The 69,859-nt window shown below is 37.9% G+C and overlaps 1 protein-coding gene across 3 annotated transcripts; it reads right to left on the bottom strand.

The window, feature by feature from the left end:
* Positions 1 to 9,575: 9,575 nt before the first annotated feature.
* Positions 9,576 to 46,593, bottom strand: ITGB6 (integrin subunit beta 6). Of its 3 annotated transcripts, XM_026078008.1 has the most exons (15): positions 46,533 to 46,593; positions 45,726 to 45,805; positions 41,087 to 41,291; positions 39,904 to 40,150; positions 38,849 to 39,014; positions 38,074 to 38,235; positions 37,296 to 37,391; positions 30,705 to 30,794; positions 24,813 to 24,947; positions 24,178 to 24,595; positions 23,027 to 23,249; positions 20,291 to 20,388; positions 15,202 to 15,321; positions 11,672 to 11,838; positions 9,576 to 9,705 (listed from the first exon to the last, which is right to left on the bottom strand). In XM_026078008.1, exons 1-15 carry the CDS (start codon positions 46,591 to 46,593, stop codon positions 9,604 to 9,606), a joined length of 2,370 nt encoding a protein of 789 aa, XP_025933793.1. In that variant the 3' UTR covers positions 9,576 to 9,603. The 3 variants fall into 3 exon arrangements, with proteins under 3 accessions (XP_025933793.1, XP_025933797.1, XP_025933794.1); XM_026078012.1 differs by lacking the exons at positions 20,291 to 20,388; positions 23,027 to 23,249; XM_026078009.1 differs by lacking the exons at positions 41,087 to 41,291; positions 45,726 to 45,805.
* Positions 46,594 to 69,859: the final 23,266 nt, after the last annotated feature.

Genomic DNA, 69,859 nt, shown 5'->3' with positions numbered 1-69,859 from the left:
GCAGCGGCCGCTTGGGTCACCGGCCGAGGGGGGCGGTGGGTTCGAGTGGCCAAAAAGCTGCATAGCCCTCATTCTTAATGTGGAAACACACTGTTAAACCCAGTAAACCGACTTACTCGCACTTGAAAAAGAGCCAGAAAATTGCAAAAAAGGCGCTGGAGGTTGTTGATAGCACAGTCCCCGTTTTCTAGTTTTTGCCCCTGTCACTGGCATCGCCATTTATACATCCGCACACCCCATCCAGGGGCTTGGTTTTTAGCTAGGTCAGCGGCTCAACTCAGATCGTTTTAAGTTTTGGCATGGGGAAGAATAATTCCCTCCTCCCGTTTTGTATAGTCTAAGTGGAATGGTCTCAGTAGCTGCTGCCCCACTTGGGCTGAGTTTCTCTTGGTCTTACACAAGTTATGAATAGCACAGGGAAAGTCAGAAGCAGAACCTCTGGGTTAAAGGTAGGGCAATTTTACTGAAATCAGCAGTCTGGTTCATTTTTAATCTGCATAGGCATATTGGCACATTGTTCTTTGTGCATAGCAGACAAATATATAAATTTATAAATTTAATTTTTTTTATATATGCTATATAAGTACATATATAAATGTATAAAATAAATATACAGTGTTGAAGCAAACCAAAATGTAGTCTGTATTTCCATTAACTTCTGTTCCACCTTATCCACTTCTATCATGATACAACGATGGAAACAGAAACTGCTGGGTTTGGGGAAGCTTCGGATCAGTAGTTTGGTAGGAGAAGGAATTGGGAACTGAGAAGTGAGGGAAGCCGAACACTTAGAAATGAGCAGATAAACTGGAGGTTGTTCTCCCGGCGTGACAGATGATAACAATGTCTGGCACAGAAGAACAAACAAGCAGAAAACAGTGCTGAACAAGCTATTCTAAAAGTGGCCTGACTTTAAAAGACAGAATGGTTGCCACTGTCAAGGAACTGTAATATATTTTTCTTGGAAGCTGCAAATTTCCAAAAGAGTCAGATGTTTAGAGACAGGCTTCTTAATGAGCCATTTTTGAAGATCTGGCCATTCCTGAGCTGCCTTAATCCCTTCAGGAGTGTTTGGCCACAGTTCTGAGTACGGAGCTCTGGAGAAGAGCGCTCTCGCTCCAGAACCTGCTTCTGGGCTGAACGGGGAGGGGAGATCACGCTGCGTCCGCGGTTACTACATTTAAAAACAGAGGTGCCCCAGTGAGCAAAAACAAGGCTGCTCTGGGCATTGGGGAAAAACACCACCACAGGATGATTTTTCTGCTCATTTCTGTAAGACCAAAATACATACATTCTGATCTTTGATTACTAATAACAAACATGTCAAAAATATTTTTGCAAATATTTTACTAAACACAAATTACCAACTTATTAATTCTGAGTAGTTTTACTTCCTGCTTGCTTTTTTCCTTAGCTATTCAGATTTTCCTCTCTGACTAAACAGCTCTTTAGTGTCTTGGATCTATTCTACTCTAACTAAACTGGCAAATCCCTTCTAGTGCAGCTGCAGTTACACTGGTCTGGGTATTTATAGCTAAGCTATACCAATTTAATTATCAGAATAAAACATCTTTGCTGGTATAGTGGCTTGTAAAACCAGCCTGGTTGGCAGCATTTTCTGAAGTAGACTTGATGACATTGTTTATATTATCTTGCAAACTAAATTTTGTAACTTTTCAATCTTTTTAATTTTTGTATTTTATTTTTCTTTTCTAAGCTTTACCTGTCTGTCTTCCTTTAAGGCATTTTCTGTAGAGGCCTGTCTCCTTTATTTCCTTTTCTGTCTGAAGTCACTTTTTCTAATCATTCTTCCCTTCATTTCTCAGCTGATCTCTGTTTTCTGTCTTTTAACAAATAGCTGCCCCATATGTATATGCACTTGTCTCAGCTTATTTACCTTCACTAATCCTGTATTTAATGTTCTACCTTCTACCTGTATTCTTCTACCTTCTACCCGTATTTAGTAGTTTACCTACCTCCTTCTATCTCTGTTTAGACCTTAAGTCAGACATCTGTACTGGGCCTACACAGATACTAACTTAATGCTCACTATGGCCCCATCTACAAATACAAGCCCTCATCAAATTCACACTAGTTGCATTTGCTCTCAAACCCATTGCTTTCCCAAGACACAAGCACACAGAGCCAGTATGCTGCGTGTGCAGCATCTTCCCATGCAATAATCTCTGTCCCTATGCTCAAGCCCCAAGGAGAGGTCTCTCATGTCTTTCCTCCCAGCCAACATGGGAATAACAAAACAGAAAATAGCCAGGAAGCAAAAACAGTACCAACATTGCTTACATCAGCTGTGCCCAGCGAACAATAATTCAAATTTTTTTCAGGCAGAGCCATTTTCCTAAGTCCTGCTTTGCTCTGAAAATCACAGTTCCCAGGTAGTTTTAAGGGAAAAAATCAAATATTGCAATACTTACAATAAAACAAAATGTCTAATGTGGACTTTCCTCTTGCCCTTTCCTGTTAGCTTCTCAAGGCCTCTCCTTACTTCTTCTTTCCCCTTGTGAGATCCTTGGCACAACCATACCTGGTATGTCATTCACCCTTCCAAGTAATACAATCATTTTTTTGCCATTCTTGTCCTTTTCTCACTTTGCACACTTACCCAATGTGCTCCCCAGGAAAAAACTATTAATATTAGCATGTAGATTCATTTATTAAACAGACACTGTAATCAATAGCAAAAATTACACATACTATGCTCAACAGTCTACAGATGCTATATTTTTTAAATAATCTGATAAAACCATCATCTAACTGCCTGGCAGATAGTACTGCATACAAAATTTGCCCTCCTTATATGCATTTTTCCCATATTCAAGGCTTTAGCAAATCCTCACTTCATTGTCTAATACATACACAGTAAAAACAGGTATTTAGCATAGCTTTACCTACAGCTCAAACGAAGCACACGTACGTTTATAAATTACATCTACTACAGTTCCAAAGGCATCTCAGCAGCAGGGCCAGAAGGACAGTGAGTAAAATGAGGGATGTAAAGAGTTTTTTGCAGCATCCCAAACATGCTGTCAGCATCTCTGCAAGGAAAGCTGAGGCAGCACAGAAGTTGCTGTGGCTCTCTCTTACCCTTTGGACATACTCTTTTGCGTTCCTTGAGAGAAGGAAAGCTACCCTGTTGGGAAGGCAGCGTTCTTTGATTTTCATCTGGTCACCTTACTGAACTCCTGAGAAGAGCCATGTTAGTCAGGGCTTTGACGGGAATGGTAGAACAAAACTCAATCACACTGGCACCATAAAAAGGGAAATTGTATGCAAAGAGCAAATATTCAGCAGAACTCTATTTTTGTCTGCAGTCTTCATGCAACTGTTAACTTCTTCTGCTTACAGCTGACCAAAGTCTGAATTTATTGTCCTTGATGGCCTATACCTAGACACGTTTTGCAGAAATATTTTTCTAGCACAGATTTACAGAACTCAGAGCCATAATGTACAGCTGATGCACCGATTAAAGCATTTCAAGAACTCTGTCATGTAACTGACCTCAGCATTTAACTTAAATCTTCAAATCTGGCAAAGAAGCTAATCTGATGCTTAAATTTTGACAATTTATGTGCTTAAAATGACTTTAAGCCTTTGCATATGCCCCCTGAAATCTATAAGATGACTGACATACTTCAGCACTTTGCTCATCTGGGGTCAGAATGCTTAAAATGCACATGGTTTCCATTAAGGTATGTACAGGGAGACTCACATTGTTAGTACTATTATAGTGAAATCAATGTTAGAATAAGACAGAATTTTTGCAAAGGTTTGCTACAGAAGAATAGCTAATGTGCTCCCAAGAAAAACTATTAATATTAGAATGTAGATTCATGTACTGAACAGACTTACAAGACACTGTAATCAATGCCAAAAATTACCCATACTATGATCAACATTCTACAGATGCTCTGTTTTTTAAAAAATCTGATCAAATCATCATCTAACTGCCTGGCAGGTATTTTAGAAAAAAAATATAAATCCCATAAAGCTTTCATCACTTTTGTTTTGGGGTTTAAACATACCCGTGAGACCAATATTTTTCTCTGTGTTTCTTAATCATATGCAAACAGCTTCACAAGCAGAACCATTTGGGATTTGCTTGGCCAAGTGTGGGAAATGGACCAATTATTCACAGTAACTGTATTCAGTGACAAGCATCTCATTTTGATAAAGCGCTACTGATTAACCTCTGTATTTGCCAGACTTAGAAAGCATAAGAACTGGAATCTAGAACCTGTAATCTACGGGAGGGAGATGTTGAGCTGGTTTCTTGCAGCTGCTGCCCCTGATGGTGTGAAGCAGTAGCTGTAAGCACTCAGGGATGAACAGGAGAGGTACAGACCACTGTAGCTGTAAAAATTCAAATTCTGTTGTTTGACCATGGTTCATTTGCTTGTTGCCTTGTGCATTGGCTCATGACACATTACCATGGAGGACTTTCCCTGCAGACCCTGAAGGGGAGTGAGGGGGATTAGACATTTTTGTAATGATTCATTGATTTTAAGGATTTTTAGAGCACTTAATCTGAACTATACTTTTCTTGGTTTGATATCTTTTTAGGCTTAATTTCTCTAACACCTTTAAGGTTATTGGAGTTATTTGGTTTTGTTTTTCTTCTGTCTGTCATTTTTCAAATCTACCGTAATCTAAAATAGAAGCAACTGAAGGTTTGTTACTTGGTAATTATACTATAACTATAGGTCTGATTTTTAAGTCAGTTGAGAGTTTTAGAGGAAGCAGGTTTTAACCACTCATCTAAGAAGATCAACAGGAGAGACAATTTGTCTTTGAACTAGTTATTAACTTTGAAGCCAGAAGTTTGTGGTGCGTGCTTTTCCAAACACAGGTAACATCCAACTGCTGAACACCAAATAAAAATTTCCTGTTTCTTCATACATTAAGACCTTGGTTTTATTTACCCTCCTACCTCATCCAAATTTGGAGAGTAATGAAAAAAACTACTGTTGAGAAAACTTACCCTGTGGAAAAATGGCATTTGAAAAATATATTGTGCTTTCAGAACCTTGTCTATTTGAATACAGAAATTTCTTGAAACAGTTTTAAGTTATCCCATTTAATTTAAAATAAATGTAAGCTGTAGTATAAATAACACGAGGAAGGGAGAGATTGCAATGAAAAACAATTTTTGGTTCTCTCTGCTCTTCGTATTTTGATTGGTAGAAAAGCAAGAACTTAGCAGCTTCAAGGGACCTTCTGACCTAACAAGGTCTTGAGAAGGAAAAGCCTTTTCATTTAACTATACTCGGTCTCATTGTTGTGCTTTCATTGATATCTCTCAGCATGAACTGATATGTACTTCACTGAAGACACAGAAAAAAAGTTTCTAGGCATGAATCATTCATAGAAACCAACAAAAATGAATATGTATAGACTTCATGTAGAATACGTTCTAAATTACACATCATAGGTATACAAATCATACAATCATATCCATTTCAGTATTCACAATCCGCTGTGAAATGCAAGAGGACGTGCCCTTATCATGTGCCTGGAGAATACAATAGACTTTAAATATAGTTCTATCAAAGATGTAGAGGATGCTAATTTCCTGCTCCGAGGAGCAAAGACAACAAAACACATGAATTTTCATTACAGGAGGAGAAGGAGTATTAACTTTCAGATTAAACGGAAAATAGGCACTTTGCCATGTAGTTCCAAAAAGGTAATGCTGTTACTACACTTCCAAAATTAATGAATCTTTAGCTTTAAGCAAGTTATGCACTTCAGGGATCACTATACAAAAAGAATGCCTTGAATAGTCAATCATATTTCCAGAAATGAGTTGCTTGCAAGATTAACTCATTAACTCATTTCCTTAAAAAGTAAAACAAAAGAACATCCAGACATGCTAAACCTCATATACTGTGTTAAAAAAATAAGTAAAATAAGCTCTAGGGTATGCCAAAGCATGAGAAATTTGCTAAGAATAATCAAGTCATGTGAAATAGTGATAAGGTCACACGGTGAAACGGAAAATGAAGAAAAAGCAATGAAAGTATATTTCAACAAAAAAAAATCACTCAATTTTACAATCTTTATTCAAGGTTAAATAATCCCCCTTTCACAACAACAAGTTAAGGGGATTTACCTGCCTCTTGCAAATGGACTAAGATAAAACTGTCTCTCTGATTTTTTCCTTTAGGTTATGTGCAATCAGTTTTGTGGAGCAATAACTCCTTTATGCCCACTGGAAAACAAGCAAGGATTACTGTATTATGATAGACAGCACATGGAGAGTATTGCACTTGACATCTGAGTCCTGTGTCCCAGACTCATTACCCACTCTCTGAATTACAAAACAAAGATGAATGCAAGCTGGACATAAGAATACAGGATAACATGCAGCTTTTAAAAATCAAATGAAAAATTATCCATTTAACATACATTACTGAAATTACCATTTTGCAAGGTGTAAAAGATACACAGATACAATAAAATTGCTGATGATTATTCTTTTATTTAGTTTAACTCTTCAGTGAATAGAAGTATTTCTATTAAAAATGTTTTGGCCTTTCTCAAGGTCCAGCCTCAGGTCAAAACAATACTCATGAAAAGAGCAGAAAGACTTTTCCATCCCACTCACCACACACAAACCCACTCATAATTTGGTGGGGAAAAAAGGAAAGAAGAAAAGAATTTTGATACAAATGCTACAAGTTAAAAATAATACAATTAACAAAGATGATGAACACCACTCTTGTTTCTAGGGCAAATGCCAAGACCTTGAAAGTTCTTTAAATCTAGGATTTTAGTCAAAATGTAATATCTAAATTAATGCTGTTAAAAGAATGGCTCATATGAATGAAACTAGTTATTGGATCTCCCTCAATGATAGAGGCCTTTCTCACCAAGCCCTTCTGTTTTCTCTCTTCTGATGAATTATTTGAGTGATTTTCATTCTGACAATTTTGAAGATGCACAGGAAAGTTATAGCACAATCAGAGCAGGGAAATTGCAAAACATACTGCCTGACTTCTGTACATCATTAATGATTTGCAGGAAGATTGCTAGGAGGATTAATTGGACTGTGAATATTATCTCCATACCCTTTTGGATCTTTGCTGATGAACAGAAGATACAAATGATGGGAACAGTTTGAGCAGTTTTGTGAAATGAAATCTCCTGTAGGAACAGGGAATGTAGATCACCAATAGTTTTATGTGAAATGTGAACACAACTTCAGTAAAAACCTTGGAATACTGAAAAGTAATTTAGTATTGAAACGGTTGACCTACAGAAGAAGGGGTCTCAACCCCATTATTGAGCTGCAGAATCAGCCATCTCAGAAACAGAACTTAAGAGGTATTTAATAAAAAATATAGATGTTTATTACTCCAGAAGTAATAATTTTTTTTCATAAAAAGATTGTCATTTGATGACTTTTACTTGGAAAAAAAAAAGTAACAGCTATTTTCCATAGGCTAAATCCAAATTCCCCTAGTCTTTTAAGCAATCCTGACCCAAGTGGAGTCTGAGACAAAACTCCCACTGACTCCAGGGGGCCAGCTTTACATCCAGTGAGATTATTCATGTGCTAGGGAAAACGGATTGGGTACCATATATAACTTGCACTGACATCTGTGGGAGTCTAGTGGCTGGAAGGACTGCAGATTCAAGCCTTTGTCTGTGCATAGCTTTCATTACGAGATATGCAAGAGTACTGAAGAGTACAGACATGAACCTGTAATTAGCCTGTTCCAGTTTAATGATAGCCATCGTTTCCTTCACACCACAATCATTTTGTATTTCATACGTGATTACAGCATCACCTTCTTTCCAAAGGCATCTGATACTGTTTATTTCTCTTTGCACAGAAATAGATAATGTAGGTTCTAATCCACTAATAGACAGTATTAACCAGTTTGTTTAAACAAAACAATCTTTGTAAACCAAAACTAATAGTTTCACTGAAACTAGATCCTCATCTGTAGCCATTGACTCCAATAGGCTTTGAATCAGGCCCTAAAACAGGCATCTAAAATACCAGTCTCACATCCAATAACTGCAAAGGATATAGAGACTGAACTGAAGTTGCACAGACTTTGTAAATATTTATTGAAAAATGGATAATATCAAGTTTTTTAGATCAACTACATGCTTTACCTTAGGGATTGTACATAATTGGTTAGTCTGTGATATGTGTCAATGTACCTTGGTTTTCTAATCCTTCTCTTTCATGTACATTCATATGTACATTTTGACCATCTATTCCAGAATATTAAAAAATACAGAGGAAAAATGATATTAAGAAGTAAACTACATTATTGTTAGCTTAAAATAGTCCAATACTGTCATTTTTATGCCATCATGTTAGCTGATTTGGGGAGAGATTTTTTTTTTTTCCTAGTGATGTGTATGATAACAGCATTACAATTTATGACAAGTCATTAATAACTGTAGTTAAAACTGAGATTTAAAAATCCTCATTAGTGTCACGGAAATGAATATCAAATGAAATTCATAGTTCTACTTGCTGCCTAGTTTGAAAAACCTGCCAAAAAGAGCTGAATATATTATTTCTCACCCGAATAAATGGTTTGGTTGCTGGGCATTGAAAAAAACCTCATAATTTAGGATATATCAACAAAAGACTACTGTCTTTGTGTGTGATACTAAGTCTTTGTTTGTGTGTGAAATTTTCCTGCACATAAAGGGTTCGTGCAGCAGCCCACGAGAGGTTTATTTTGAGTGCCTAAATAGGATGGAAATGGTGAAAAGACTTTTTCTTTTGCTAATCCTCTGGTTTAAAGTTTCTCATCTGGGTTCTCTAATTTACAAATATTTCGTTCTGGGTCCTCTCTACCAGAATTCAAAGGAAAGAAAACAAAAAGCAGTCTATACCTGGAATGGAAAACAACTATGCAAGCCAATAAGGCTTTGATTTAGCTTTCCTTGAGATAACTTCAGGGAGTGGATTCTTAAAGAACATCAGACAGGAAGAGATTCAAGGACATGGAAGGAGGGAAACAAGACAAGAGAGAAGAATTAGGAAGGAAGTATTTCTAGATACCTTAGATACATACAAGACAGGCCATAACACTAATCGTTTCTGATGAAAAGTTACTCAGTCCCACAGCTGATATGAAGAACCTCTAACCTCAGTAGTTTAAGCAGCATTCATGAAAAATTTCTCCTTTTTAAATTTAAACCAGCCCACCAAATAAACTGGTAGAAATACATACCTAAACACAAATATATAGCATTGCATGGATGAACAAGGTAATATAAAACTCATTGTACATACTTAAGTTCACAAAAATAGGCTTACTTATGATAATTTTTAATCCTCATTATTAATGAGCAAATTAAAATTATTGGTGATGCCATCTTTCTAAGATTAGTTCTGGGGGGGCTTTAGTATTAAAGTTGTTTTTTGAATATTCCTATTAATTTTTAGTACTAATATCTATAGTTTCCCCAACACAAGATATATTTGCTCTAACAGAATTATTATACCACTGCAGCATACAAACAAATACCACAAAATCAGCTGAGAAGAAATAAAAGCAAAATAGTGTTTTTAAGTTTCCTGCCAGTGAAACTAAGTTTGTAGCGTTGGACGTGCTAATAGAAATCTGCAGTCATGGCCACTTTTTGCTTTTCTTGGTTCTTGTAAGTTACATTTTTAAAAGTGGTTGTTGAGCCTTTGTACAGTGGATTTGTTCCCTAAAAACAAACAAACAGAAGAAATGCAAGTCACTGCATGTCATCTTGCCATTCCTTCAGCTGCAGGCGTATGGAGCTGCAAAGCACTGACATTAATGCACCTCTTCAGCGATGCAATAACGTTGGTTCCCGGTGCCAACAGTTCCTGACCCACCTTATCGTGCAAGTCACACAAGGACTAACAAGTACCCTTCTGCTTCCTAACGGGCATCCTGAGAAAGATGGTTTGGGCTGTGCTTTGCGGGAACTTTGTGAGAAGCCGGGTGAGGCCAGAGGCGTGCCTGGCCTGGTGACTTGTCTCCAGCAGCAGGCAACAGCGCAGGGCAAACGTGTCACAGGTCTGCCCAGAGCATTCTCCAGTCTCCGGCAGTTTGTGGTTCACAGACTGCCTAGATCAGAGATGATGCCTTTCTTTTGCGGATTTGTCTGAACGCGTTTTGAACCCATGCACTCTTTTAGCATCTACAATAAGCTTTGGAAAGGGACTGTACACTTTAACCAAGTGTTGTGTAAAAGCGTCTTTTGGCTTGTTTGGAGCCTGCTATCTCATAGTTCTTGTCTGCCTTGAAAAGGCAGTGAACAAATGTCCTGTATTCTATTTCCCCACGCCAATCAATTTTATAGACCAATATCCCCCCCCCCCCTTCAGTTACTTCTTTTCCACAGTGAGCACTTCTGGTCTATTCTTTGTGCAGAAGTAATTCCAAACCTCTGATCACTTCAGAATGGACTTCAGTAATTTATATTCCAAGCCATCAAAAATCAGACCAGGCTACACGAGGTAGCACAATTCAGTCTCAAACCAGAAACATGCTTATTTTCACATCTGCCTTCCAGATTAAAGTAATGCCCATAATCAAACAATACTGTATCAAAGATGTATTCCAGCATATGTCTGATATGATTTATGTATCAAATGTCATGGTTGCACAATTCTAAAAATGAAAATATTTTCTCAGCTGTGAAGTGTAAGTTGTCACGGTTCTCTTACTTGAGCCACATAGACTACCATGAATTGGGGGGAGGGTTAAGTCCCACCTCAGCTTTTAATGCTGGCCTCTCATTCCCTTTGCATCATTTCCTTTTGGAACAGAAGAAAAAATTAAAATATTTCTATCTAGTATATCCTTATTTTCCCTTTTACCGTATATAGCTCTCCCAAAGGATTAGGAAAACATTCTGAAGTGACCTTGCCTGTAAATAACCAATTTTTCCTGTCTCAAAAACTGAAAGGCAAGCAGTATCTGCTCTTGCAGAAATGTTGCAATCGTGAGGTTCTGGACAAGAATGTAGCTGAGTAAACTGCAACATATCACATATCCTCCCAACACTCATCAGAATGCTAACTTAACATTCATTTTTTTCAAAGAGCCTCAGAAGCTTAAAAACTATTGCAGAAGAATAAAAAAAGCCACGGGCAGAAGGGAAAGAGGAAAAGAGGAAAAAGGAGCATATGGTATAAGCTTGCATTAGACACGTGCAAGCTATAGATAGAAGCTAAGCCCTAGATTTCTCTGTCCTTTTACCTACATTTTGGACAGCTTACATTGCTCTTATATAAAAGTGGGCTCTCAGCATACCAGAGGCAACTGATAATCTCTCCTTCCTAGAAGAGCCTCTGTTTGGGGGAGGAGGGGAATACCTCTGATAACTCTAGAGACAGTGGCCAACTTTGGTAGAATTAATCAGAGGCCAGGTACTGATTAAAAAAAGACTAAAATAAAGCAATAAAAGACTGTTATCTACAGCATTGTACATGTGGAAGAAATTAAACCAGGATATGGAACTCCAGCTATTTTTCAGTTATCTCTAAAAACTCATTATTTTAATTTATAGAATACTAAATGCAGTGAAAATCTACCAGTAAAATCTGACATTTTAAAAGAACAAAACAAAGATACAAATAGAATTTTTCAGATTCAGCCAAATTAAAGATAGGCTTATAAAGTTAATGCATGTAACATACCGTTTGCCATTTGGCTTTTGATCTTTCTGCTTCGAACTTGGCCACCTCTTTTCGGTCCTGTACTGACACTAGTAACTTCCATATACAAAGTAAAACGATGCCAATCAGAAGGATAGCAAGGGCGACACCCACCATTATCATTGGGATATTTGGAAGTTGTGGGCAATCTGTGGAAACAGAAACAATTATGATTGTGGGTATTCCATCAGTAAGTTGTAGCTAATTAAAAAACAGCCAAGATGCCTACTGTGGTTCTCATTTGCTGGGAGCTGTACAGGCATTTTCCTGCAAGTCCATATTATCTTTCTCCTGCTAATTTGTTAATGGGTTTGTGAAACTGGCTGAGAAATACTGCATTTAAAAGTTAGAAATTTAATTAAATAACATCTTCCATTGTGCTTTTACAATGTTGATTAGCAGCTGCCTGATACAGAGCCACGTTCTGAGAAGAAAAGTTAGAAAATTATTTTCAGATTTGTGTCATAATTCTAAGAAATAGGGTTGGGTTGACAAGATCATGAATTTTATAATGTTACCACTGAAGTTTTACTTCTTCAATTTATTGATATTCAGTGTGTCGCAAAGGAAAAGATCCTAGGTAGATCTGTATCAGAGTAAAGGCACTGATGACATTTAGAAAAAGGGGGAAACTACATTTCATTCATGAAAACAATGAGAAAAAAGTTTCATTGGATTTGTTGAAAACATTGGACCTGAACTCCATCAAAATCAGTTGACTCTTGAAACAGTTAAACAGGAAACTCTTGGACTACCAAATTCTGGAGCATGTGGTTCAATTGCATTTGAAATGCTTCATTAAGTGAAGGACTGTAGAAATTAAATTTCAGAGAAATAATGGGGAAGAAAGATGTCTTCCTGAAATTCTTCTAGAATGAAAGGTTTAATTTTTCAGTTTGAAAGACTTCTGCATTTCAAGTTTTGCAATGTATTTTATTATACAATATTTGAAACAGTCAAAAATAAAACTGTAAGTTTTGCTTAGTCAAAACACAAAAAAACCTGATTCACTTAAAATAACATGGATGGAAGGACTGACATCCGCTTCAGTGATGCAGAGGTAAGCTCTAGGAATAACACTGCAACGGATCTCCTTTCTTTTGTATAGGTTTGGAAATATTCCTATGAAAATATGAGCACAATCCTGGCAGAAATGAACGCTCAGATCCGATTGCTGAACATATGTCACTAGGCTCAGCTGAAGGGGTGATGTACTGCTGCTCTTAATGACTGAATTGAGTGAGTTATGTTAGAGAACAGGCCAGTGGAAGTATTATAAAGAAAATGCTGTTTTAAACAAAGAGCACAACTTTCAAACAAAGGCACCTAAGCAGGACTTCCAGATAACACAGCTGACAAGAGGTAAAGACAGAATTTAACTAAGTGCAAGGGAGTGCCATTGCACAGACATGTGGCCACGGGTTTATCACGTATCAGGAAAATGCACTGCACCAGGCAGTGCTAATGAAGGTCTACTGTAACTGCTGCTCAGTCTGGCACCTGGATGCATAAATTTCCCTCTATGAATTTACATGCAGATTACAAATGTCCAGATGGGACATCAGTTGCAATTTTGGTCAGACACATTGCAACCAGAGACACGAATTCTAGATTTTGCATTTTAAATGTGTTTCATTTTCTTTTCCACAGGTAAGTTACAAATGTGCTAGAGCTGCAATATATTTCTTAACGGCTGCTCTAATTTTTGTTATCCTTTTTTCTCCTGTAATTACTAGCAATCCAAGGCTGACGATGGGATTTAAAAGTACAAATTAAATTACTAAAAAATCGGTGTTATTCCAGAATATAATTTCTTTCCCAAGGATTCAGCATAAAAGTAATCATGTAAAGACCAGAAAGCTCATGTTTTTCAGCAAATCTCAGTTAAGGGATTACTGTAATATTAAGAGGTGTTGCTCATGAAAGTCAGTTTTACAAACTTTTCTGCTGAACCATGGTTTAAGGACACTGAAAATTCATTCCAGTTTCATTTGGCTTACAGGGATTATATTTTGCATTACTTTTTTGGTTGGTGGCATCTATTTAACTAATTTGGAGAGGTCTGGTTGAACAGTGAGTTAATGCTCTGGCTGTTGGTGCCATCTTGACTTCAGTTTCATCAGTGGAACCAACCTGTAGAGCATTTCTGGTGGTCTCGTCCTAGTTCACGCTCGCGTGCATCACAACAGCCACAGCACACTTCCTCCCCTGCTCAAGGCCCAGGAGCAGAGTAACACATGGCAATGAGGCTGGGTTGGTAGAATTGTGGGAGGGCTGCTACAGAAGGTTTAACACACTGTACCTCCCTTAAGATATCTCTTTTACTTCTTGTTTTCAGATCTTCCTAAAATATGTAGTATATATTTGATAAAGAGAACATCCTTCAACACTTTACTCTTCTTAAATTCTGGAGTCTTAGGGGTGCAGTTTAAAAAGGAATGTATTTCTTTAGTACTACCCTTCGTTACAAAAATCTTTGCTACAAACGTAACCTATATACAACCAGACTACTATTCTTATAAAAGAAGCTGCTGTTTCTTGCAATGAAATTGCTTTGACTCTCAATATGTACACTAGAAAAATGCTACACAAGGGTTAACAAAATAAATGGGAGAATATCTTCAAATCTTGTGCCTGACACTTATACCAACAAAATAAAGTTACAAATCTGCATGGTTTTCCCTAAAATGTAATTAACATTTAGCCCTGAGGCACTGGGTGTGTCCAAAAAAAATGCATTTTATTGCCTAGAAACTGAACTGTTTGGCAGCTGAAAAGTGGTGTCTGTGTTCTCTCCTGTCCCACATGATTAGGATCTTAAATGAAAAATCATCATCAAGATAACAGTAAATAAAGAAATAATATTAAATGAAAGGACATAGGACAATAAAAAGGTCTCTTAGATATCTAGGCTAGTGATGTGAAACTCATTCAAAACTTAACAGTACTACAACATTAAATATAATTATAAAGATATTTTAGCATTCTGTAGCATATTCATTTCATTAGGTATATCCAGCAAGATAGTATTTTGGACATTTGTCAGTCTGGGAAACACATGATATTTCCAAGTTGAATACAGTTTTCGCATACAATATGAAGGACGTTCAGTATGATCATCTTAGCACTGTGCAGGGCTTTAGAAAAATTAACTGACTTGCAGCCCCTTGAGTGGCAAGGGGTTTATAGATAGAAAACTCAAACAGAGACAAAGTAGTTTGTCTAAGGCCACAGACAGAGCCAGAGCTGAGATCAGAGCACAGCRGTGCCTGATTAATCCATTGGATCATTCTGCCCATCTTTCATGAAAGGCCAGGTATTTATTTGATTGCAGCATTAAATAAATACTTTAGGAGGTGCTCTTTTGGCTGGGCAGAGAAGCACTACAAACACAAGGAGGTGCAGTGCTGTTTAAAACAGCTCAGCTTGCTAGTGCTGCTGGAACTGACAGTCTGCCCCATCTGTATTTTTAAATCAGGCTCCTTATAGAAAAAGTAATATTCACTGCTTACCTTTCTGTTTTATGCTATGAATGATTGTCCTTCCCTGTTCATCCATAGCCAGTAGAAATGTGGTAATACATTCATTTTCACCCTGCAAAGAGCAGGGAATGGATTTATCCTCTGAGTAATCTACAAGGGGGGAAAAAAGTCATCCAGCAGATCAAGTGAAATTTAACATGTAACAACAAGAGAGATTAATGGCATAATGTCTGTCACAGCCTTGTCCGTATACAGTAAAGAGTGAAAGACAAAAGCAGAAATAACCTCAGAATTTCTACTAAATTTAACAGCTTTTCTTCTGCTCTAAGTTTCTTTGTTTTGCTTTCTTTCAGATTTTTCACTTATATTTCAGAAGAACTGATATAGGTGTTGTCAATCTGCACTGACCATCAAATGCACCTTATTAATCTGGTATAGTGTGAATTTCAATGAATTGGAAGTTCTTCCAAGACACTGAACCACCAGCTGTCTAGGAAATGTAATAGTCTCCAATTATAGGACAAAGTAAACAGTATGTTCTCTTTGGTTTAGAGCTACTCCTAGCATGTCTAGATTGTGTTTCAAAAGTAGATATACACATATCAGACAGAAATTGATAGTGTTAAAGGGCTGCCATTTATTTCTTCCACAATAGTTCTCTCAAAGATTAGTGTGTCAGGTATTGTCACAATAGTAAATATAAATTAATAACAGAAAACTGCAATTCTGGGATCTTTGTAATGTGATTCAATGGAAAGCAGATAAAAAGTAATCTGAGATGACAGTCTGTCCAGTTCTACTTGTCCCCCCATTTAATGTAGATCTGCAGGAAAATTTAATCCATTTTTTTTCAGATGATTCCTAACTGGGAAACCTTTTCTACTGGGAAAAGTTCATTCAAAAGGCAAGAGGGGAAAAGGGTGAACCTAGCGGTGACAGACAATGAAAACCAAACAAGATGATCAAAATTTGAGACTACAAGTCCTATGCCAGAAATGCCACAATTCTGAGCCTAGCCATTATATCATATTTTTACAGAGCAAAAATATCCTGCTTCGTAACTGCGGGCATAAATACCTCTGTGGCTTAATGCTTGTTATGTTTCCATATAAACCATGATTTAAAGAGCACTGGTAAGCTAGCTATGCTTTTCAATACACTTTTCAAAAAGCTTCCTGGGTTTTTGTAATTTGTAGTGGTAAGAAAAAACAGTAAGTTTCTGAAACATTTCTTTAACGACAATTGACTGTCATTTCAACTCTGCTCATCTTTTCTTCTCTAGTCAAAACACTTATTGAAACTGCATAAGCAACTGTGCTAAAAATCTTAAGTTCTCAAACTTTAATATCAAGAAGACAAATGAAACACAGAGTAGGAATCCGACCTGAATAATAGGATTTTAAAGAAAGCTATTGTTCATGAAGAATTATGTGGTCACTTTGCTTTTTTTACATATTGCATACTGTCATAAGGTTTGGTCTTCCCAAATAGCAAACACTGGTAAACTGTACAGAGAGTATGAAAATATAAGTAGTTGAATACCCCACTGTCATTTTGTCTGCTTTTTATAAACCGAGGATCACATCTGGTTTGATTTTAACAGAAACATCCTCTTGATTTGTGATAGTCTTACATTTAACCTGTTGTCTGTCCTTGATGCTATAGAGTGATATGTTATCTATCAAGATAATGCGCAGAGGAGACTTGCTGATTTAACAAGACTTGTTGTTGTTGGAAGGACTGAAAACTCCAGACTGAGTGTACTGAATTGGTGACACTCATTGGCAGTTCACAATTCCAATAATATTATCACAAATTTTGCAATATTTGGTGTTTCCCAACTCTTTTAAGCAAGAAGATCCAAAGAATTTCAGCTTAAGAAAAAAAGAAAAAAGTAGTTTCTAGCCCTCCAGAATGCAGGGCAAAACTTGCAAGCATGTTCCAAGTATCGTAAAACCCCAGAAAGTAGAAAATGCAAATATATTAGTTAAAAATAAAATTTTTAATTTAGTCATAATTTGAGACCAAGGGGTGCAGAAATTTGATTTTGTGCAAGGCCTTAGAAATGAAGGCAGTGATGCCAGTTCAACTTATTCAGAACTCAACTTACACTTAGCATTTTTATTTTTCAGATGTTGCTTTTAGGGTGAGGGTTCACTAAGAGATGGTATTGCTTAGGCTATTTTATTTAATTCATATGCACAAAACCTCATCTCTGTAGCTACACCTGTGTAATTTACACCTGTGTAATTTTCTGTGTTCTTTAATGAAACATCATAATTTTCCCACTCCTGATAACAGCCTAATTCCATTAATTTCAATGGAAGTTGAAATCAGTGGAGTCACACTGGAATAAAAATTGGGTGACAGTAGCAAGCTGGAGCCTGAAAATGCAAAAGACTAAACTGTGTCGTAACAGACACTTAGATAAAGGATGCAACAAAAATGTTCACTGTGAACATAAATGTCATTATGAACTTTCTTGTTTGTCTTTTGCTCAGCAAAAGGCTTTCGGGGAACAATTTCACCTCACTTTGAGAGAGAACAACAGAGCGCTGAGTTAGAGGCTTCTTTAGGCTCTGTCACCCACTTTCCTGTTGGATGGGGAATTTGCGTGGGGTTATTATAGCAGAGTCACAGGGGAGAGAAGCAAATGGAGGGGTAGGAAATGCTCAGGTTCTCCAAAGAAAGTGTAGCTGTGCCTGTTGGGTTTGTAAGGTTTGGTGTCCTGTGACTGGGGTCACGACAGGATCCAGGGTTTTAGGTATTATGGTTCCTCCTGGATAGCAACTAGAGCAGCAAAGATTCGCCTTAGACACATCTGGCAAAGAGGTGGTTAGCCCCTCTTTAGAATAAAAATTCAAATATTCAGAATAGGTGGAAATAAAGTAAATATTCAAAAGAGCTATTTGCCGTTGAGATAATCCATAGCTCAGTAAATTTGAAAACATCAGCACCTCGCGAGCTGCTGTGTCATCACACGCCCTGCTTGATCTCCAGGCGGAGAGCGCTGGTGCAGGCTTCCTGCCCTGCGGTCGCGCGACTGACCCTGCTGCGGGTAAGCGGGAAGAGAAACCATGGCCCCTGCAGAACTGAAACTGAGTAGGCAAAAGCGCTGTCAGGCGTATAAAATGGGCATTCCAAAGAAACAGAAAAATGTAAAGTGTACATTTTTTTAAACTGCTCCCCAGTTTCAGTCATTATGTTGTAATGAGGTATGCAAAAGAAAGTAAATCGATATTTAAAGCACTAATATTTTACTTAATTATACAACCTAGAGATATTTCAATTTTCAAAAAGTCTTGAAATGTTAAAGAAACTGAAATATAAAACAGAAAGAAGCATTGTGATACTATATGAAGTCACACTAAAAATCCATCTTAAATACTATGCGATGGTCTACCCATACTACTTTTGAAATCTTTGGGTGACAAAGTTTTGATTTCAGGATTTAGGTTTTTATTTTCAGTACTTTTTTCCTCAGGACTCCTTAATGAGGCTATCTCCATACCACAACTAATCATCTGAACTTTTACACAAGCATTTTGGATGACAAACAATTTGTAACAGCTTTTTTTCTGGAGGGATTAGAACGGGAACAGTTATCCAGCCTCAACCACAGCAGTTGCTAACTGCTGTAAACAAATTTTAAATCTAAAGAAGTAGCTGACAGTCACAACCAGAGAAAGACAGGACTTGAAAAAAGGAAATATGCAGGAATAGGACATACTATTGTTGCTCTCATATTCCTGCTGCCTCTGTGTGTGTGTGTGTGTGTGTGTGTAGAGCCATATGAGGGACTGTTCCTGATCTTGATTAGTATTCACTGTATTAGAAAATAGTATGACTTATATATTCTTAGCTACAAATATCTGCCATCTGGTCATAGCAATCTATAAACTTCACTAACTACATAGGTACAATAAAAGTGCTCAAATATTTTGGTGTGTGGCTGCTTCTCTTCCTACTTGCAGGCTTTTATCAAATATTCCTTATCTGTTTTTGAAACCTGATGAGAAATGTTTGTATTTATATACAAATACTAATGTCTATAAAGGCATAACTTAAAATAATAGTTTAATAAAAATATAACATTAGAATGAGCTTTCCTTATGAGGGAATTATTTGCAACTTTTGAGCTCTATACTATGGAGTAATGCCCTCCAAACCAATAATGCTGCACCTTTCTCAGACAGATATATATCACTGAAATTTTTGCACATATGTAGCTCTAGATAGGTTTCTGACAGTTTAGCAGACACACGCATACAGCATTCTGCATCATCATCCTAATTATTATGTTTGTCTGATTTAATGCTAATGTTAGGTCTATGATGTGAGTATAACACACCTATGTACTGCATCACCTAACCATTGTTTTTTGCCATAGGACTGGAGTTGTTGCCATTAAAATAAATACTGAGTGCCTACTGTACAGGTAAGCACCTTCCTCTATAGGCAAAAAAAGAAGAAAAAAAAAGGGGCTTTGATGCAGTGTTTCATTTAAAGTTATATTTCTTTTTCTGTGAGGGTAATATTTTATTCAAGGTCAATTTCTATTCCGGGAACTCTCACTGATGGAGCACAACTTCAAATGACTGTGAGCAATGGATGATGCATTCAGCCTTTAGGGTACTAGAAATGTCTCAATAAAAACTGACAAGAAGCAGGATGTCTTTACATAGATTAAAGGACTGTGTCTAGGGGAACTGCCTGCTGTAATCAACAGTCTTCATGACGACTGGAATCAGGTTTTGTCTTTGTAAGATAAAAGAAGCCACACTGAAACTTATGGTAGAAGCGTGACTTGACCTCAGGGGCTTTCGTCAGCCACTGATTTACAGGGAGCGGTATTTATTCAATTCTGTCCTTTCTTATATAAACTGCTTAGAAAGTAGGTGTGTTCCAATGAGTTAATTAACTTGGAGGGGTAAAAACAGTTCTGATTTGCCATTCCTCGCTACCACAGAACAGCTGTAGACAGACAGCAGTTGACCTATGAGCACTAATATAATTCCATGGTAGAGAAACAAGGCTACTTTCAAATATAAAATTACTGAAAGGGGAAACTATCTCTAATCACACACACACACACAAAAAAAAGATTGAGTGTACAAACCCTCTGCAGTGCTGACAGTTGCATCAACCAATTTACATTTTTCACTGCATTCTTCCTGTGACTTGTCATCAGAAGCCAAATGACATTCTACACAGCTCCTGTGGAATATAATTCAACAACTCATCAATCTCTGCCTGTCACAAAGCACCAATATAAAGGCAAGTACATATGCATCTACATTTTAAAAAGAAGCTAAACAAAAGGTCTTGTGCTATGGATACAGTAGTTCTCAGAAATATGATAGGTATTGCCACCAAAAAAAAAAAAAAAAACTGAATAAAGGTATTGTGGATAAGCTCTTTCTTGTCCTCTTTCTCTCCCAGATCTTATTAGCTACCAGACAGAACCCCAGGCAACATTATTCATGTAGGTCTACTAAAGACATAGGGTTACTCACGCATAACATTCATTTTCAAAAATAAATATTCTGAACTAAGTTTACACTAAATACCAGTCAAAGGAATGTCTATCAGATGAACAATATTTGATATCAACTTCAGAGAGATCAAGCTGGGGCACTTACTATAAGTCTTCCTTTGTTGAAAGTCTCTTGAATAATGTATTAAATCTACCAACTGACTAAAAACACTGTTCGGGTGTCTCAACAGATGTCTCTTGAATGCAATTACTTGTCTCAGGAATTACTTACTTAAATGTTAATTATACTAATGCAATTTATTGGAAGAGGATTTCCAAGTTATTTACTTTATTTAATGATGGAATGACTAGGATATTTTTTAAAAAACAGAGAATCTAAATCAATTCCTTTAGATGCCTGTGAAAAATTTCACAGCAACACAATGAGGCTTTTAGTAAGTCCAGAGTTAATTCAGGGAAAAAGGAAAAAACAAACAGAATTTATATATGAAAATTCTGGAAGAGTAAGGGGAAAGGGAAGGAAAAAAAGAGAGGAGAGGGAGAGGAAGAGGAGAGGGAAAAGAAAAAAGAAAAAAATGTAAAAAGAGAAAAGAAAAAATGGAAAAAGAAACAAAAGAGAAAGAAAAAGAAAAAGAAAAAAGAAACAAAGTAAAAAGAGAATAACCTCAGCAAAACATCCCAAGAAAACCTGGCCATCTCCTGTTGCACTGAGTTACATATCTCCATGAGAATAAAGCTGAGGCTTCTGAGATTATCTTCACAGGATGGAGGTGACCTTATCACTAGCTCTGGAAGTGGTGAATAGTAAAAGTGAGTGGGTAATGGGATAGCCTCTATCTAATGGAGATAAATTCAGTGTTGTTGGTGTTTTTGTCATATTTGCCATGTTTCTCATACTACCACTCTCTTTTTCTCAGCTGCTTAGCCATTAATCTCAGTCCCCTCTGACCTGGTCTTTTAGCTCTTTTGGTTACCCTACCCAAGTATTCCAAATGTTCTGTCTCTTTCGGCTTTCCCTGCCCTGCATCTCAGCAATGGAAGTGACTGCAAGAGAGAGAAAAGATCTAACATTGTGTAGAACATACGTGTTTAAATAGGCTAATGTAATGTCCATCATGTAACTTAATATTTCTTGTTATTCTCTGCCAAACTGGGCAGAGCAAAGCAGCATAATTGTACTTAGTGTTTAGAGCTCTTGTACGCAAAATTTCTCTTTACTTAAACTATGCTTACTTAGGCTTATGTGCCTGAAGTTTGAACAAACTGATTGGCTTTCTTTTATAGGTCAAATTTAGCAATAACATAAATGACAACTAAATCACATGTCATAGAATAGATTCTTGTCTCACATATAGTATACGTTGGAAAGACATGCATGAAAATACAATGGTGGAGAGCTAGTGTGGAAGAGAAATGGGCCTCAACTCTAAATAAATAGACGTGACATGGTCATGAAACATTAATGCAATTTACACTGACTCAGGACTCGGCAAGCAAAACTAGTGTCATTAATAACTAGTGTTCTGTGATTCCTAGCTTAAATTTGCACTTATGCCTGCTCATCATGGACTGACTTTAGCCCCGCAAGAGCTCAACTAATACAAGCATAAGCATGTATGTATTTAGAGGGGTCAGTTTTATTTTGCACATACTTTTTAGTTGCTTTTCCTATCATGAACCGTAGCATAACCACGCATCACAGCAGGCAACCTACATATATTTTGTATGCTCAGTGAATAGAAGACACTTCACCATTTACAGTCAATTTATCATAAACTTATACATGACATACAACTACCCACTGATTTTGTCCCTAGACTATGACCTAGTTTATCTTGGTTATGCCTGTTTAATTCAACCAAGCTGAACTGAATTTGGAATATGAACTTGTGCATATGGAAAGCCTGAGCAGGGAGTATGACCTTATTAGTTGACACACAGGAGAACATTAATAAAAATTCCAAACTTTTCTCAGTTTGTTCCCTGTGAGTTCTCATTTTTGCTGGCTATGCTGGGGCATTTTTATTCTGTACTATAGAGAGAAGGATATTCATCTGTATTTGCCTGATACTATCATTTAAGGCCACTGTGCTGATTATTTGTACAATCAGGAACAACAGTGTGATGTTTTACTTATGCTATCTGAAGGTGATTAAACCACCTTCCTTAAATGTCTATTGTACAGCAGCAATGCTGAGAAATGGCTGGTGTCCGAGTTATGACTACCCCTCTTAAGGACACAGAGAAGCTCTCATGTTTTGGCTTGTAACTTCAATGAAATTGCAGCAGTAAGCACACTACTGAGTCAGTAGATACCTGAATGATATAAAAATCAGAGATGTAAAACCAGAACATTACCTTTTGGAACTGCAAGGGTCACCACATAGAGGGCATTTTTCACATGTGCTGCCTGAAGCCCCTGGGTGTGTGCAAGCACATGACCCGCAGATGCATTCGCCTCTCCCACTGCACAGCATTCCATCCTCAGAAATGCAGGAGCTGGTGTCGGTTGTGCAATTACAATATTCACCAGTCCATCCACTGTGGCACATGCATTCACCACAGTCACAGTCACCATTGCCTGGAGAAACAATCATTATACTCAAGATCAATGTTTTAATATAAATCTGAATGACTGTCTTTAAAATCATTCTCCTTATGTTTTCCCCACTCCAACTGTTCTAACTCTTAAACCATCCTTCTTTCTCCCCCAGCGTTTTCAATTTTAAGCCAGAGGATCAAATTTTCACTTAGACTGGCTGCAAGCCAGTGCAACTCCATTCTCTTCACTGGAGTCCTCCAGATAGATTTTTATCTCCCGACAGTGCACAACTTAATGGGTAAATCCTCTTTCACTAATAGCAGCATAATTCCAGTCTATTTCATCAGCGCCGTGTCATTGCAGGTTCATGCCAGTTTAATACTATTCCCACTGTTTTACCAGAACCACTTCTGATTTATAATGGTGTGGCCCAGAAAAAATAATAAATACATGCTCTCAAATTCTTATCACACTCATATTGAGATAAACTGAGAACAGTTGAAATCATTTAGGTTACTGGGTTAAAATTTTAAAAGATCACAGTTAACGTAAAAGTGATTAATTAAGATGGGTATACTTTGATAATTATATCGGAGTGAAATTGTACAGTGCTTAACACTAATGTATGTCAATATACTTACCTAAACTTCCTTGGAGCTACAATCATTACAGCTATTAAAAGTCTGACCCAGTGTGATGAAAGCTGATATGCTCCAGTAAAGCTATGCCAACTTCTATTAGCTACAGAGTGGTTAAAGATGTATCGTTTCAAATTGTGAAAACAGGGTTAAAAATCATTTACTGGTTTTAATTTAAAGATAATTCACAAATATAAGTTGCAGCACTTTATACAGAATTGATTATAATTTAATATATTACGAAAATAAATATTTGTAAGATCATAGCTAATAATGAGACAATAATGATCTAAAATATAGACAGCAAAAATAGTTCAGAGGGAACATACCTCCACATTGAAGTCCTCTATGTCTCACACAAGAGAAGTCATCACATTCACAGTGTGGCCCATAAATTTTTCCATACATTGATGAGTGGCAAACACACTGTCCACAATAGCAGTCACCTCTCCCGCTGCAGGAACTCTGTTCTGCAAAGCCCTTGCAAGAATTAGTGCTGAGGGAATTTTCATCACATTCACAATGTGGACCCACGTAGCCAGGGTTGCAGATACAGGCTCCACACTCAAAAGATCCTTTCCCTTTGTTGCACTTTGAGCTGTTCACCTCAGCCTTTGCCTGACAGTTGCAGCTGCATTGTGGATGAATTTCAATTTCCAGGACATCACTGAGACCCACTGGTTTTATCACAATATGCCTTCTATTTTTTTTACAAGTAGGAAGACTTACAGTCATATTAAAAGAGACCTGGAAGAGAAAATGTTGTCTCTTCAGAACTGCAGTATATATAGGACTGCAGGATAGTCTGGAAGCACATGCATAGGAGAGAACAAGAATGCATTAGATATTGCCTGATTTCTTGTAACTTTTTTGGAGGAATATTATTTAATAAAGAACAACCTTCTACCTTGGAATTTTAAATTCTCTGGAATTAATGTCTTTTGAGAATCTGTTCTTTACTTACTATCTCTCCCACTTTCACATGAGAACATTTCCTCTTATGCTGAAAAAAGGTCCCATTGTTACAGATTGCAGTGAAAGAGAGATTGAGTCCTTCGGTGTCTCCAAAGACCTCCAGTTCTACTTCAGATCTCAGCTCCTTAAAGAAAAAGAAGTGATGAATGGATTGATAACATTACCAAACACTGCTAATGTTCCACATCTGTGTAACACAGATTGTAATTTATCCCTACCTATACAGGAGTAAATTCATGGGTTTGGCACTTTATTTACATACTTCTCTATTGCAAGAAAAATGGAGAACGAGCAATAGAAAAAAGTGCCAACAGAAACAGCCTTCAGATGAAAGCACTGGTAGTATCAGTTTAATATCTGGTATCGCAGTGTTTATTTCCCGTCCTTGCAGGGGAATAACTTCAATGCTTTATTAAATCATCTTTCATTACTAAGTGCTCTGTTGACTGATACAGGTTTTGGCTCTGGTCTTACTGAGGAATGGATGTGTATCTCTGATTGCATTGCTACCACTGTGCGTTCCTTGATTAGCCAGCATATGTCAATATTGTTCTTTGTTTATCTCCACTATTAGAATCAAGCCGTACAATCTCTCTTGCAGCAGAGCAGACGCTGAGTTCAGTTTTGCCTCAGTGTGAGGCCTCCACGACTTGGCCAGGGCAAGAGCCAGAATTCAGTTCTACGATTAGCTCACACAGTTGTATAGCTTGCTTGGTTCTTTTTTCCTCTGGATGGAAACTGTTGCTTCATGAGCTGTTGATTCTGTTTGAAGACATATTCAGCAATGTGTTCATTTCTTAAATCAATTTGTAAAATCAAGCTTTCATGTCTTAAATGAAAAAAGCTCTTCAATTTACTTCCTGAATGCTCTCATACTCATTTTTTTTATATTTAACCCTAAAATATTTTAATGTCAACTTTGATTACACAATTTAGCCTTAATCCAAAGCCTATAGCAAGCCACAGGGAAATTCCCTATGACTTCACTAGACTGTGGATCCAATAAATGGAAATTTTTCAAAAGCACCTCAGCAACAGAGGAGCAAAAGTCTCACTGACTTGGCTTTGTGCTCTTGCAAGCTCAATTGCTTTATGAAATACCCACTGCACTTCAAAGCATGAGGAGCTTGTTGACCTTACCTCAGTGAGTCATTCTAGTAAAGGAATCAGGATGACTCATTGTAGTAAAGGTCTGGTGGGGTGAATACAATGGTATTACCTGAAACTAAAAGTAGAATAAGTATAAACCCGCACAGACAACAGTCCCCTGTCCTTTGTACATGTCCTGAATTCTCTGGAGGTTTGTCTTAGGCTTTTTTATTGTGAGTTTTCATTTGGAAAACCTTTTCAGTAAACTAAATAACTTTAATAAATGACAACATATCATGCAAGATATATTCACATAATACCCAATCCTCTTTCCAGCATGCAGTCTGAGCAATAAAGCTGTGCACTGGGGCATCAGGTTGGTAATGTGGGTAGCTCTGGATGCGTCTGATTTTTCCCTCCCGTTTGTCTTGGAGTTAGATGCTTATGTTGCTATTAAAACAATGCAGAGTTTCTTAGATAATAATTTGGTTACAATAGCTGGACTCAAGGATCAAATATAGCAAGCCTCAAGATAAAACTGTGAAAGCTGGCATGTACTAAAGTAACAGGATATGTCACTAAATATTCCCACTTCCGCCAGCTGCAAAACTACAAGACTCAGATAGAGTGCAACTGTGAGAGAAAATTAAATGCTGCTGAACACAAGCTCGTAATAGTTAGAATCATGGTGTCTGTACCAGGTCATTATGAACATGTAGCCATTTGCTGTTGTGAGAAGTGTGCAGTCATCAAAATATGCACCTTACTCAGCTGAAAATGAATGTATATTCCATGACAACTCCAGTTTCTTAGACCTGAATGTCTATGCGAACTTCTAATGGTGTTTTAAATCTACTGGCAGTAGTTTGGGGACAAACTGTGGACAGTTCAGTGAGCTTTAAGCCATTTACAGAGAAACATTTGTATTTCAAAAATGTTTCTGAATGAAAAACAATGAAGTGTTATAAACTTGTGCCCTTGTTATGGTACCTGTACTGTTTTAAAATTTTATTTCCCCAATCTTACTATGTCATGAGCAAAAAGAGAGCCAAGCACTGAAAAAAAGAGTGGAATTTTCTGAAATTTTAAAATGCTGAAATAACTTTTTCATCAAAAGGCCTGATTTCAGTCACAATGCAATTTAAACGAGGACTCTGTGATACAAACCTATGCAGATTTAACCTTAAAAAAAAGCAGGCAGAAATATGCTTACAGAAGAAAATGAATCATACCAGGGAAGAACATGAGAATTCCTTATAACAAATATTTTGACAGCTCAGGCTTTCTTAACTTGCTTACTTCCTCTCTTGAAGCTTTTAGATAGCAACACATGCATGAATGATATTAGCAAATCTTGTGTTTGTACAGCAAGCACAGACTCTAAAGCACTTTAAAAGTGTTAAAAGATTTTTACTACTCCGTGGGGCAAATACTTATTTATTCCTATTTTTCAGGTGAAGAAACAGAGACATTTGGAGTTGAATTACACTGCTGAGAGCATCATAGAAGGTCTGTGACAAAAATGGAATTAGCTCTTCTGTTTTGCATGTGATTTTTAACCATAAGTCTACCCTTGTTTCCCCCTTCCCACCCTAAAAAATTCTGATTTCTTCACTCATGTCAAAAAAGGTGTTTCTCAGTATTTCCTGCTTGGAAGATTTTTAATCATGAAGCAATAGGATCGTTAACCTTTAAGGTTAAATGTAATAAAATTGGCTCTAGGAAATTTTGAAAGCATGACATGCTGCTACTTGTATACTTTGTAACTTTGAAATGTATGCGGGATTTTAAGAACCTATGAGCAATTCTGGTGAATGGTCTAGACACACTGTACCTGAATTAGGACAGAATGAGTTATGACCCAACTGCAGGAGCACCATTCCTGCAGCCACCTTCCTGCTGCTATGGGAGGGGAGCGAGCACTGATTTCATAACCCCGTCCAAACTGTGCCCCGCAGGACAGCTGAACTTGGAATCGGCCATAACAGCTCAGGAAAGGGCATCTGAGGTCACCACTGACAGCTCTGTGCAATCATCCGCTCAAAGTGCAGCAGCAACCAAAAAGCCAACACTATGCTGGCCATCAATACAAGAGAACAAGAGAGGGGGCATCCTTTTGCTTCTTTATAAAACCTTAATGTACCCTGTCTTGAGTACTGCATGCTGTTCTGGTCTCCACATCTCAGGAGAGACACAGTGGAGCCAGAGAAGGTAAAGAGAAGGTCGTCTAAAGTCACAAGGGGATGGAGCAGCTGAGGAGAGATTAAAAATGCTGGGATTCTCCAGTCTGGAGAGAAGATATGGAGTGTGAGACGTGTCTAGGTGATGAAAGAGTACAAAATCATGAGGACCAGAAGAAGATAAGCTGAATGCAGAGCTGTTATTCACCCAGTCCTGCAGGGCTTGAAGTAAGGGGCACTCAGTGAAATTTTAAAACATAGAGATTAGTTTGAAATGAGAAAAAGAAAGTACTTCTTAACAATTGATCTCCTTTTTGCTGCAGGAAGATGTGGAGACAGAAAATATCATTAAGTTCAAAAAGGGGATTAGGAAAAACTTCATGCACAGCAGGTAGGAAACAGGCAAGGATGTGCTCTCCAGTATCCCTAATAAAACAGTTGTAGATCCTGGGGAAATATGAGGGGAGATGGACTGCAAAAACTGGCCAGACTGACACGCTCTCCCTAAACAGCATCTCCTGTTGCCATTGCCAGAGACAGAACACTGCGCTAGATGGACCATTGCTCTGACTATGAAGGTCATGTCTTATGCTTTTATTTCTTAGAAAGAGCATATCTACCACTGTTCTGGGACAGAATGGAGAAACAGCCTTTGTCCTAGCTGGCAAACATGAAAGGGAGGGATGTAGAAAAATATCTTCACAGCTTCCAGAAAGAAGGAGGAAGATGCCATAACAATGCGATTAGAAGAATCACTGTTCTGCACCTAACACAATGTTACAGCAGACTCACCAGGACACAGCACTGGGACAATTATTTTACCATTACTCACCGGGCAACAAAATGCTGCCCATTTCCAGCTGTTAAATGTAGGTACCTCTGTCTATACTTTACAGTACCAGTTTCAAGAAATCCTGATGGGAGACAGATTGTACTAATGATACGTTAGATTCCAGAAGTGAAATCCTGGTTCCACTACAAGTTTAGCACTGACTTTACTCATGTAAAGTTTTTCCTCTGAATTTATTACTATTTGTAGAGTCTGAAGATTAATCTTAAAGTTCTTTGAATATTTAATTTTCCATAGCATAGGGAATCTTCTGGTATTTATATTTCATTTGAAAATCATAACAAAACAATTGTATTGATTTTGTAAGAGTTAAAAGAATTTAGTTTGCTTTTCTATCATCAAGACCAAAATAATTTTGGATATAATAATAATTTTCTTATTCAGCTTATAGGAGGAACAATGGAAGAGTTTTAAGTAAAGAAATAGAAAATGGCATTTCATAGAACTATTTTTAATTGTAGCAATGGTAGAGCAGGTTTTTAATAAAAAGTGGGAGGGGGAGAATGAAGAGAGAAATCCATGATATATCAGCATATAAGTAGATGTATCTGTCTCTGTGTTAAAACTTGTAAAAATGTCTAAAAACATTCCTCTGAAAGAAAAGAACAAGGAAGCTGGGATGCATTTTACAAACAAAGCTCTGAAGAGCAGTACTGTGTTTATGTTCCTGTCATCTTTTCATATTTCCCTGTATTATCTAAAGAAACTCATTCAAGTCCTCTTTCTCAGCTTGTATTCTGCTTTAAAAACATCGAAACAGCCTCACAGGGGCAGTATCAAATTGCTAAAGCAGAGAATAGCATTCACCACAGAATAGTGCTTCTTTTCCAGATATTCTTGCAGAACAATTGTATATATGCTCTGGTGACAGTTACTGATAGAAATAGAGCTGCATCACAGGGGAAGACTTGAACACCTATGTTAAAGAAATCTTTAGAGTAAGTCTGAAACAGAGGACTATGAAGAAGACAAGACAAATGACACACTAACATGAAATTTAGCATTCCTATTCAAGTAAGAAGTGACAGAAATTTTGTAGGAGTTTTCTTTGGAAAAGCATGAAAACTGGATATAGTTCTAAATAACACAATACTCAATCTGAAGTAATTATGGTATCTGCAGTTAACAGAGATTTAACATTCATTGGAAATAAACAGAGATAAAACACACAGAATCCAGGTCGAATGTATAAAAGAAGCTTTTCAGCAAAGTGCTGCTAGAAAATTGCTGATGCCATGGTACCTTCCATCACCTCTCATTCACTCTTTTCATATGGGGCTACATAGTGAAAACAAGTACTGGTTATATGCATTGTTTCCATTTCCTTTGCCCAGTGACAGTTCTATAGCTAATAATTAACACAAATTTATAACGAATTGCATGACCAGCGAAGGGGTCTCAGTGGTGGCTCTACATCCTGATTTTTAACAACAATTTCTAAATAACTTTTGTGACTTCCTAATCTGGAGGGTGAATCCTACCAAACCATTCTATTAACTAAGCCTTTCAGGAGGATATCATGAGAATATAATGTAATAATATTATCTGTAATAATATTATTACAAATAAAACCACTGTTTCCACACTCACTTAATCCTCTGAGAGAAAAAGAGATTTCCCGTAAAGGTCGGCACCTATGCATAAGCAATGATGGTCTTGTGATCAATGGAGAAAAGAACCCAAAACACCTGTTTTTACAAAATGGCAATCTAATTTTGAGAATATAGACATGCAGGAAGAAAACACATTACAGGCACCTTACCTGATATGCAGCAATGATCAGCTGGAGAATATTTCCAGAATCTTTCTGTAGTCGTCCAACAGTAGCTCCAGGAATAAGCTTTGCATAGTTCTGGAAACATCAATTAAAAAAAAAAAGCATTAAAAAAACACCTAGGTAACAAGGACCAAGCTGCTGGAAAAGAACAAAATATACTGTAGCCAACTAAAATAAATAATAGTAACGTTTTCAAGGACCCTCATACACCTCAATAACACGTATCCTATTTAAGGAGTCCAGTGGAGAAGAGCTAGTTTCACTGAAAGGGACACATATTGCTAAATCACCTATGTAGGCTTCAAAGTTTGATACTGTAGTGTTTTCCAGCTATGTTTTTTTAATTTTAGAATGAAGATATCTTCTGTCAACAGTTATGTTTTTCTTCAATAAAAATAACCCAAACCAGATTTGATTGCTCTATTGTTGCTGTAATATTTGAGAGTGTGGGGTCCTTCAATAGCAGTCTCTTTATTTTTGCAAGCAACTAAGCATCTTAAGTTCTTGTCAGTGAGGGCACAGAAGTTAAGAAGTTTAAACTAAGGGCTACAAGTACTTAGAACAAAGGCCCTTAAAAAAATGCTGCTGTTTTGTGATCAGCGTAACACTCCACACTTTTGCCAATGATCAGTGACTGTGACTGACTGCATGCTGACTTTATGTTTATAATACATTGACAATTGAATAATTGATTTCAGTGATGAGGTTTTTTTCCTTTTTGCATTAAATTGCATTGTGACACTAACATGACATCCATCAGCTAGATTTTAAATATGCTTGTTTAAAATTCATCTTGCCTGATTGTTAACTGTGTGCACTTCTCTTAGTTGTACCTATGCCTATTGAAAGTAATAAGCATTCATAGTTAAAAGCACACATTGCAGCATTTGTTTTCTTCTGCGATTTATCATAGGATCAATGCTGTTATTTTAATTAAAAAAAATTCCAAAGAGCTAATAATAAACATGGATAATTTGATACTCTTATTCCCTCCTATACTTTACATTTCCAAAAGCACTGTGATTACTTTATATATTATATTTAGAATACTTATCATTCGTTAGATTTCTAAAGTGCTATTGTAAATCAGTGGGATTAAATATATTTGATGCTACAGCTGGTGATTTTGCATTCCTGACTCCTCCTGTAATTAGTGCTGTCGGAAGGATTCTTCTTAGAATATAGAAACTTGGCATTTTGTAAGCAGCAATGTTTCATGAGCTGATTATAAAAAAAGAAGCAATAAATCTGGAACTTTAAGTATAGAAGCCTTTAATCTGTGGCATGCAAAACAAACAGCAGGGATATACTATTCTGAGAACTTTATTTTATCTTTTGTCTTTGAACAAAAATTTTCTGCATTGTCACGCAAGGATGATGGTGCATGCCCAGTCTCAGTGTAAACCTCTAGTTCATCTGTTAAGCCTTACCTTTTTAGCATATATTTTTGATTAACCATTAACAAGGTGAGGTAGACTGATGCTTTTGGAGTGCTACCATCATTAACCTATCCAGAGGATCTCACTGAATTTAGTCTTTCGGCAAATATTTATTAAAAGGTGAATTACCTTTTTTTAGAGATACTCTTATTCATGCTAGTGAAATCTGAGAAGTACATCTTTGAGTTCACTGGGGTTATGTCAAATTTTCAGCAGTGTAAATGAGAGGAGAATTTGCAGTATAAACAAGGAGAGTGGAGTATCGTGCCAAATTTATAATAATCATTTGAAATTCTGAACAAAGGTAGAGATTGGAGTGTTTTTAGCTGCAGTAGTAAAATACAGTCTGAAACACATTCTCCTCTGATGTAAAAAGAAAAAAATTGTTCAAAAAAGAGCAATTTCTGCTTGTACAGCAATCCTACTTACTTAGGAATAAAGAGGGATTTTTCCCTCATATAAATTTGAACAGTTTTTTAAAGAATTCTGCTCAAAAACAAATAATACCAACTGTTTGCTAATCTCCAGTTTTAAGATATTCAAAATTTTAGGCAAAATTAACTACTTCATGAAAACGTAAACACTTTTATGTTCTTTTATAACAAAATAGGATTACAGAGTTTGTCAAACTATTATTGTTATTGCAATATTCACAGATACTTCTCAGGTAAATAGTTCTTTTAAGAATAAATATATTCCCTGCTGCTTTGCTAAGACTTTCAGCTGAGACTAACAATGCAATAAAGGTAGACATATGTGAACATATTTTAAAAGAACTTTTTTTTTAATCCTTTTTTATAAATAATCTCAAATTATCAGGTGTCGCGGTCCGCGGGAGTAGCGGGAAAGAATCATACGCAGTCACAGAATGCAGATTCAATTCCMACTTTATTCAGCAATTTGCCTATCTTATATATGTTTGTGCAGTCATGGCATGCAGGCCCGCGGCGCCTTGGCCACTTTGGTTGGTTAGCTGCTTCAGTGGTTTCACAGACACACTTGGCTAGGCCAATCACCATGCAGATTATGTCACAGGGAGCCAATCATTACACCGATCACGCACGCAGCGGTCATGCCTTGTACCTTGCTACTTGTTTAGAAAAGCTGTCTTGCCCTTAACCTTGGTTCCCACTGGCTTCTGCTAGTTTATCTGTACTTTCTCAGGATGTATCATTCCCAGCTGCACCRGTGTCCTTGGGTACGTTTGTCTGAGGCTCCTGTTGCTTGCTACTTGCAACTTTCCACCAGTTTAACCCTGTCATGACCCTCCACAATCAGGACTCAGTGCAAGGAACTTCCTCCCCTCTCTTGCATTTAATTTTCAGTAGCCTTATAAATGTTTCAACATGAACAATGCTGTTTTAAAAGTCCTTGCAGTCATGCAAAGCAATGCTGAGTTTAAGTTTGATGATCCCATGCAACCATACAGCTACTGTACAGCTATCTAAAAGAGGGAGAAAATTTAGGTCTGATGCTTTCCCTGACAAGAATGCAATGTTACAAGCATATATATTCTGCATTTGTGCAATCCATAGTATTTGTGTGTTAGATAATAATGCACACACACTTGTAAGAGGATAAGCTTCAAATTCAGTCTGAAGGGGATCAAGAATATTAAATGACAGAACTCTTCTGGGCTAAACTTCGGGGGATTATACAGGGCTGGAAATATAACATATATTTGACAGTCTGAATACTACAGTTAAGACTAATGGAATCTATCAAATCTATTTAAAGAGCTGCTTTCTAAGTTCTCACAGTCATTTTAATGTATGTTTATCCCTAAGAATGGAATTATAAATAGTCGTGGACAATTTGGGGGTCTGATATAATTAGATGCTGAGTTCAAATAGATTTTAGATGAGTTATTTGGGGAAAAGGTTTCTGCTTCAAAGGATAATTAAGTTTGGGAAGGGATTTCTAAGGGAGATTGCAGAATCTTCAATTTAAAAAGTGTTAGGGAAAGCACCAGTCAAGAATGGTTTAATGTGGTGCCCAGGTACCAGTTCAGGGCCCTCCCGCAATCCCTGCAGCCTTCAAGACCAGTGGCAACCTGTGCTTGAGACTGCCTGGCCATGTACCACTGTGTGATGGTGCCTCCAAATTTTTTTGAGAGGTGGCCAATAAGGTGAGCTTGCTGCTACGATAAACTTGTACGATGTTCCTCACTAAAAGCTAGAGGTAAAGGAATAAGAAGAAAGGTACTACTCTGGGTTAATAACTACCTGGGAGATAGGAAAGAAAGGTTAGGAAAAAGGTTCTATGTCACTGCAGAGAGTGTAGATGAGCCCCTGAGGTTCTCTATAATACTGTTTTCTATTTCTGTTCCCTGCATAGCTCAGAGAAGACACCCAGTGTTTCATGGATTGGTTCCAGTTGTAGAGTCGTCCTGAGTAATACTCCAGATTTTTAGCAAAAGCTACAAGTTAGTGAGATCTTTCATAAACTGATTCTCAGATTATGACCTTGACAAAGGTGGAGGCACTCTGCATCGTGGAGCACTGATTACCTGGCATTTTAAAAAAATAATTTGAATGTTGAACCCTCAAAAGTGGGGGCAAAATACATCATCTAAAATGGCATCCCAGACAGGAACAGCTAGGTAGGTTTGGTGTTAGAAAGAATATATTTTAGTTAACTGAACTATTATTTGTATCCAATGGCATTTGTTGCTGTGCTTTTCTTTTTCATTATTATGATTTTTTAATAAAGCACTCTTGTCAAACAGAGATCTTTTGCTGCAGATTCCTAAGCACGACTGGCATTCATTCTTTATTCATCAAAGAAACTATGTTTTTGAAACTATGATCAATTTTCCTCCTAATAGCGCTGAATATATCTTGAAACTCTTGATGACTTTCCTAACTCATCTTTTGTCAAAAAAAGGATATAATGTACTAACACGAGAAGTAGTAACTGAGATTTGGTTTTAATTCAGCTCTCAGCTAATTAATTCTACCCCAGACATTGGATCTAGCAGGCGTTCGTTGCGCTGAAGAACTCTCAACAATAAAACTTCAGTTTTGCCTGTATATATTTATAGGTTGTGATCAAGATACTTCCTCCATTTCATAAAGGTTTTCCAACTTATTTCTGAGTATGGTTACTAAATTGGATAAAAATAAGCTAAAGGCAGGCAAATCAATGTCAAGCACATATATTTCACCTCTCATTCTATAATTCTTCCATGAAAATTCCAAATACTAATGCAACATTTTGTTACAATCAAAATAAAAGGATTTTATAGAAAACTATTTTTACCAGCTAAAACAAGGAAAATTTAGGTCAACAATATTAGTAGTCAATCACAAGTGTAGTGGGATTCTATAGTCGTAGGATAAATTAGTTAAAATTTGTGGCATTGAAAAGCTTTTATTAAATCTAAATATTGCTGAACATTTTTCTTAAAAGGGGCCTAATTAATGGCATGTGAATTCTTTTCATTAACTTTAATAGGTGCTTTAATAGGTGCTGCACAAAGTGGCTTGGAAGCAACTCATTGATTAACAGAGCCTTTTTTTATCCAAAGAAACTTTTCTTTTACTTGCATTATATTTCCCCTTGGAAATTGTTGGTGGTCACCCTCAGAGTTGGCCAACAGTGTTCTTATCAGAGGTTTTCTGTTTCAGTATCTCTGTGTCAGTGTTATACCAGTATCAAAGTTATCAAGTGGCACTTTTTGTTCACTGGGAACACTAAACGAAGGTTTATAACTAAAAAAAAGGCAAGCCATTGTAAATCCAACTGTAGAATTTTTGTTCTTGTTACTTTCTTTGTTAGAAGAATAAAGTGTGACTATCTTCTATCTTGTAGCATATATAGCAATCCCATTGAATATATTCTATCTACTGCTTTCATCTTTTCAATACTGCTTTCTGTCACTTATTCAGGTATCTATAGTTGTTATGCCCTGCTTACTATCCTGTATGTGATGTGGAAAATCAGTGAAAGCAAATACAAAAATCGTATAAGCCTTACCGTGCTGTCTTTCAAAAACATAGTATACTTTCAAGGGCATATGTAGGACCTGTAAACAGGACTCTAGTGTCACATTTTCATCTGAATGATTCAGATTTGTATTACCTACTGTATCTTTAAAACAGGTTCTTTAGAATTATGAATCTTTATTTCTGGACCCTAGAGACAGAAGAAAGGCTCCAAATTGTATAGTACTAGTCCAGCCAGTTTAGTGACAAACTGTGACATCTAGGAAAATGGACATGTGTTACCAGACAAACGTTACAGCTGGTTTAGCTTAGTTGGTGGATAGGACTCTCCAGACAACCTGTGAACAGACACAGAGTTGCAGAACGCTTCGTATGTCCTCCTTCTTTTGGTATCAGTTCTAGATTTATCTCAGCTGCAAGAGGAACTATGTATGGATAGAGCTGCAGGTATGAATTATATTCAATTTATTAGAAATATGGATTTTGCATATTCATAACCACTGCTCCTCCACTCTCCCTTCTCTTCCTGCTCCCATTTCCCATGACACGACTTCATAGAACAGGAAAGCCTGTGAGACTTAATGTCAACCATTCCTGCAATAAAGAGTTTTCTTGTCCCTCAGTGCAAATGAGGAGTGATACATGAGGTGAGAGGACTTTGTCCATCATATTTTGTGTTTTTAATCTTGCTGCTAGTTTCCTTTTTGTCTCATTGGAAGGAGACAAAGAAACAAGGAAAAATGAATAAAACTACAACTGAAAAGAAACCCTTATCTCGGAGATGAGTGTGAAGGTGTTTTTTTCAGAATGTATTATTATCTTATAAAAGTAAAAACAGGTTCAACTGTCCTTACCTAGCCTCAAAAAATACAAAAGGCTAATCATAATGATTACACTGAATAGTTCAGAAAAGTTTAGTTTGACCATCCTTGTCTATTGACTTAAAAATTACAGTGTGATTCAACTTGAAATACAATTTAAAAGTTACATAAGAACATCAAAATCAATAAAAGAAGTACTTCCTAAGTAAAAGAGCCTTCCTCTAACTCTGATATATAATTTACTAGCTATTTTTATTACATAAATATCTTGCAGGTTTGGATCCTTAATACTAGAATTACTGTCTCAGCTGGGAAAAAGGGTGAACATTAGAGCTAACACTGGAGAATCAAACATTTTAATTTGCTCACCTCATATATGTGAATTTGCTCCTTTGTTACAGCAAAAATTAGTAAAACATTGTTTTGCACAAGTTTGTCAATTAATTGTCCAATTGTGGGATACTCCTGAAAACAAATAGAAGAGAGCCTCATCAATCTGTTTTTTATAGACATACAGTTCCTAACACTCTCCCATGAAGCACACATTCGAATTGTTACAATTAATACTTTTTTCTCAGTATAGGATAAATACTTAATTAGGTACTACATATATACAAAATAAAAGATAGTGTATATAATTTCCTCTACCCTTTGAAACAACTACAGTGTCTACCTTCATACTGGGACATTTAACTCAGCAGAATGTAGTCTGAAGAATAATACTGTACCAGAACTGAGTATTTGTACTAGTTTTTACATTGGAAGTTTTTCTACATGAACAGTGCCCTACATATTCCTGAACTCCTCCTGAATTCACGCCCTTTAAGGGTACAGGATTAATGCATATTTTGCTTTCCCTTCAGAATAAAATACTAGTTGGTCCTGTTCCATGTGCTTTCCAGGTTAGCAGGAATAAGATCCACACATTTTTTTCTAATTATAATCTACCGTAGTTTCTTAGATACACACTGTTCTCTTTTGAGTAAAACTACAGTTACAAATAAAATAGATGACACCAAACACCCGGATCCCCCAACTTTTCCACATATCATTGCTGAAGATACACTTTTGTGAGTCTTCCAATTTGCTCATGTTAGTCTTTACATTTGCACAATGCTAGGGTTGTACAAGACACACAGCAAATTACCAGAACAGTTGACATGGAATATTCATTATTGTGGTCCAAATGACAGTTCCCGTCATTAGGAATAACAATCCCTGCCAGTTTACTGTCCATCCCAAAATGGGAATCAGCATCACTCACAAACACCAGCAAATGTAAAGAATCATTCCTCCATCCAATTTTTTCCTGTAATTTAAAATACATTAGTTCAGCAAGCTGTACTATACTCACAATATAGAAAAGCAGCAAACAATCTGGAGAAAGGCATCTCAAAGCAAATGAATGGAATCATTTTAAAGTGACTATCCAAAACATCAAAACAGCTCTTTTTAGAGATGGTGTCATTCCATTGTCTTTGTCAAACATTTTCTCTTTCCAGTCTTGTGTTTAGTAAAGTGTGCTGGCTGTGTCCATGTCAGTCTGCTTACTTCTCTAAATATGGTTAATCAAAAATATTTAAAGAAAAAACAATCAAGAAAGCAGACCCAGTCATTGCACAGTTTATATTTTTTACCCCTGGAAATTAAAGAAAAAGACTATAATGTTGCAATATATATGCTTAACTTGATACCAATCAAAAGTAGCAATAAAATATAATTTGACTGTGTCTTACAGTCTGACTGCTCTTCCACTGATGCTGTCAGGGTCCATTGCACTGACTTCACACAAATCTGACTAGGCTTTTGGACTGCATTAAAAATCTTGAAAAATAATGATCTGCTTCTTTGAAGTACAACCATAAATACTAGAAGTGCTAAAATACAGAATAATTAATATTATACCTAGAAGTTTCAATTACCTTGCAAACAGCTGCCTGCATAATCGCATCAAATCCTCCCTCTGGAGTATCTATATTAGCAGAGATTCTCTGTTCTTTCACAATTTCATTGAATCTTTCTGAATCATTTGTCAATGGCAAAACATGTTTGTATCCAAAGGTAGGTAAGCACTCATATGGGACACTTCTGCAAAACAAGTGAGATAGCTTATGGATAATGCAGGAATAAAATCACTGCAATGGCTACTTTGCCACTGCAATCTATCTGTCCTGATTAGTTTTTAGTTACGTATCTCTCTTCTGTATCTGAGATAGATCTAGTGAAAAACATAAAAAGAATCATAGCGCATAGATATTTTCATTTAGCTGGATTATGCAAACAGGTCTGCATAAAACATGGAAAATGCCTCCAGAGTAATTCTATCAAGATGTGTCTGCAGAGATGCAGTCCTTGCAGTGCTCTCTGCCACATCTCATTTTCATACTTAGAAGTGCATTGGGATCTCTAGTTCCTTAGTCACATTCAGAGAGCCCACTGGCCTTCTCTGTTCTTGCTTAGGGCTACAAACAAGGGAATTTTGGAGAGCACTGCTTTTCCTCCACTTAGAGTAGGAAAGGCCTAGGGCAACCTAGATTTGGGGCAATACTGCTAGGTTTTAAGGAAAAAACAAAGGAAAACAACATTAAAGGGTAAATGAAACCGGTATTCCTCGCTCCTTTTGCATTTCCACTAGTTTAATATAGCAATAGCATAAAAATTCTTATATATATATTTAACCAAATTAAAGGAATGCATAATTATTTGGAATACCAGTATGTTAATCCATTAAATGCATTTGTAACTAGCAGCAAAAGCTAAAAAGCAGAATGACTCCTAGTCTCTGTTCTTCAAATAACATAACATATAACAGAATAATAATCAGAGTGTGAACCTAAAATAAATTCCTTGCTGACTCAGTTACAGCTGGAATAGGGCAGAGGCTCCAGTGAGGGTGTTGAGCTGAATTTTGTCCTAAAGATTAGTAGTATGACTTAATGGTGGCATGCATGTAGATGTAGGTACTTTCCCTGCATACCTGCAAGGGTTGTTTATTTCTTCAGCTGTAGTTTTGATAAACGGTGAAACTGGTTTTTCAACAAAAGATCCAAAACCCAGTCTAAAGTTGCTTGTCAGTTTTGACATTTCTTTGGAAAGAGTTGAACCTAATTCTTTTATTGTATTCAGATCATCATCCATTGAAGCTGAAAGATCCATGAGGTAATAGAGATCAATTGGATAATCTTCAGTTTGGCGAACTTTGATCTGTATTGTTTCTTCATGTCCTATTAAAGTTATAGGAATATAGGATACATATTAAAACTCCTAAATAGACTGTTATGAGCAATGCCATTTTGTACATAAAATTATATATACGGTGAAAATGATAAAGTATTTTTAAATCATCAGTACAATTAACACAACAACTCTAAAAATTCTCTGTTAACAAAAATTCCAAACATTCTGAAAAATCAAAAGGAGTTCTTATGTATTTTCTAAACTGTTCTTCAGTAAAGCAGTAATGATAGAATTTGGAAACAACTCTGATTGCTGTAACTTAAAAATATGAGAACACCCCTTTTGCAGTATACAGCTTTAGAAAATTTAGGTATGAAACCAGCTGAAACTTAAGGCAGCACTTACGGGAAATACTGTGCGCTTTAGAAATCTGAACAAAAATCAGAGTGTACACATGGGTTTTATTTTCAGTGCCAGCACTATGATGCAACCTAACAGGGTGTTTCTTAAGTTTCTTTATTCCAAATTTTCTCCAGGATAAATTCATATTTCAGTTACCCTGAGGCAGGTCTGGAGAGCTTCCATAAGTGTCACTGGTACCTTGCAAATCCTCAAAGCAAGATTTTATACTGCATCTGGGCTATGCTGTTTATCAGACCTTCACAGGGAGAGGCACAGAAGCAGGACTGCGGAGGCATGTGGGGTTTCCATTTTCTCATTGCCATCTTAATGGCAAGAGAATAGAAGACTAGAAAATAAATCCTTACCTTTATGAAGTACTCAGCACTTCTGGCAGTATTTTGAACTGAACTGAACTTAGCTTTCATCTGGTTAGCCAAACAGCAATTAACTTTGGACCTAACACAGGTATTTTATTTTTACCCTATAAAGATTTTTTTCAGACCATTTAGTCTAGCTGGCTTAGGTATACCACATTAGCAAAAAAAAAAAAAAAAATCCTGCATTTGAATTGAGTGACCTACCTGGTCGCAGCCAAAGAGTTAATTTTTGAGGAGAAATCTGTGTGACATCAGAATTGTTCTTCTGTATTCCGATGCTAAGGGGCTTGTTTTTGTGAATTTCTACTTTGGAAATGGGAAATTCAATCAAATTCAACTGGCATCCTTTTGATAAAAGATTTTCTGGCGTATCACACCTTCCATGAATTCCAGCTGAGTCTGTATAATTCTAAAACAAACAGGAAAAGGAATGGATGAGGTAAAAGTACTTACTGACCGTCACCAGCAACTCATTAAGGCAAGCTCAATGCAAAGCAGGGGGAATGGAAACAAAGGGAGAAGTTATACAGTGAGTGCAAAACAGTGTGGAAAGAGATCTAGGTGGCACAGAAATCTAAATTTGCCCTCCATGGATCATGTCACACAGGTGTATAATTAATGTAACTTACACCTATTTGGTATTCTGGGAGAAACTCTTCTATTGTTGGGGAATGGGAATCGTGCCACTTACATTTGGCTCCTTGCAGTACTGGGAATGTCAACACAAAGCACATATGAGCCTGTTTTTCGAAGGAAATCACTTACAGGATTATGTTGCAAATTTGTCAGTCTTTCCTTCATAACTTTGAACTGCTGACAGGTCAATGTCATTTAATAACACATGAGATCTCACAGATAATATATTCCTACAAGTTTTGTGAGAAATTGGAGGTGGGGTATGTTGCGTTCACGGGACAATTTGTTTTTTTCTGACCTATTCTTTCTCCTCAGCGCTCATTTTACACATTTACTAAAGCTGGCAGGTAGGTCCCTGTTACTCTGCCTGATGTTTAACAAGCTCCACAGCTTCCATCACTCTTCGGAGCAGACGAGGTTCCCAGTACACTCACGTTTATCCAGTTACTTTTAGGCCAGCGTCCTACTTGACCTTCTCCCATACAGAGGAAATCACAAGCCTATTGATATCAGCTGGATATCTTGCAGTTTATTTTTGTTACTCATTTCAAAGCACTTGATACGCATTCCTTTCCACAACACTGCTGTAAAGTAGGTATTATCCCTGCATAACAGTGAAGTTAATGGTTAGATTTACAAAGAGGCTTCTAGGTTTTATTGTCATTACCTACAGTTATGTCTAAAGTTTAGGTCTTCAAAATCTCCAATCAGCTGCCTTTTAAAGAAGAAAACTCCTAAATTCTTAGGTTTATCTCAAAGATTGGCTGGTGTCATGATTTCTGCCAGTATGTGTGTGCATACATCCCACCAAGCTGCCATGAAAGTGCCTGAAGTTTAATTCCTGGTGGGATTCTCAAATGGAGCCTTCCCCATCTTTATGGCTATCAGATCTAAGCCAGTTTCAAGATGACCAGTTTTGTGATTAAAGCATTAGACTGGTGGGCAACTGGCAAATTCAAACCCTCACTATACCTTATGTGGAAAAGGGTTCTGAACCTAAATTTCCCGTCTGTCATGAGTATACTTTAACCACTTCTAGCCAGGTACCCTGCTCTGGATCTCTCTCAAGCCTACCCTGTTGTAGTTGTTGTATTCTATATAAAATAAACATTCATTGAGGTAGATCACTGGTTTTCAATCTTTCTTAATTTCCAGACCCCTAAAACAGTTGGAGTCTGGAGCCAAATTTACACTCAATGGCAACACATTTGTTTTCCTAAGTTATCTTTCCTGGATCCTTCAGAAGTAGACTACAAATTTCCAGGCTACAAACTGGGGAAAATATATAAATATAAATATAAATATAAATATATATATATATATATCAGAAATGGTTCAGAGCTTCTCAGTAGCACAAATGAAGCTGAGTTTTGCTGCTCCAGTGATGAAGGGCTGTGCTGGACTGCCTCTCTAAAAGGAAGACTAGGAGCAGTAGAGGAAGACAAGGAGTTGGCGTGAAGTTGCCTGGAGGGAGTTGTGGTCAACCAGATTTGCTGCTGCCTTGGCTATCAGGACAATGGGCGGACAAAGATGCCTATGCAGTTTCAGTCCCTGACTCAGCACATATATTTACATTTTATCTCCTCATCTCCTCCAGTTTTTGTATTTCCTGTGAGAAAGGAATGACCTGTGTAAGATAGGAGATGATTCATAGTTATAAGTCCTCACTACATTGTCACTGGTCTAGGTCCAATTCCTTTCCTCTCTTTTTTACAGTTAGCTCAAATGCCATATTCTCTCACCAAGAGACTGGTCTCAGTGAATCCAGTTCATGGGCAACCAGGTTCTCCTATGCATTGCACGGGGAGTCTGGACGTTCAGCTGAGACAGAATTCTCCTGGTCAGCAGGATGTCTAACAGCCAAGCGATGCAATGCTAAGGATAAATCCACTCTGTGAATCTAGTCTGCTAGGCCGTTTGACCAAAACCTTCTGGGAACCATTTGTCAGAACCAGCACTGAAATGTTTGATTCCTGGTTCACGGTCATAAGCCAACAGCACAGGGCCATTCCCTTCTCCCAGACTTCGATAAGCCACTTTGGATTCAGGCATTAAACCACAAATGTTCTCTAAATTCAGACACTGAGAAATTGTCTATACAAATAAGAAAAAAATTACCTTAAATATATTTAGAACAGGACTTAGCCCCTCATTTCCCATTGAAATTTCAGTCCTCATGGCTGAAAGGTTTCAGGGATCTTATATATTTCAGTTTAAGCAGTCCTGAGACACCAGACGGGAATAATGGTTTATTGTGCTTCAGACCGAATCTGATGTCTTTTCTCAGACAAAACTCTCACCAACTGCTTCTTGAACACAGTGCATATAAAAATTATGTACTACTCTAAAAACTTCACAGGGAAAAGAGTATCATCTCCTGTAATTACACACTTTGAATAGCTGTTTTTTCAAAACACGTATGGGGAAGCAAACTCACATTTCAAAGATAATTATAAAGGGTATGTTTTTGTCCTATAGAGAAAACAGTTTACTTGGAGGCATTTTAATGTTTATTCTGACTCTAAAGCTCCTAGGTCATTTGCATTCTAGGTGTGTTCTTTATCAAACAAGTTCATGAGCCTATGAGCAAGGAAAAAAAATCACATTTACTGCTCTGAAGTTTTCAGTAATTGCACATTTTTTAAAAATCAATAAGTTGTTTTTCTTTTTTTTCTGAAAACACATGGCAGTAGTCCAAATTATGTGATCAAATTTCATTTCAAGAAAACCCTGTTTTAGAAGTATGAACATTAAAAACTACTGAAAACACACTGATGATTGCTTTTTCCTGTAGTATCATTTTTCGCAAATTGCTAAATTGTTTTTAGTAAATGTGTTTTAAAGAAAAAGTGCTCTTTGGTCTTTGGATACTTTATAAAGTAAAACATTAGTGACATCCTAGATATCTTTGTGCTATTAACAAAAATTTTTTTGGAAGAAATACTTCCTGCAGCAAAGATATAAATTAGAAACTATCATGAAAAATATTCAAAGCATTTCTTCTATCATACCTGACAATATATACTCTGTTTCTCTACAGTTTTCATTCTTTTGAAAGTATACATACTTGCAAAACTTGATCCCATGAAGCATTTTACACCATTAATCACCACTGAAAAGAAAATAATTTTAATAGTGCTTCTCAAACTTTGGGAAGAAGTCCTTAGGTTATCATATGCAAAACAGTTATTTGAGACAACTTCATGTAATTTGAAATAAATGTGTACTATATGCCTTGCTGATCACTATCCTAACACGTTAGCTATCTATTAGTTCTATCATCTGCCAGTGACTAGATATTGGATGCATTAGATTCACAAAATCATTTCCGTCTATCTATATAAGATATAAAAGTCAAGTTCTCCAAAAGACAAATGTAGTCTCCTCCAGTTGATGTTCAGAAATTATAACAAGTAACAAGTTCTTCAGAAATACTAACAGTTCATATTGCATTTTAAAAAGATGGCCCTAAGTCTCATTGGTCCAAGGTTATTTTATTTCTCCATTACTTCTGGCAAATTTTTAATTGTGATACACAAATATTTTGCAAAAATTAATGAATTAAGATCTAGAATATTTGCTATGCAGTAGTGAGATATCATTTTTCATCTTTTACAGATGAAAGTTTTGAAAGTTTTTAAAAAAGAGATGTTAAGTGGCTTGCCCAAGGTTACACAGAAAGTCTGTAACAGATATGTAGGAAACAAACCCAGATATTTATTTCAAAGGCCTGTGTTTTAGCCAAAATACTTGCATCCATATCATACTAATCATAAAATTGACATTATCATCATATCTAAAATCAGGCACAGATCTACCATTCCTATATGCAAACTGATCACAACACCTGTTTACCCTGTCTGGCATAGTATAAAATATATAAATTCCAGTCTGATAAGCAACTTGATGTCTGGTACTTTGTCATGAGCACTGTGGGTGAGTCAGCCCTCAGAATGACCTGAGCTCTTCTAATAGCATTTTTATTTCTGCCTATGTCAAGGAAGCTTTTTTTAAGAAAAAAAAATAAGGAACAACAGACCATAATGTATAGATTTGAATTTCACTTCAGATTCCCAGGAAGGCTGCCCTAAGCACTGCATGCATCACAAAACCATGGGCTGACCCAGTTAAGTCAGTACTTCATCACCCAGAGCTACTACAAACACTTCAAGTCTTACTTTGAAATTTTTTGTATCATTTACCCTACCTCTTGAAAACACCAAGCACAGTGTGGTCCAGAAAGCAAACAATCTTCGCAAGTCACTGCACTTTCCTGAGAACAATTCCCTACATTTAAATCCAAGAAGACAAAAGACAATTAATAATGTGTTTAATCATTCAATTTATGAAGAATCTTGTCATTTAGCGAATGTGGGAGATGAAAAAACACACATTTAGCCATATTTAGAATTAATGACAAAATTCCTTCATAAAGATATTTCTATCAGTAGAATGTTAACTCTAAAGAAAACCACAACTGCTGACAATTAACCTACTTACTTTTGCATGCTTTAAGGATGCCCGTTCCCTGGAAACATGTTACTTGTTTTCTCCAGTGCATTTGTTAAATTATTACATTTATTTCTTGTGTGGTACACTTAACACATTGCTAACATAACCAGAGATATTAGAAAAACAGATTTATGTTCCCTCTACATGCCTAAAACTGCTTCACTCAGATCTGTAGATACTTGACATGATTTTAATTTATTAAGCAAGTAGCAGTGAAACACTGAGTCACATGAATAGTATTAAATTTCTCAATGGATCAAACATCGCTTAGTATAACTAAAATAGCTCAAACTCCTGTCTCTTTCATATATGTGCTATGTAATGACCACATAAATCTCAGATGAATTCACAGGATAGCCCTACAGCAGTCTGCTAAAAAAAGAAAAAATTAATTAACCAGAAAGGAATGACTACCGAGTAAACACAGACAGCAAGTCAGTATCAAAACAAGAAACAATGTAAAAATAGTTTTGAAATGGAATTGATTGGCCCTGAACCTTACCTTGTACATTGTTATTTCTTTGCAGAAATAGGAAAAAGAGGCAAAGCAAGGCAATCCCCATTCGTTTTCAGTGCTGGCTGTGTGACAAAAAAATATTAGCGTGTTAATTATCATCCGTGTAAAGGTAGAATGTCGTAAAAATCATACATTCCCAAAGTGTATGCGTTAAGATGTCACCTACACTGGACTGCGAAGAAACTTCAATGCTATCAGGACAAAACATGAATAAAAATGAAAAGAAAGGCTACCTGGACAGGTAAAGACGACAAGCTTTGCATAAAAGTAACCTGAACATGGTTATCACTTCCTTGTTTTCCTGTACTCCTTATAAGGTATACAATCAGAAGAAAGGGGAAAATTCATCCAGGTGAAGATTTCTGTCAATTCCAGTTTCTCTGGGTCCTAGAGAAACCTACCCATGAGACCATTACTGAGTATACAGCAGCTCCGAAATGCTCCTCTAAAATAACTCCTTTAATTTTTCCCTGAGAGAGTTCATTAGGCAGACAGGTCATACAACTGGTAAGTGATTATACCTGGAGAGATGTAAAAATCCCATTTTTTCAGATTTCCTGATGTGGAGAGACCCTTGTGAAGGCAGCTGTGGAAAAAAAACAAAAAGCAAGCACTAATTATAACTGAGAAACAGGCTTCAGTAATTCAAGATACAAGAGTACATTTATTTTATTAACATTGCAAGTTGAAAGGGAAATGTATTGGTTGTGGGGTTTTCAATAGGCAGAGGAAGGAGCAATTGTATTCCCAAGTCTGCAACTGACTTGGAAAAATCACTTAAAGCTTGATTCTTGTCTAGCAAGTGGCCCAGCATTCTGCATCACAAAGAAGTTACTGTTATAAATCTCTTTTTCCCCCCACAGAATGAAGGCAAAATATGCATTTCTTACAGCATTATTAAAAGAAATAAAAGTTCTTATTTGTAGATTTCATGTCTTCCTATCTTTTATGTTTTGGAGTTTTCTTGAAAATAAGCTGTTCAGGACAAGTCCTCTCTTATCATACATAGGCATTTGCAGGCAATTCTAAACACTACAATATAAAAGTAGAATTTCAACAGCTGTTTTTCTGGCCTGTCCTGAAAACATGTAACTGATTTTCTACAGCCAGAAATCCTATCAAAGCTAGGAATTTAGCTCATAAGAACTAAGTTCCTCTAACCGAGAGCTGGCAGGACAAGACCTCCCCTTTTAAAAGTGGTGGTAGCTGCAATCTTGGAGCAGGATATGACAGCAGGGATAGGTCTATACTAGTAAACTCAACATGCCTGGAAACATTCCTGGCCATTGAGGCCAACTGGCACAGGAAAACCTGAGTTTATGTTTGCAATTTGCCTATTGGGACCACACTAACTACCAAATTGTGCCCAGAAATTGTTTGCGGAGAGTGTTAATTGGGAAAGGTCAAATTCATGCCAGGGAGCATTTTAACAGTTTAATAGCATAGACAGTCTCATGCTAGTGCCTGGAAATATTCCCAGGCACATCTAATTTTACTAGTATTTACATAGTCTATGGTAGTTTCATAGCCACTCAGGCTGAATTACGTCAAGCCTACCTTTGTCCTGCCCTTGCATCCACACCCCTTCTCCTTTACCTGGTGTTCAAACAAACAGCAAGCTGTTTTGAACTGTTCCAAATGAAAACTAGTCACCTTCCACGGGGAAGACTGGGGAGCTACTTATCACCTGGATTCGCTCCTTGAATTGTCTCACTGTCCAGTCAAATGCAAGTGCCAGTTCAACGGACTGAGCGGGACAGAACGACTGGAGTCAGCAGGAAAGGCGGGAATGTGTTAGACTGAATTTAGTTCAGCTTAAGCTGTTGTGGAACCGTATCTTAACATTTCTACTTACAACAACACTCCTAAGTCTCTTTCAACTACTTTCTATACCTTAGAGTGTCATTTGCAATACACTTGTTCAGCTACAACAATTCCCTGTGGCATGAAAAAAGCATTGATTAGATTATGTCCCATTAGTTGGTAAAGAGGCAATTTTATCAGGACAATGTCTGCCACTACATAAGGTCAAAATAAAGTGTAGTCAGCTGAAAATGTTTGCTCACACTAAGAAAAAATCATTCTCTAAGTGTCATCCAACATATTTTATTTCCCTTCTTTTAATTTAAATTTGAGTACATGCCCTTTAATATTATTACTACGTCTACAGTCTCACAGAGCTCCCCAGATCTGCGCAACAAGAGCACACGACCGGTACAGGGCTTTCCCTTCCAATGCAGAAGTTGACTTTGCGCCTCTTACTAACCCTGATAACACAACAACACCTCTAAGTGTTCTGGGCTCGAAGGATTTGATGGCAGTCCTTCAGCCACCAAAAGGTACTCAGTTAAGGATCAGCCAGGTGACCTGCTGGCTATCGGCAAATGCTTATTTTTAGACTCAAGATATCAAACTTTATCAAACTTCTTTGTATAGAGAGAAAGAATAATACAACCTACATAAAACTTGCAAATTCTGTTTGATATTATCAGTTCTCCATTTGCTTGCATGGTAATGCTTCATATAAGTCTTGGCAAGGACAGCATGACTGGAGGCTAAGTGCCTGCCTCTGAAAGGGATGGCTGCCAAAGACTATCTGAATAAGCCTTGCCTGAACAAAATAACTAATTTTATGCAATCTAATAAGAACAGACCTCTCCAGATTGTCTGTAGAGCAGAGAAGGAAAAGAAAGCATCAAAACAAAACAAAGAGTGAACAGGAGAATAATAATGAGAAAAGATTCAGGATTAGTTTTAACTTTTAAAAGCTCAGAGAATGAGAAGATCAAACCCCCCAGGATGGGCAGAAAGGGAATGAAAAACTCACCGATAGGGGCACAGCAGGAGAAAAGAGGACCAGGAAGGGAGACAACAAATACCAAGAGTGGAACTCAGGCAAGGCAAGAAAACCAAGGTAGGTAGCTATTATATGTTTCTTATTTCAAAATAGCTCTATATATCTTATGTGACATCTAAAGATAGCTGACTTGGAAGTCCCCCTACAAATTTATTTTTTTTTAATTTGCTTTAACTATCACACATGATAGAAGAGAAGAATTGTAATCCAAAGTAGCCACACTGATGTGGGGAGCATGTTTAAAAGGCTTTGGAGAACGTTTGAGGTGTTGGAAGTGCTTGGTTTGACAGCAAGGTTCCCCTTCTTTAAGAAGGTTTATAAGACAGAGTCAATGCTAACGATGGCACCTTTTGGAACAAAGAAAGAGACCACATTTGGAGCCTGCTCATACGGAGTACGAGGGCCTAAAGAAAGGCTAATTAATATCCAATGAGAGGATAGCAAGCAAGTTTCTGATGAAAAATTAGTCTGGGGAGCAGGCTTGTGGAGAAGGGAAATATTCTTAATTCTTTTTTTCTTTCTAGTATATCTACAGAGAAAACATTACAAATAATAATAAAAAAATGCCAGAAGTGTTAATCCAACTCCCTCATTACTCCTATACCTTTTTTTCCCCTTATTTCCACTAAATCTTCTCAGTAAGTCTATTCTCCTACTTCACTTGCAAGAACACATAGTTTCCATTCTTCCAGACTATTTCTAAGTTTAGGTCCAGCACCAGGGTCCTTTCTTTAACCTTGACTCCATCCTTCATTTCTTATTTTATTCACCCAAATTAGAGGCATCAATCCAATGAGGTATAAAACAGCAAGGTATTTTATAGTACACACAGGACACGATTATTATTGTTTTTAATCAGCCACTGCATATTCATTTTGGAGCAAATTCTGGTCTCAATTAAATCAGGGTTACTGTTTTATAATGATATCTTAGAGCAGAATACAGCTATCTTACAATATGGCAACACTGAGCAATGCAAATCTGTGCTTCTTTAAAAGATATTTCTTTAATAACAAAGTTTGTATAGGATAAAATCTTTGGTGCATTATCCTCCATACCTGGCACTTATAATACATGAAGAAAGCACAGAAAGACACTCTAGTCATCCAATCCACTTTTAACAAATTCACTGGGGAGTAACAAACCTTGAATACAGAGGTACAAAGAAAAGAAAGTTAATGTTGGCAACAGAATAAGAAATAAAACAAAAATATTAGCCTGATGGTGTATTTCATTAACAATATTTTTTCCTCTAGAACAAATGTGCAGCTTTCCTGACAAGCAAGACCTTGTTTCACACATCAAGCTGAAGCCAAAAAACAGGGTGGTGATCAGGTGTGTAAAGCTTCCAAAATAGAAAGTGTTTGCGTACAAAAGCATGCCTAATAATTGATGTATTCAAATCTAAAAATCACTTCATTAAAAAAAACACCAACCTCTCCTGTAAATAGGGTGTGAACTGATGCAGTGTAACTACACGTACAGGCAATCCAGCCCAAGAGAAAACAACAATTAGTTTTCTGAACTAGCCAAAATTTGGAAGAGGAGGCATGTTAGCTCCAGTGAGGGATTATCAAAGATCAGTATGTCCCTAGTCAATCCAAGCAAAGAAACTCTCTTTTAACTAGAACCTGGAGAGCTACGTATATGGAAGAGAAATTCTTGTAACTGATCTCTCAGCCTCACACACAGCCCAGCCTTAATTCTTCTCAGTGCTCTTCTCACACACACTCTCATCCTGAAAGTCAACCAAAACACTGAGCAGTTCAAAGACTGGAGGTTCTGTAGGCTGAGATAGTGCTTGGAACATTCACAAAGGTGGGAGAGCACCTCTTGGACACCAGAAAACATTTCTCTTTCCCTTCATGAGAGAATTTTGTGGAACTGGAAACAATGAGGTGGGTTTTCCCTGCCCTCCATCCTGAATAATGATGTACACCAGCTCAATGCATCTGTAAGAAGGCCTCTGAGAACGGCAAAGGTGTACACTCATTAGATCGGAGAGATGTTGCTTTGTATTTGCATCATCTGGTGACTTTTTTCTCTCCCTGCTTTGCTTCCAAGTCACATCTGTCTAGAAAGCTCCTGACAATCCCTCGTGGGGAATCTAAGTGGCCTTTAAAAGTTTAGGTCAAGCTTTTTGACCTAAAAGGTGGCAGGTGTGAATCATGGCGTGAGTCACAATTCTGCAACACCCACTTCTTCTGTAGCTGCACAGTCCCAGAGGTTCCCAGCAGAAATGAAAGTCATTTTCTTTGTAAAATGCCTATGCAGAAATATATTCTTTGCCAGCTTGACAAACCTAGTTCCAAAGAAGAGTTATAACAGATGTTTCAAAGGACGTGTGCCAATTAACTAAGCAGGGATCCTGAAAAGAAAAAGTTTCCAAGCTTGAAGCTTACATTGAGCTCCAACAAACTAGAGGTGATTTGAGTAGCCGCACAGCAGCGTGAATGTCCTGTGAACAGGACAATCCAGCTCTGTCAGAAACTGCACCCAAACACAGAAATACTATTGGGAAGACTGCCCTGTCCATTCCTTTGCTGCACAATAAATCCTGGCAATACTTAAGAGCTGGCAATAACATTTAAAGAGGAAGCAACAACCCCTAACCAGCAATTGCCTTTAATGGGGAAATTCACAACAATGTTGAGTGTAACTAATCAGTAATTTTGTTTTTACTTTTTTCCTGCATGTGAAAGTTTTTCTAGCTATAAAACAATAGTATCACCTAATAAACCACTCTGCAAAATAAATGAGTTCGGATTCATACATTTTAATGTCTGTTGATACTATTTGCAATGTCTTTCTCTGGTAATCAGCACAGTGAGTGATGGGTATTGCTCCAACAGAAAATGGCCTCTATCCAAAGGAACTGCCGTAAACACTCAGGGCCCGTATAAATGACAAAGTTAGCCTGCAGAAAGAGAAGATGTGAACACAGAGTGCATGAGCCACTTCACACCGGCTCCCATGTTTTGGAGTGTTAGGGAACTAGGACCAAAAGGTTCCTGTGCAGACAAGCCTGCAGGTTAAGCCACGAAGCCCTGCTGAGGTGTGGGCAGGGGTGTGGAAAGGTAAAGGTCTTTCTTGCTCTCCAGTTGAGGTTTTGCTTCCAAGTGCCACTACCTGCCTGCTCAGCAGCTCCTCAACAGCAAGCAGGTGGGAATGCGAGGGAGAGCAGTTTTAGAGAAAGACGGCTGGAGTCTGCAGCTCCTTCCAGTGGGTCACACAAGCTGAACAGCCACACGTAGGAGAGGAGTTTTTTCCTCCAGCTCTGAGCAAAGTGGAGTGTTGCAGAATTGTGACTCACGCCATGATTCACACTCTGGTCTGCTCTTGTTCCCGGAGCACCGCTCTGCTTTTAGACAAGGGCAGAGAGTGAAATCAACAACCTACCTCTGAACAAACAGAGAGGAAGAGAAGGAAAAAGGATAAATTGCTCACCAATTTGGAAGGAACAGCAGGCAGACAACCCAGGGTGTTTTCAATTGGTGTTTACCTTACCCACAGCTCTGACCTGGCTGGTTTCAGCCAAGGGCGTGAGCAAACCTTTGTCCTCAATTTGCTTTGCATGGGTGAGCACTCTTAGACATTTGTTTGATTTTCAGATTTGAATAAACTCCCACGCTCAAAGCAAAATAATCAAACCTCCTAACTGCATAGGGACTCAGGTGGAACTTGTGGAAAAATCACATGGGTTTCAACAGGGACTTTTAGCCAGCCCACAGCACTAAAAACATGCCATGGGTTTTCCGCACAGCGTATTGAATCTGGCCTAGGTTTCTGTTTGATTTTCTCAGGTCATTGTACACCTTGTTCTCCCTGCTCTACAAAAATCTGGTACTGGGATACCAGAGCAAGCACCTCCGGTTAGTGCTAGAGTAAGGCTGAATATTCTGATGGCTGGAACCACTGTGAATGTTAACCGTAACATTTCAGATCTCCTGCCCTCTAATTGACGAGTTTTCCACAACCTACCCCATTCAGACGAGTGCTAGTTGTTGAACAAACTCTACCTGCTCTCCCTGTTACCAGAGGGCCACAGGCGGCCCTCAGATGCGCAGGCTACAGTTGCACAAAAGGAAAGGGGAGGCTTTGCCACGGACTTGAAACAGCGGAGCTAGGCAATACATTCAGAAGAAGGCCTTGCTTTGGAAAAAGCAGGCATTTGTAAGCATGGGGTATTCGGGCCTGATTTATCCAGATGTAAATTCTAAATTAGTGGGCTGGGACTACACCACTTGTAAAAATACCTTTTCCACACTAGTCTTACACACAGAGACTATATTTGCATCTGGGTTCATCTTGTTATGCTTACACACACAGAACTCCGGTGCTTTGCTGAAACGCATAGCTTGGACAAGGTTAATTTAGAACAACAAAAGAGGTAAGCGTGCTTAACTCAGCACCCAAAAAGCCACTGAAAAACTGAGAAAATGGGCCCAGGCAATAGCTGAAACCAGGCAGATTAAGGAAGGTTTCAAGGAATTAGTCTGAACTTTGACAGCATGGGCTCTGTTTACAGACACACAGTGTTCAATCCACTCACTCCTCTCAGGGGATTCAGGCTCTTTCTGGGAAAAGAACAGTATTTAGGATTTCAAGAGATCTTTGTGCAAAGTGCTGCCATCTTATGGTTACTTTGCTGTCTTGGAGTCGAGAAGGTATTATTTTAAAAATTAACACATACAAAGGTGTTCAGATACTGAAATCGCCCTACTACCATTTAGCAGTATTTTGTCTTCCTACATATTTAAGAACCTTCAGAAATGCTCATGTCTTCATTAATATCTTTCATCATTTATATTAACATAAGTGTTATCATTTTTGTTAGCATCTTTTCTTTTAAATTACTGCTATGTGAGTCTCATCTATCCGAGTAAACAGAACATTACTTCTAGAGTCTTTTTTGTAAGCTCAGTTACATGATTTTGAATTTTCAGAAATTGGTTTCAGTATTCTTGTCAGTATAAATTATTACAGTATTTTTCAAATCTTGCTTTATTGCTATGTAGGTTTTTCTCATGGAAAACAGTAGGAAGGAAATTTAAACCAACAATGTCCACTGTCATTTAAACAAAAATGGTGAGAAAACGACATTCTATAAAAAGATTAGTGTTTCTACAATCCTTCTTAAAGAACTGGTAACAATTGTTGATATTATATACCTAAAGTAAAATCATGCAGGACCAAGAATATACAAATAGAACCATCTCTACATAAAAATTAAATAAAATAAATCAATTTCAATTATCTTGGCTGAGTTACATAAAAAGAATAAGGCAGGGTAAAAATTCCCTAACAAACGCATTCCAGGAATTCCAAATTTTTCATCATGTAAAACCTATCAATAAATATTTTATGCCCCTTATCTCATATATTTGCAACAGCATTGCTTTGTTTTGGCTTGACATTTAGCAAGTTACCATAATTTTTAAACAATTTTTTAAAATCATCATTCTCAATATTTTGTAGTACATTTAATATATGCCATAGGAGGCCATAGAGTCATGTTCTCTATATGAATCAATAGACTAATTAACAGGAATTCAGAAAAATACACAAAACAGAGGGCAAAACACTGGAAAGGATGTCATAGATGCTGATTACGCGGCCCTGCTACTGCACCTTTACACAACTGTTTTAACAAACTTACCAAATTCTATCATAAAACTACTCAGACTGTTTCTGTATCTGACACAGAGGCAAAAAGAAAGTGGGTCTACTCACCTTTATGGTATATGCAAGAACTAGGTGAATTCTGTATTATCCAATTTAGAAACAAATAAGCTCCATTTTACTGTGTTACTTGTGATTACAACAGTGGTTTGCTCCTGCTGCTCTTACTAGAAGACTGTTTCAGAGATTTCACTCTTGTCATGGCTGGAAACCTAAATTCCAGCCTAAATGGACTAACTTTCAATTTATATCCATTTGTTTTAGTGACAACATTGTCTAGCACCTTAAATAACTTCTTTCCTTTCCTAGTATTTGCCCTGCCCTTCTTTCCCCCTCCTCTGGATGTATTAATAGAGAGCAATTGTATATCTCTCATTCTTTGTTTTGTCCAGTATTACTACTCTGCATTTGTTTCAATGCTCTTTCCTAATTATGGGTGACAGACTGCTCAGAGTACTCCAGGAAGTTTTGACCAAAGCCTCCTACAATGGTGTCCGTACGTATATATCCCTTCTTAAGTTGCTTGCATCATTATCTAGGAGGGTCATATTCACCTTTTCCATGGTTCCATCACAGCTGGCTCAGCATCCTTCTAGGACTGACCAAGACATTATGGTCTTCTCCTCTTGTCCAATCAATAAGCCACAATTTATAACAGAAATTATTTTGACCTTAGTTTGTTTGTGATCTGGCATTTGCGCTATTAAATTCTATCCCATACCTCCAGCTCTCAAGTTCCCCCACTCTGCCTAAGTTTTTCTTGTCTGGCAGATGTTTTTCTCATCTGACTATGCCATTTTTAGCAGCTATGAAAATATTAAGGGAGATTAGCCAAAACCCTGATCCTTGAGAAACTCTACTTGTAACCTCTAGGTAGCCTGATAACTCCCCCTTCCAGAACAGATGGTGTCATATATACATTTCCTCAGGCCTCATACTTTTTTATTAAACTTATACTGCTTTTATCCTATTTTTTCCATTTTATCTCCACATCCTTATTTATTCTCTCTTGCAAAATGTGTGCAAAAATTTGCAAAATACTGAAGTCAGATTAATGAAGCTGTGGATAAAGATCACTTTTCCTCTGCCCTTTTCTCTCCCTTTTTTGGCAGATCTTTTAAAAATACTTGCTCTTGTACTTGAAATTGAATTTGCTGGTTCTTTTAGCATTTTAGGATGGGTAATGCCCATCATTCCACTATGAGTCTACCCTGCTCTTTGGATTTAACTTTCAAGTTTGTAAATGCTAGTTTACTACAGTTAGTTTTTATTTCTATACATTCTTTCCATCCTGTTTTTATTTTCTCTTAATATATTAGGAAAAAAGAGAAATAACTTACTTGGTTTGTGCAGCATATACTCTATATTTAATCTCTCCCCCATCCTTACCCCCTACCAGTCCCTCATTTGAGTAGCAGAAGAAACTTCTAGTGTTTTACATTTTATTTGCAGATCATAATTCAGTTTGCCACTTGACAAATCTGACTGTATCCTACATTTATTGCTTCCCAAAATACAATTTTCTTTGCTGATCGGGTATTGTGTGTGTTTTTCCCCTATGTCTTGCACTCTCTTTGCTCAATCCCAATATCTTTTTTGAAAGATTTATTCACCCAGTAAGGTCTGAACATCCTTCATAGTCTACTTATAGTGCAAAATGCAATGGGTTTTTTTTACATATCTAAGTTAAAGAAATTCTAAACCTTAGGTCTGCAGCTTTCATCTGCTTGACATCACTAGCTAGTTTCTTTAGTTTCTCAGAATTTGTCCTTCTGAATTACTGTACATAACAGACCTAGTTTTTTCATTCTTTCTCTTATTTTTAATTGAATTAAATCAAGATAACTTTAGCTAGGTTATTTTCTACAACCAGCTGTTCTATGTCATCACTACCTAACAAAGACCACCTAAAATAGCATCATGTTGGTCCAGTGACTGCTTAGTGATGAAATCTGTCAGCTATTATACCCTAGAATAACTGGCTCTACCATTATCAGAAGCGTTTGCTTTATACTCTATTTCTGAGCAGTTAAAATTTTCCATAATGAGACAATGCTTGGAAGTTTGTCTTTCATGTTTTAAGTCATCTGTATCAGATATATTTATAGCAAATCCTTAGTGGTCCTTCAGATGACCTCATTTGCCATTCTTCTCCCCAAAAGTTTGTCAAATTCCATTCTGCCGTGCTACCTCTTTCTACCTCTACACGCGACTTCACACCTTAGTACCTCTACTTTAGTTCTAGATTTCTTAATGGCCCATACATAGGTTCAAGAGTTTTCCAGTCATGGTCTTCTCATCCACCACACTCTGTTATACTTGAGAGACCCAGTCTCATCCTGGGACCTGTAGTTCTAGGCTGCTTGTGTTTGTACACAATATTTGTACACAAATATCTCGGCTTGTCTTCTATATTGTCCATTTTTTTTGTTACATTGTTCACAATCCTTTTATTAACTATCCTGGCATCCAGGTCATTCTCCTAACATTGCTACCCATGTTAGCACTTATTCTTCCATATTGCTCCCATCCAACATTTCTTTATCCCCCAACTATTCACCTTATTTTCCATTTCCTGTTTTTTGAAACCAGGCATAGAAGTTACCTACAAATGTCCCCCAACCATCTCTCCTATTTCCTAGCTTTTTTACTGATTATACTTACATATAAATATATATTATTAGTATATATTATTTCATAATATGATGCAGTCATTATGTTATTGATATCAGTTATATCTTACTTCCAGAAAATGGAGAACATATTTTCTCAATGAACTTCATTGACTTTTCATGAAAAATCCCCTTTCCTCTGAAAAGTCAAAAGCCTTACAACATTTCTCATAGCATCAATTCTTAAGACATCTGCTGCCCTTTATTATCTTGCATGCTTTAACACACCCTCTTTAGGAATGAAACACTGTAATGTTAGCTTTTCCTTCAGGACAAACCTACTCAGACAGATTTCCTCTCTGTTTTGTATCCTTCTCAGTGTTCTGTCCTTCAGCCTTTTTTCCTACAGTGTGAGCAGATAAAAAGTTGTTTCATCCAAGAAATGACTGCATTTCCACAGACATTAAAATGGCTTCTGTTTTATAAATGGAATAAATAATAAAAATGCATGCACGTACCGTGTCTGTATCTGCCTTGAACACAATCTTTTTGGCTTGAAATTATGCTATAACAGTGCTGCTCACTTCACATTTATAAGGCAAATTTAAAATAGCTTCAGTTCAGAGAAAAATATTTTTGAATGAAATAGGTGAAATCTTGAATATACTTTTGAACTTGAGTAACTGTTTATGAGATGTCTCATCAGTTCTCCTGGAGGTATTTTAGTCATTTTGAGTTAATCATTACCTGAAACTATGTGAAAACCTATTCAAAGCCAGTGTGCAATAAAGTGTTCTGTTAGGGAAGAAATGCAGACATTAAGTCATAGCTGTCAGTTATTCATTATACTTCAGTCAATTATGATGTGATTCTTTCCAGCATTATTCTTGCTTTTGATTTCCAGTGTGTTACTGGTCTGGTGGATGAGCTTCTCTAAGTCGGTGCAAGATCCTGCTTACACTGATCATGTGAGACACTTGAATGTTTAACTGCCAAAAGGTAACTATACTATTTTAAGACTATGTGGAAAACAAAAGTGAGGGTAAAGAGGTTAGTGAAAATAATATTATTCAAGCTAACAATTACCATGTGAGAAAGGAGAAAAAGAAATATTAAAAGTCCAGTTCTGTGCATGGATTGCTCAAAGGCACAAGAAGCCGTATTGACAAAATCTAACAGTGAATGATATGATTTGTTCCCAGAGAGGAACATGGCATTTATTCATGCAGAATGAAAGTGTTAGAAATGTCTACACAACTTTAGTACCTGAAGAACTGATTCAAAACTAGAATAGGTTAGCACGTCTGGTTAGAATGATTCAGGAGTAACTGTGGAGAAAAATAACAATGTTGTCATATAATTTGCTTTTTTAGTATGCTGCTTCAGCAATGTTATTGTCCTGGACATTGCTACGGCATATGTATTTGTAAACAGGTGCATTACTGTGCATAATAAAACTCCCCCAAATTGGTTAATGTCCAAGCCATTGACACTTTTTATCTGGCAGTATTAAAAAACAGAGGAAAATGTCCACCATTCATTACTAGCTAATAGATTCTGCACAAGAAGCTGTGCAAAGTGCTGTATTCTGCTGTCAGTAAAAAGGCTGGATGACATCTGAGTTAACATTAATCTGGAACAGGCATCTGAATGCCCTCATAAATCAGAGAACAGTAGCTGTGCTCAGTAACTTCTGAGGGCACACAACAGGAGAGACCAAGGAAGAATTCAGACAGGTTAAGCGCTGATGGCTCCACAGGACCATGCCAGGCCATGCATATGGTTGTAAGCAAACCCTTCASGGAACAGTGAACACAGGTCTTAGACTCATATACATCAGGTGCCTCTCTCTGCATTTACTATAGGCAGAGCCAAGGCAAAACTGACTCTGAACTTGGGCACCTCAGGTGCCTACTGTTACACAGAACAAATCTGGGCAAAATGTAAGTAACAATATACGTTAAAAATATGGATTGTTAAAGAAATCTCTTTATTTTTTTAGCTGTCTTTCTCAAATTCAAAGTTAGGCATGCTCTGTAGTGTGTGAACTTCCCTGCATGTGGGAAATGCACAAATGCCCTCTTCTGCCTGTGCTGTGTTAGACCAAAGATAAAAGGAAATGAGTACGTGACCTACAAGTCAAAATCATGATAATGATTTCAAGCAGAGCTATCTAATAGTCCAGTAGTGGACTGAATATGCTAGTAATGTCTTGTACAAAGTACACATTTATCATGATCTGATGAGGTCATCATTTTTCTTTCTCATTTTGTGAAAATTCTCAGTATTTATGGTTTAAAACAATATACAAAAGCAAATAAACCTTTTCAGTCCTTTATTCAGACTGTGACAGGATTTTTAAAACCAGCTGACATGCAACTACCTAGGATTCATGCACAAAATCACATTACTGATAAAAACGTTCACTTTTTTAAAAAAAACATTCATTTTTACCATCAGTTTGCTCACTTGGAGTAATAAAGTGTATTTTTACTGAATACTGAACTGATATTTATATTCTCATGTGTCACCATCTGATTTATTCCTACCACCTTTATACGAGTATTTTTTTCATTTCTCCCCTGATTCTTCAAAAAACACATTTTGTTTTCATTTGCTGTGTTTGTGAGTTGAGCTATGGCAGTTTGATTTAGCTAGTGCTTCTGAAATCATGTATTAACAAATCTGTCAAGACTCGACTTTTTGCTTACATTCTTCTAAGTTCACAGTCTTCACAGTATATAGCGGGGGGGTTGCTATTTTTTTTTTTAATGATCCAAGTACTTTTCTCCTTTCATTGTTATAGTGATTTTTGAGGCAGATTGTTCGCTGGAAGAACTTTCTCCTCTATTGCAACTAGAACCAGTCCAGGCTTAAGCACAGATAGAGCATCTCAAGCTTCTGCCTGGACAGCCTTCCTGGCTTAAGAAATCCCTTAGTGCAGTTCTTGTGGGAGAAATCTGCCAACCTCTTTCTGTTTATAATTTCTATTAATACTCCGAATAACAGCACAGGCACCACAGAGGCCTTGATTCAATTCTGCAAGGACAGCAGGTAAATATTGCCAGAAAAATAGCAGCCCAGTGTTGGGAACGGGATTTCCAAACCTGAGCCTGAATGCCTTCATGGAGGAAGGCCAAGCACAGAGGATGCAGAAGCCAGGAAAAGATCAGAGAGGGAGAAAAGTTTGCTGAAGCTGATTTTAAACAGCTGGTTAAGGTATTGGCTTTGGTTTTAACATCCATTTCTACTGAACCAGATAAATTGCCTTTAGCACAACATTGTGGGACTGAAGGGGGCAAGAAACATCTTCTGGTGATGGTAAGGATCATCGTTACCAGCAGGTATTCTGCCCTGGAGAGGGGTGGCAGCATTCACAGTCCTCCTCTCTAGACAGTTCGGCTAAGGGAGGGAAAAAAATAATCTCTGCAGAACCTTAATAAGGCACCTCTGCAGACACAGCCAGGAGACATGATCGTACTAGAGCTGTTCCTGGGTAGACTGGCAGGGTCTCATTTCACGAGCACCTAGCTGTGAATGAAACCTCATTTTGATCAGGCTCTACCTCCCAGCTGACAAGCCCAGAGTCTGTGGAGCACTGCTTGCACTGTCACAGCCTTCAGGCTTTCTGGGCACCGGCAGTGGAAAAAGAGCAACCCCAGGAGAGAAACCTGCCCTCTGTTGCATACCTCTGCACCTCTGGCAAACAGATGAGAATGGCTGCAAAAGCAGTGCTGTTCAGGCTCTGCAGTTCTACTGAATTCAGGGCAGCTGCCCTGGTTGTTACTGGCAGAAAGCACTTAGCAAGCACACTGGAAAGTCTGAAGTAGTAATCTATGTTTTTGTACATATAAGATACCAGATAGCAAGTCAGACGAGAGTTTTGGATGCCATTGAGTTGCTGTCTAGGTCACAGCAGTGATTTAAGAGGCATATTTCTGTCTTTCTAAACTTTCAAAATGAAATGTTGTTAATGACAGCACAGGCATCTTATGAGTTTCCCCAAACACCTTCATTCTTAACAGACAGTGTGAATGTTTTAATTAAGGCTTTGACAGAGAAGCAGATCAGGACTACCACATCAGTTTCCTTTCATGGCATGTTTCAGCAAGCTGAATCAGATTGCTAGGTTGATGAGATATATCAATATTATAAGACATACCGTGTGTCAGGCTGAACACATTAAAGGCTGATGTTAAACTGTAATATGAATCATTCAAACTTATTCAGCCATCCAGGATTAATATGAAATGAAAAGTCTGACTAACAAGTATTAGTATTTGGGGGGGGATTATAGAAGTAGGAAGATGAGGAGCATGAAATGAAAAGTCTGACTAACAAGTTTTAGTATTTTTTTTGGTTTTGTAGAAGTAGGAGGATGAGGAGCATAAACAGTGGTTTATATGAGACAGCAGCTTTAACTATTCTCATGTAGGAATGGTGCAGACATTTCAATCATGATGGAAAGAAATCTACATTTGCATTTTATTGAAGATGTCATGAAAGCTTTTTGAGAATTAAAACTTTGACAGTTTGGTGAGGGGAAAGCCTGTTAAGACCATCAAGTCAGGTAAAAAATCTACATATATAAAACCCTACTTTTAAAAAGAGTTGCCCCCAATATCTCCCCAAGAGAGAATAGGCAATGTTCAAATTGAATATCATTTTACTCATTCCTTTTCCTTTGACTCTCTGTTGGTATTGTCAGTTAAATTTTCTTACAAAGACATTCAACTGTAAAATTATTTGGAGTTAGATCTCAACCACATAACTGAGTCACAAAAACACTAACTTACTGCACTGAGTAGTTCATGCCTTTACTGGCATAAATGGCAACTGTATGCCCTACTAATGGTAGTTAGTATTTCCAAGATTTTACATTTCCATACTTTGGACAATATTTCATCATGATTAATTGTTCTTTATCTGTCTTTATTTCTACTGATTTTATTTCTTTTATAGCTCAGCTCTGTCTAGACCAACATGCAATTCCATACAAGCATAAGCTTAATCAAAACTAGACATGTAAGCCTGGCTGAGCAAATAGGTGATGTTCTCTAATACTTCTCATCAGATTAACAGTTTCCCTTTCTATTTCAGTAGGACGGAAATATTTTGTTCTCAGAAAAAGCCTTTTTTTCTCCTTATTATAGAATGTGCTGATGAAGCATCTCATGATGAAGTTCAGTGCGGACTATTATTAAAAGTTAGTGCTGCAATAAGATTACTCATTGCTGCTTCACTTTCTGCACATTTTTGGTAAGTCTGTGGCACCTCAGAACCTGCATCTGTCATCAGGGGACAGCACAGAGGCATTCATAGAGCTCTACAGCTCTGCTAGGGGCGAGAAGGCCATCTTCGGCATCCTGAATAGCAGTAACTCTACAATGAAAGACAATTGTTCAGAAATAATGTAATCATTAGAGACGATGGCACAGCAAAAGTGGTGCTGAGAGCATTGCAGCCAGAAATGTAACTGGTCTATTCATAGAAGTGTTTTTCCCCAGGGGATGGAGTCTTGTGAGTGACTTCATTAACTGCCGACAGCAGACAGACTGCGCTGTGCTGGGAGTGAAAGGGAAACAGTCATCAGACGGCTCCAGCCAGAACTGAGGAAACGCACAGAGAAGATAACAGGCAAGTGAGGTGCTTTCCTCACTATTCAGAAGAAGTTAGTCACATCCCTAATTTTAATGCTCTATCCCTTTCCTTTTGGTAAAGCGATCTTTTTGTTTTACGCAGACTCCCGATTTGCACAAAGGGTGCTTTTGTCACTTAAAAGCACTCTTGGAATCTGCCCAGGTTTCTGAAGGTGGGGTCTGAATGCTCTATCTGTTGCCCATTGTAAGCAAAACCCCAAAATATCTTGGCATTTGTTACTTTTAATAGTCAGAAGACACTTTTCAAACCTTATTAACTGTCATTCAATGCCATGCTATATTTGACCTCTCGCAGTACATGCAATAAAACTTTTGTCCCTGGGCGACCAGCAGGACATATGCTCTCTTTGGTCTCTTCAGCACATTTCCTCACAGAAATGAAGACCTACAGCCCAGATGTCTTATATCCTTAGAAACAGTGACCCCCAGGCTCTTCACTAACTTGAAAGCATCCATCCCTACCGACCCTGCCTTGAGGGTTCTTGGTGTTTACCTGAAGGTGCTTTCCACACTCAAAAGATTAATAGCTAATACAGCTAATGTAGCTCATAGCTAAACAGTTGACAGTTCAAACACAAGAGTTTCTGTACACAATCACTTCTTACTTTGCTCCAGAATAAATACAGGAAAAAAAATGTTGCCTTACCTCATGTTCCCCACTACACTTGAGCATCCTCCGGGTGCAGAACAGACCTCCCCAAGCTCACAGCAGTCCTTGTGCGGTGGCTCAGCTTTCCGCTGGATCTCGGAGAGCCTCTCCTCTCGGCGTCAGCTGCCTTGCCCTTGCCGGCCACACAGCCGAGCCCCCTCTGTAAAGGCACACCACTGTCTTACTCCTTCTAACTTAGCTTTCCTCTCTGAATGCTCCAGATCCACCTGGTGCCCGTCGTTCAGATATTAATACCTTGACTACCATCTTTCTTTAGCAAGTTTTCCACTCTCCAAACACTGTCTCCTGTAGAAAGTTTCAAGAAAACTGGCCTAAAATGCCATTTTTCAAAAGTCCTATTCTTCCCAGAGGGAACACTAATAGTCCTTAATAAGCAACCAGGCTATTTATAGGAATGGTGACAGTGAGTCTATCTCCGTAGTACAATGAGCATGAGGCAGTCCATATGAGACATCATGACAGAGGCTGTTCATAAAATCAAAACTGCAATTCATATGCTGTATATCAATAGTGATTTAAGTAACCACTTTCTTCCCTCATTCCAGATGGAAGAAATAAGAGTCCTGTTAGCAAAGGACACATACCACAGTCTCTCTCCGGTTTGGAATAATTAAACCATTGCTTTAGAGAATCATGTTGAAACTACTTTGATTAAAAAAGTTTTCTATTTATTACAATACTAGTTCACTCTGTTATTTTGAGGCAGTGCTTCCCCTCTAACACACTTGCCTTCTGCTCAGGGCAATGCACTTTGGGGGGGGGAGGTGTTTTTTCCCCCCAGAAACTGTATTGTAGAGTCATATTAACAGACCTAAAATTAGGCCCTTTCATCTAAGTAGCAGAACATGATGGTGTGGAGATAAACAGCAAAAGAATGCCAGACAAACCCGAGCCAAAGCCAGAAACAGCAGGGAGGCAGAACTAGCTTAGGCTACAAGCAAGCAAGCATCAGTATCAACAGGTTGTGAGGCGGAAGAGCAACGTATAAATCTCATCTGATGTCCCAGTACACCTAGATTATATCATTTCTCTGGGCTGGAGATGAAGGGAGCACCGTGAGGACCGGGAAGGCAGGCGAAAAGAAGGCAGGGGTGGGATTAGGGACCTACCCTGGGGTCAGGGAAGGAGGTAGAGGAGGAGTGGAAAGGCCTGAAGAGGAGCAGCTCCGCAAGCTGCGGCAGCCGGGCAGTGCGTGGGCCCAGCGGGGCCGGCAGCCACCTGCCCCTCGCCCCGGCTGCAGACCCCTCGCTTTCTCTCTACCACAGAGGGCAATCAAACAACCACCCCGTCTCTACACGACCCAGGCAGGAAGGTAACAGCCACTTCAGCTACCCCTGCCTTTCGCCATTTCCCCACCAACAGCCACCCCCACCCAGCAGCGGGGCCTTTTTGGCTGCAGGCGAGCAGATGGGGAGGCAACGAGGCCCCGCATTAACCCCTACCTTGCCGCCAGCACTGGGGCGCGTTACCCCAGCATAAATATGGAGTATTGTTCTTCCTCCCTCCCTGCCTTGGAGGAAACAAAAGCCCTGGGAAGGCCCCATCTGCCTGGTGCGCAAACATGGCTCTCCAGGGGCGGGATGGCGGATGCCCCGCGTGCGGGACCCCCCGTGCGGGTCCCCCGGGCCCTGTGTGGTGCCCTTTGCCACCACATGGCCTGAGGCCCCTCGGCACCCTGCAAAGCTCTTCCCTGCTCCTTCTCCCTGCCGGCCCCAGCCCGCTGCTGATGGGGACGGGATGGGGCCGGGGACAGGGCCGGGGCTGGGGCTGGGGCCGGGGCCACCACACTCGTGTAGGGCCTGCAGGGAGGGACCGGGCTGGGGAATCGGCCCCTGGGAGGCAAGCGCAGGGCCTTGGGAGACAGCACTGGGATTTGCTTTCTTAATACCGATGTTAGGAATGCTTTCTGTGAGGAAGGTCTGCGGCAAGGTGCTGCTTTGCGTGCAGTCCGGTGCAGTCTGTTCTCCGACATGAAGGGAAAGTGGTGGAAGGCAATTTCCTCCGGCGGCATTCAGGCCGCAGAGGTGTTTTAGAGGGAGGGGATATGAGGAAAAATGACAAACAGCAGAGCTGGATATGAACCCGGTGTGAACTCGATAGAACAGATAATAAGGTGAAAGCAGGAGTGATGAATTATATGGTAAGAGCAGAGTCCCTTAGAAGTGGATGGAAGAGCTACCAGAGGACAAATTTTGCTGAGGAGGAACAGTAAAACTTGTTGCCCCCTATAAACCCACATCATGGCTTTTTATTGCGGCAGTTATTGATGTGTCCCCGGGATCTAATTAAAGAGTTGTAAATTGGCACTTGGTTATGGGTCCAGAAGCGCTTGGAGGCCTCAGAGGTGGAAGGAGGCAGCAGCGTTCCCCCGGCCCGGGAGGAGTGCAGCCACAGCCACGGCCACGGCAGGGTGGTGGCACCTCGCCGCGCTCCCCCTTCCTGGCCGTGGCTGCGTTAGTCGGAGGCGGTGAGCTGCCGCTCACTTTGGCCGACGACGTGTGAGACGGGGGCAGGTGAGCTGGCAGCAGAGCCGGCCCTGCTGGTGGATGAGGGAGGCTCAGCGCCTCCGCGACGTGGGAACGCTCCCTCAACAGTGCACGGGCTCAGCGGCTCGGCTTGCGGTGCCGAGCGCTGCTGCCTCGCGGGTCTGCGTGCACGTGCTGGGAGCCAGGAGGGCCTTGCGGCACAGCGGGACCAGGGGCTGCTTTTAGCCCGGGAGTGCATCTCCTCGTGCATTCACCACTTAAATATAACCAGGAATCCGGTGTGCTCATGCCTGCGCTTGCACAGCATGCAGCCTGACTTATACCTATGGTTTTACTTGGAAAGTCACTGGACACTAAATAAAGCAACTTTCTGAACTGACAAATATACTTTTTGACCTGTGCAGCTGTTAAAGAGAAATCCTGTAAATAGCATAGAGTTGACTTTTGGTTTGACTTCACTGAGAATTAGGGTTGCCAGAACGGGTTTCTTTCAGCAGAAGAGGGAGAGAATTAAAAAAAAAATACATACATACATACATACATATACATACATATATACATACATATATATATTAAAAAAAATACACACCCACACCCACATATAGTGTGTGTGTGTATATATACACACATGTATAGACATATATACATATATGCACACGTATAGACACATATATAATGTTTGTATACAATGTTTATATTTTTATATATATTAATACTATAACATGTATATATAACAAAAATCATCAGACCATTTTCTAGGGCATTTAACATCAATGTGGTACATGGGTCTTGTAACAATTACTACATGTGTAGGACTGTGAAACATTAGGGAATTTATTAGGTGTCCTTGAAAATAGAATTTAAATGTATACAGAATGATTTTCTAACAGTGTCTTGTATCAGTGATAAAACTTTCCTACTGAACTCCTGGGCCATGATCACTACAGTGAAGAAGTACAATATACCATTGTGATACTTTTTAGGATAAATGTATTGTTTATTTGTCAAGAGATACTGGGCCAAAAACTGTAGAGATCAGCTAATTTATTAGTGCTGGTCTTTTTTGTTTTTAGTACTTTTATTTACTTAAATAAGTGTAATTTCTTCCTAAGTGCAACTCTGCAAATTCTCCTTTCACTAGAATGTTTCTAGCTACATTTTTAGCACATTATTTTTTCACCTTTTTTTTAAATCTGATGATTTGAGGAGAACAGGTATTGAAACTCTGACAAGCCAGGATGCCAGACACATTTTAGGAAGAACAGAATATCCACATTTCTCATTAGTATTCAGAGGGAGTCTAACTATGTGCAATTCAGGCTGACGGTACCTTGTTATGGTGCTTATACTTTTTGCACCAACTTAATATAAAGATTGCTGCAAATGATAACCATGAGCTTTATTTGTCCCTTGCATGCGTCTGGCATGCACTTTGTCCTCTTTGGAGGAAAGATTAAATAAAAAATGAAGTGAGTCAAATTTAGATTTTGATATGTACAGTTGCCATCTCATAGGCAGGACTAAGTCAGATTAAGAAAACAATGGCTGTTAACAGAATTTGTATGTTTAATGGCTCTTGGAAAAATAATTTTAAAGTTGCCTCACTAGTTGCTCCTGAAAATGCATTTCACATTTGTGAAACACAAGTACATATACCCTAATGCACAAATAATAAACAATACCAGAAAATATTTTTCCTGTAATAAAATACAGCCCCTCCATCCTCACAAATTCACTCCTTCTCTTCAGAACAAAGATTTATTGGCAATACGCACTTCCTTGAACTAGGTGCATTTCACAGCTGTAAGAATAATGTGAGTAAGCCACAGCGTCTAATGTTCAATGAGCAGAAGAGCATGCAAAATTATTTTTGACAAGCTCAGTGAAATCAAATGTTGTCATTACTTATGACAGTCCACATCACTGACTATATTGAACTTGCTTATATATACCTTTGAGAGTAGAATCTCCAGATGCCTGGCCTAAAAAGTCTAGATCTAGAAGCCTAACAAAGTCCCATTCAAGAACTTCTCTAAAACATGGAGGATAAACTGATATATAACTCTGTCATGCAAAATTAAGTGATATAATAACCTGAATATTTTATTGACAAATTCTTCTGATGTATACTTATTCAAGATAAAATTCATGGCCAGAACTTTCAGGTCTGTGTTCCTGAAGATATTTACTTAATCTGTGGTTAGGACTTCAGGTGAAACTAGTGCTAAATGAAGTCACATATAATTTTAGATCATGAAGAGCAAATATCACCTGCACTTGATCTGTAGATATGAAAGATGCTGGAGGTGGTGGGAGCAGTATATATATTATTACTTCTATTACAGTACTACTTCAATCAGAAACGGGTCTTCATGGTAGAGACTGCACAGATATAATTAGATACAACTCATGTCCCAGAGACTCAACACAGATGAGTTGATTCCACAGAAACAGAGGTAAATTTTTGGTGCATACCATGTGCAGATGTTGCTAAGGAAGGGGCATGACAGTGGGGATGGACTGAAAGCATGAAGAAGTCTATACGTAAACAGAAGCACAAGAAAGCATGGACTGAGGAGGGACTTGTGTGATGCTACAGGAGTGAATGAGCTTCGTTTCTAGTCTTTGGCAAATGGACTGCTAGGCAATGTGCTGGGGAGAAATGCAGGTGCCTTTTAGTATCTGCCCCAATCAGGCTCAATGTCATAAATCATTATTCAGAACAGCATCTAGTATTAAACGTATGTAGCTTTATTTTATCTTTCATATGCCTGAGTGAAACGTAATGTAGTGTAATAGTCTCAGAGTGTTAATAGGGAAAATTGAGATCAGTCAAACTCTAATTTTCAAAATTGTTAAACAGTTAACTATTGTACCATGCAGTGAATGATTACAGGTGTTGTGTGGGACTGAATTTTAGCAATCATCACAGATCATTTCAATACACGTTTACAGTTGCATTTTTCAAACATTCTTAATGCAGTAAAATATCTTAAAAGCCAGAATGTGTTTAGGCTGTATAAATGGACTATGACCTACTTCATTTCATGTTTAAAAAATAAAAGATATTAAAGTGATGCATAGTTACAGCAACCCTGACAAAACAGCTAAAACTGTAACTTCAAACATACTATTTTCATAGCCAAATCAATTTCTGAAAAAAGTGACAAAGGACATGACAGTAAACCTTTCATGTTAATTACACTAATTATCAAAGGAAATGAACATTCACAAACTTATCTGTATTTCAGAATGAAATATATCCTCTTTTGCAGTCATCAGTAACCACTATGTAATTATTTATAAATACATTTTAAATAACTTTGTGTGTACTTTTTGTATACC

This window comes from Apteryx rowi, unplaced genomic scaffold, assembly GCF_003343035.1.
Source record: "Apteryx rowi isolate R43461 unplaced genomic scaffold, aptRow1 scaffold_47, whole genome shotgun sequence".
Lineage (NCBI taxonomy): Eukaryota > Metazoa > Chordata > Aves > Apterygiformes > Apterygidae > Apteryx > Apteryx rowi.
This window is presented reverse-complemented; position numbering and strand designations above follow the sequence as displayed.

What these genes read in the sequence shown, in the direction of transcription:
- ITGB6 (XM_026078008.1), bottom strand. Translation starts at nt 46,593, where the DNA reads ATGGGGATTGCCTTGCTTTGCCTCTTTTTCCTATTTCTGCAAAGAAAT. An exon ending in ATTCCATGTCAACTGTTCTG is followed by an intron (nt 37,392 to 38,073) that starts GTAATTTGCTGT and finishes ATTTGTTTTCAG; the next exon opens with GAGTATCCCACAATTGGACA. An exon ending in CAAAAGCCAAATGGCAAACG is followed by an intron (nt 9,706 to 11,671) that starts GTATGTTACATG and finishes GTTTGTTTTTAG; the next exon opens with GGAACAAATCCACTGTACAA.